At 37.5% G+C, this 54,066-nt stretch overlaps 2 protein-coding genes and 1 long non-coding RNA gene across 3 annotated transcripts; 1 reads left to right on the top strand and 2 right to left on the bottom strand.

The window, feature by feature from the left end:
- Window positions 1-11,339: 11,339 nt before the first annotated feature.
- LOC149928601 (uncharacterized) lies at window positions 11,340-12,930 on the bottom strand. Its single transcript, XR_016474140.1, has 3 exons — window positions 12,756-12,930; window positions 12,369-12,686; window positions 11,340-11,417 (listed from the first exon to the last, which is right to left on the bottom strand). It is a non-coding gene; the product is annotated as an uncharacterized LOC149928601 (long non-coding RNA).
- Window positions 12,931-21,526: 8,596 nt separating this feature from the next.
- Window positions 21,527-24,656, top strand: LOC149928600 (uncharacterized). The gene is made up of 12 exons (XM_090157944.1): window positions 21,527-21,740; window positions 21,797-22,325; window positions 22,381-22,528; window positions 22,579-22,717; window positions 22,772-23,090; window positions 23,149-23,249; window positions 23,305-23,613; window positions 23,667-23,876; window positions 23,929-24,039; window positions 24,147-24,289; window positions 24,349-24,600; window positions 24,645-24,656. Exons 1-12 carry the CDS (start codon window positions 21,527-21,529, stop codon window positions 24,654-24,656), a joined length of 2,487 nt encoding a protein of 828 aa, XP_090014070.1.
- Window positions 24,657-32,298: 7,642 nt separating this feature from the next.
- On the bottom strand, window positions 32,299-32,987 carry LOC149928599 (uncharacterized). Its single transcript, XM_090157943.1, has 3 exons — window positions 32,977-32,987; window positions 32,363-32,918; window positions 32,299-32,307 (listed from the first exon to the last, which is right to left on the bottom strand). Coding segments are annotated over exons 1-3 (567 nt in total). The 5' UTR covers window positions 32,979-32,987.
- Window positions 32,988-54,066: the final 21,079 nt, after the last annotated feature.

Here is a 54,066-nt window from a genome sequence, read left to right as displayed (position 1 = left end):
TACACTTCCTCAACACCCCACATACACTTCCTCAACACCCTACTTACACTTCCTCAACACCCCACTTACACTTCCTCAACACCATACTTTCACTTTATCAACACCCTATTTACACTTCCTCAACACCCTACTTACACTTCCTCAGCACCCTTCCTCAACACCCTACATACAATTCCTCAACACCTATTCAGCACCTTTCAAATACTGACTTTACACTATCTTAACACCTTTTAACGACCAATGTTAAACTTGTTAACACTAGAAGAACACCCTTCGGACACCAAACTTACACTTAAATAACACCACCCAAACACTTATTATACACTTCCTGAACACCATACTTACACTTCCTCAACACCCTACTTACACGTACTCAAAACCCTACTTTCACTTTATCAACACTGCAACAATCTTTTGGTTGCTCTAGCAAGAACTATCTCGATCGACCAACTTACTAGGTATTGTAGGCATATTATAAATAGTAACTAAGTAATTAAATTAAAAGGGCAAGATTTCCAAGTGAATAATTAAACAAGTTTTAATTATAAAAACAGAATATCATTAATGAAATTGCAAATACAAAATAAACAAATCCTATAACCTTAACCAATTAATACTTTTCAAACTAGCTAACTTATACACTAACCCCCAGGAATATTCCTTTGAATCCTAACATTATATGGCCAATATTTAATAAATTAAAATTACGGGTTAACCCTTATTCGCGTCACTAATTAAGACCAGAGGATTACAGTTAATAGTTCCTTATGGAATTCTTACTAAATACAGAGCTCCTTGTAGAGATGTAATTCTTTAACAATATGTTAACTAGGTAACCTCCTTACAGAGTGATATCACTCATTAAAATAGTGCGCTTATTAATAATGCGGTTTACCGCCACAATTAGGTTCTACTCATCGTTATAGTTTCGGTGGCTTCCGTCTGATGACTCGGTGATAAATCCAATGAAGAGTCCACTGTTAGGTATGACTTCGACGGCACACATTTCACTTCTTTAACGGCTCTTTTAATAAGTTCGCGTGTTTAAAGTTATAATCCGACGCATCACGACTACCCCTTTTCGGGTGGCGAGTACAGTTACGAGACGAGTGGATTTGTTATAGTTCACGACAGTTCTTCTTTATTTTTTTATCCGAGCACGTTTAAGAAACCTCGGGTTAAGGTCACGTGACCAGGTATAGCTTGACGTCGAATGACGTTTATGGAAAATCTTAAAACACATTTCACCACTTTTGTAACCTTTGCAGGTGAGTCCGATACATTTTTACAATAAAACACTTTATATCGTATATACATGAAAAACCCTTGGAAATCTTCCACGGTCAAAATCTACTTAAGGAAAACTTTTTTCTCAAGCATTCCACAGAATTACTACAATGCACGGGAAATCGTTGGACGTTCGAGGTAGAAACCCAAGGGACCCCCTACGACCTAGCCCATCTCTCTTTCCGTATATCTGTGATAAGCCTATATTTTATATTTTAAGCTTACAATATTATAATATAATTTTTATGCAATTAAAAAAGGTACGACTATAAAAGATCGTTACAACACCCTATTGACACTTCCTCAACACTCCACTTACACTTCCTCAACACCCTACTTACACTTCCTCAACACCAATGAAACACTTGTCTAATAGTTGCTGATAAATATTTTGCGGTGATTATTTGACATCGAAAATAAACGATAAAATTAGACCTTATTAATAATTTTTCTACTGTTTAAGAAACAAGTGCAAACAAACACATTCATAACGAAAAATCGTATAATAAAAAATTTATTGTAGTGGGATAGTGGTACAATTACTGACAAATCAGTTTTCCTTTTGATTAAAAAGAAGCCAAATAAACTTTACAGGCGATTTTGTCAAATGAAATTTAAAATTGTAAAAAGATGATTACTTTTCGCAATCCTCATTGTTCATGTTGTTTTCTACTTGTTGTTCAGCGTTTAAGGTTTTGTTTTGTTTTTACCTTTGCCCTTGCTCGAGCTTTTAATTCTATTTGTCGCTTGTTTAAACCATTCTTTAATGATATATTCAATATCCGTTTCCTGGTCTTTTATATAGCAACTAGCTGAGAAGCCCGATTAACAGGCGGGCCCTCAGCTAGTGGTGTGTTTCGAGGCACCCTTTTCTCCATTTCCGAACCACCGCTGTAAGGCGACCTCCCCCTGTTTCCCATGCGAAAATTACCGTTGCACCCTTTACTCCATAGTCGAACCACCGTAGTAAGGCCCCCGACCCTTTTTTCCACGTGATAATTGCCGTGGTATCCTTTACCCCATAGTCGAACCCCCCCCTTTTCCCTAGGGGATAATTTCAATGGTACTCTTTTCCCCATAGTAGAACCACCCCAGTAACTCTTTTCCCCATAGTTGAATCTCCCCAGTAAGGCCCTTTCTCTCCTTTTCCCCCATGTGATAATTACCGTGGTACCCCCTCACCCCTTTTGAAATGTGATAACTACCATGGTACCCCTCCCCTCTTTCCCATGCGATAATTACCTTAGTAACCCCTCCTTCCTTTTCAAATGTGATAATTACCATGGTACCCCCTCCCCCTTTTCCCATGTGATAACAACCGTGGTACCCCTCCCCCATTTTCGCATGCGATAATTACCTTGGTACTCCCTTCCCCTTTTCCCGTGTGATAACTACCGTGGTGTCCCCTCCACCCTTTTCCCATGTGATAATAACCGCGGGACCCCCTCCCCCTACGTGCCATGCGATAATTACCGTGGTACCCCTCCCCCCCTTCTCATGTAATAGTTACCGTGGTACTCCCCTCCCCTTTTCCCATGTGAGAGTTTCCGTGGTACTCTTTTCCCCGCAAAAATAACTCAAAAACTTGCAGGCGTCGAAAAAACCATCTGTACTCCTGTATCCAATGGCTGATTTACTCTCATGACGAAAAAATTAAAATACGCTCGTCCTTGAGTCCCGATTTACAGTGCGAAATTCGAGCCAGTGCCAAATCCGATCCGAAATTCCAAAAACAAACTTAATGACCAAATGTATACTTGACTGAGTATTAAGGCGAAGCGCAACGACCGCGGGTTTTACACAGAGAAATTACCTTCGGCGATGTCACGTTAGACCTGATTTCTGAAATATGCTCAATGACCTAGTTTAAAGTGAAGCGCTAGGCATACCTTCGGTGTGTACCTCTGTGTACCTGCGGCGATGCCACGTTAGAGTCGCGAATGAGAGTCAGAAAAAAAAAGGAAAGGGGCTTAGAGTTTTATTATGTAGATTGTTTACTCGTACAGCACCTTTAAAATTTTAAACATTTTGGTCAATTATAATGATTTAATTAATGTAAGCAAATATAAAAACAAATTAAAGAAGTATTCTTACTAATTACTAAATCTTTGGTCAATAAAATCTTAAATGACATCACGCAAGAGATTTTCCCATTAAAAGTATTAAATACTGAAATTAACTCTTAATTTCATTTTCTAATGAACAAAAATATAACTGCTCTCTAGAATTCACCACCATAACTGACTTTGCTACCATCAACAAACCTTTTTAAGGTTTTCATGCCAGAGATTATCCCATTAAAAGTATTAAATACTGAAATTTGCTCTTAATTTCAATTTCTAATCAACAAAAATATAACTGCTCTCTAGACTATACCACCATAACTGACTTTTTTGCCATCAACAAACCATAAAAAGGTTTTTAAATATACATAAGTAATAAAAAAGCTGAACTTTTGTTTAGTAATTAATCCAGCCAATCAATGAATTATTTCAATTATTAAAAAGCATGAAAATGTATTTACCTTAGTGGCATGAAATATGTCCTTTATGTATTATTTAGCGAATGTTACCATGCGGCGGGACAGGAAATTACAAAGGCTTAATGGAAATACACCAAAAATTAATTTAACCATAAGAATATAAAAAAATTACAGTTTAATAAAAAGCCTCATGCCTACCTTTAGTGAATTCTTGCCTGAAGATTTTATCATAAAATACAACGATTTAAACTATTAATTAAGCTATTAATTAAACTAATACACCGAACGAATTTATCCTGTTCTATCGCTTAGCAGAGAAAAGTAAAATGGCTACGACGGTACGTACGACCGCCGCGCGGCGTCACTCTCGTCGATAGTGATAGACTCGTTGTTGTTAATACAACATATGGTGTAATAGACTAGTTAAGATACTCGTCCAATGATTGACAGGGCACGGGTTCGAGTCTTGGCATTGAAGTTCGAGGAATGTAATTTTCATTTTTGGTGTTAATTTGTTGAGGTTACAGTATTAAATGATCAATAAATATTTATTTAAACGATTATATTGTTCTCTGTATTTTTTATTTCATAAGAGTAATTTTAATTTCTTTAATCAAATTAATTTTATACTAATTTTTAAATATATAAATTTTAAACGTGATTTGTACCAAGAATGTATTTATTTATACTCAGGGAGAATGCATATGTTGAGATTATTTTTAGCGTTTCTCTAATTCCACACGTTGTGCCCCCGGTATGCTCCTCCGTTTTAATAAAATCAAATAATACTGCAATCTCATTGGTTCTTAAAAATAACGTTTTTCGACGCGATTAACGCTGCTGCTAGGACGCAAAAAATAAGACCGCCTGCTTTTCCCTCCCCCCCCCTTAGCGTGACGGGGTTAGGGGCTCAACGTGTCCGTCGATAGTCTCGATATATTCATTCTCCCTGAATATAAATAAATACATTCTTGTTTGTACTAATTATGTTTAGTAATTTATTTTGTTGTCTTGATATTTTAAAGCATTCTTCTATTTGACTCTATACAAAAAGGCATATTTTCGGGGGAAATACTGGGTACCTCAGCTAGTGTACTATATTTACAAGATAGAGTGATACATTACATTACAAAAGTTAAATTCCGTGGCATATCTTCCATTCACGGCTAGATCACGTGTAAATTTAATTAATCCATTTGATTTCGTGTTCGGCAACCCAAAGGAACACGTGTAGATCACATGCGTATATTGTGAACACGTGTTGAAGACATGCGTATATTGTGAACACGTGTATTCCATTAAATTTACCAAATATCTTTGATACCTGGGTAAGGGCCTAAAAAAACAGATACTTAACACTGACATAAATATAACTAAATCCTCAATAAAAAATACATTTCATAATATCTTCGCCTATGAATATTTGCCATGTACATAAATAATGAAGTGCTTTTTTAATTATATTTTGTGCGGTACACTAAGCAAACACACCCTCCTGTAGACCATTTTGCAAATGTGAAATACTATATGGGATTGGTGTTCTATTTTAAACCAGAAAAACCCGTGCAGGTCACTTGTATTTGAATATCTTTACGTGTACGGTAACCGAAATCAACTCGTGTAGGCCACGAGTATTTGTGCACAAATTTTGTTACGTGGACGATAACCGAAACCAAAACGTGTAGACCACGAGTATTTGTGCACGAATTTTGTTACGTGTAGGGTAACCGACACCAACACGTGTAGACTACTAGTATTTGTGCACGAATTTATTTACGTCGACGGTAACCGAAATCAACACGTGTAGGCCACGAGTATTTGTGCACGAATTTCGTTACGTGTACGGTAACCGAAACCAACACGTGTAGACCACGAGTATTTGTGCACGAATTTCGTTACGTGTATGGTAACCGACACCAACACGTGTAGGCCACGAGTATTTGTGCACGAATTTCGTTACGTGTACGTTTACCGAAATCAACACGTATGGGCCAGGAGTATTTGTGCACGAATTTTGTTACGTGGACGATAACCGACACCAACACGTGTAGGCCACGAGTATTTGTGCACGAACTCCATTTGGTGTACAAAAAACCCCAGAAACACGTGTGGACCACGTGTAATAATTCTTCACACGTCTGTTCCACTATAATAACCTAGTATCCACCAAATCTACACGTGCTGTTGCTACCTGGGTAGTAACATTTCGTTCTATATGAACCACCCCTACATTTCAAGATAAAGAACCGTACGCAAATTATTTTTGTTTTGATGACAAGTTTTTAACATTACCCAATGTTCATCGAGCTTTAGTCTACATTTGATCGGTTAAATTTTTGGTCATCAATTGGTAAGATTTTAATCAAACCCTTTCTAAAGAATAACAGACACTACCAACAAGGACAGTTTAAATTTCAGGGAAGTTGCAATAAATGTTTTTTTTCAATTATTTCACTTTCAATGAACAACTAAATATCTATAGATTACCCCATCTCGACTACATAAGACTACTGTTTGTTTATTTAGAAAAATAAGATATTGCATGTTTTTCTTTAGAGACGACCCCTACTTAACTATCTATATAAGCCAACACTACGAGCAGCCAGAAATTATATATATATATATATATATATATATATATATATATATATATATATATATATATATATATATATATATATATATATATAAATTGAATTGAATTGAAAAAAGGAAATAAAGCACGGTCCGGTTTTTTTTGGAGATGCCCATCACTCGACGATTTCAAAACCTCACTTTCCAGCCCCCTTTATGTTTTTCGATACTTGATCAAAGGTAATATTTTACAGAGGAAAACTAATTACAAATCAACTTTGCTTGAGCCCAAAGCACAAACTGAGGCTTATGTCATCGAGCAACTTGTATCCAGGTGGTTATATTTCGAAAGTGGGTGGTGGTCAGCTTTTCATGCCACGCGAGCCTACAGCTCACTTCAGTAACAATATCCGTTTATCTGGACAAGTGGCTATGGAAAGGGAAACTCAATAACTCGAGGAAAAAACCCCAAAGCAAACAGTAGAAAAATTTGTTCAGAGTTTTCACCCAGTTCCAAAAGCTAAGGTTACCTCTTCTATTGATAATAATTTCGACTAAAACCGTCTTTTATAAAATGAAAATAATTTTTTTTTATTTAACAACAATAAAACTCACCATTTTGCAATAAATGCGACAAATAAAACCAGAGGTATTTGAAAGAATTGATCACATATCTCCTCAATGGATTCTTTGAACATTTTCTTGAAAGAGGCAACATTGATAAGATTATCCCGAACAAAGAGGTCGCCATCCACACTTCCCAAGACAGTCCTTGGATCGAGTACTGACTCTTGCCTCGATCTTTTCCGGATTTAACCGCGGTAGCGAGTACGTTGCTTCCGCTATAACATGGGGGACTTCGGTGCACAAAATCATTAGCGTAAGTGCTCCCAAAGGACTGAGGTCCGGCATCAACTAACTACAAAATTAACGAAAGATATAATTTATAACTTAGTAAATTGAAAACAGATTATTATTAGTATTATTTAATTTTTTTTTAATTTTCCTCAAGTCTAAACTGTCGTAAATGTTAAATCGCTCTTGTTACAATTTCTGGTCAATACTATCTTTTAGCATGGCAGTTTCTATACTTTTATCGTGTATAAACGTCCCCTATGGAAATTATTCCTTTGCCCCCGCTCTGGTATTGCCGAAACGTCGCCAATCATTCTGCTGTATGTAACGTGAAGGAAAGTTTCCAAGACCAATTACCATTTGGCCAGTAATTTTCAATGTTACGTTAGGACTCGGATAATTGATTTTTTAAGTTTTCACCATAGGCTTATATTTGTTTTCCGTACTACGTTAGAACTTGCTAGTAACCAGTGTTTTTTAGATAATGTTTGTTTAAGTTTTCTATTTCTTTAATTAAGTAAAAATTTCATGATTTTAATTACATTAGGAGTGTTTATAACTTTTGTTTGGTTGGTTTATAACTTACGCTCCCTTACTATTTATTTTATTTTATTTTATTTTAATTTAGTTGTACGTTTTGGCCTGCTCTCATTGTTTTTGGGTTGTTCTGCACCTGTTATTATTAATCATGACTGATTTTAGGGACAAGAATACACGCGGTTGTTCTCCCCAGTTAGGAAAATTTTATAGTTGCCAAGGGTGCTACGAGCTGAATTTTGCTCTTCAAACTAGTGATAGGGAATCGCGTAATTTAGGTAACAAGGAGAATACACAGTTGTTTTCCAATATGCCTAATAAAGCTACCCCCGATCACGCTGACCCAAATGCCGCGGCCATTCTATGGCTACAGGCCCAGTTTTCTCAACTGACCGAGTTATTGCAAAACCAGCATAAAGTAGCACCGCCCGCCACGGTTATGTCCGACGCGTGGGCATCACCCGTTACTATCCCTAGCTACTACAAAAGTTTTACCGGTAACAATACGAAAGAATTTCGGTTAAAAGTGCGCCCAATTCTCGAATCCCGGAATTGACCCGGACTGGACATGCATCAGATTTATAGCCCGGTGTACCGGAAAGATTGAAACCACACCACCGGAGGTCTATCATCATTATGCCCTACGCCGGCGTCTACAAGCCCGGACAGGTGACAAATCCAGCATGAGTAGCAGTACCCCACTACTGATGGTCGCACCCTCGACGCAAGCCACTCAACCCAGCAGAAGGTGCAGCAATCGGTTGACCAGCCCCCACTTCGCACACAGCAGTGGGAATAAGAGCGGATGCTCTGGCAACGCCAGCCGACACCCTACCTAGGAAGGTAGAGAGCCAAGCCCATTGGAAGGAGCGCCTAAAGGGGAACAACGGGCACACAGCAGCCCGCATAACCCGGCACAGTTGGCACCGGATATCCGGTGGAACCCCAAAAGGCCGGGAGATGGGTCCGCCGTGCCCTCATACGGAGGCCCACAGCCGGCAACTCAATCCACCGAGACGGCCAGTTTGCCCGGCCCCTCTCCATTAGCCTGAGCCGAAGCCCAGTTACCAGCCCACACCGAACCGAAGTCGGAGGTGGAGATAGGACCATTCGGACGGAGCTAACATCACCCAGCGCGCCACCGCCCGTGCTGGGTTACAAGAGCCGGACTCTTCATTAATTGATACCGCATTGCGCTTGAGCTATGACATCCCTAAATCGGGTCATCTTTGTATTTTCAAAACTCTCCGTAGAATAGAATCGCGTTAATTTTGGGAAAGGATGACCAATACTGTCACCCATTATGTGTGCTCCTGTACCTCGTGCCAAGCGGACAAAATTCCCAAACTAGCACCAGCTGGTCATACGAAGTCCTCTTTACCGTCCAACCCTTGGCAGATAGTTTTGGTTCATTTGAAGGGCCCTTTTGTCCCCAGTAAGCGCGGCTTCACTCATTTGCTCGTGGTAGTCGACACCATGACTTAATGAGTAGAGTTGTTTCCTCTACGCCGCGCTACGACTTGTTGACGAAGTATTTTCTCGTTTTCCGTTCCTTCTACGGTCCTTTTGGACAACGGTCTTTTTTAGTAGCTTACTTTGTATGTTTTTGTTTATAATTTTGATCTCTTGAGTCTCAAATTACTTTTATTGTTTATCAATTATCATATTGATCTCTAGTGACTCGAATTATTTTTATTTTGCTTTTTTGGCCATTGCTTTGTATAACCTTACCCCTAATTAATATCCGGATATTTAAAAATTTGTACATAGTCCCATTTTTTACATGTTTTACTTTAATCATATTATAACGTCAGTATGTTGTGTTATTTTTCAATTTTGTTTCTCTCTTAATTACTTTTTCGTCGATTGATCGACCGAGGTCGTTCGATATTAGGTTGTGGGGGATTTGTAACAATTTCTGGTGATTTCTATCTTTTAACATGTACGAACGTCCCCCATGGCAATTTCTTTACTTTTATCATGTATGAAAGTTCCCCCATGAAATTTTCTGGTATTGCCCAAACATCGCCAATCATTCTGCTGTGTGTAAGGTGATGGAAAGTTTCCAAGACCGGTGGACCCAACTTTTTCAGTGATCATCATAAGCCACGCTGGACCTCTAGGGTTCATGGAAAAACTTCGAAGCCCCGTTAGAACTTGTTTTCCTTGGATATAAAACTTGGGCTCTCTTGTTAAGCACTCTCTCTCTAACTCGTTCCTGACCATGATGCCAACGAAGCTCAGTTTTTCTCAGCTGCTGCTGCATTTCGTAAACGTTTCACGGGACCTCGCCTAGGCGGATCATCGGTGGTCAAGATGAGTCGTGCCGTACCCTACCGTGGGTGTGACTAAAACGCAGTAGAGTCTGGACAGTCTGGACTGCAATGAATGGTAGGAATCGTTTCTCCTACTCTACGTAAAATTTCTATGTTACAGGGACACGTTGACATGTAGTAAACGTTGTCGAGAAACATATTCTTTCAAATCTAGGCTGGACGACGTGACTAAAATGCAGTGATGCAGTATTCTGAACATATATTATTTTTCAATTCTAGTCTGGACGAAGTGACTAAAATGCAGTGATGCAGTAGTCTGGACATATATTATTTTTCAATTCTTGTCTGGACAAAGTGACTAAAATACAGTGAGGCAGTAGTCAGGACATAAAATACTTTTCAATTCAAGTCTGGATGAAGTGACTAAAATGCAGTGATGCAGTAGTCTGGACATATATTATTTTTCAATTCTTGTCTGGACGAAGTGACTAAAATGCAGTGATGCAGTAGTCAGGACATAAATTACTTTTCAATTCTTGTCTGGACGAAGTGACTAAAATGCAGAGTTGCAGTAGTCAGGACATAAATTACTTTTCAATTCTAGTCTGGACGAAGTGACTTAAATGCAGTGATAGAAGTTAACATTAAAGCTTGCTTAAGTAAGGAACTTAATATTGTTGGGTGATATTGATTTACTAAGCGTTGCTGGCCAATCATCAAACAACACGACCGAAACGTTTTTTATTTAAAATAAGAAATAAAAATAATAATAGTAATAATAATATTTAAAATAATCAGCAAGGCTAATACCCTAGGCACCATCTTAGGCCCAAGTCATCAAGTGACTTTTAATGCCTTCAAGCAGATGGCCAGGGAGGCTATTCTGTAAACAATCCAAATCGTTTAGACAATTCTAATACTAAATGATTTGGATCGGCTTCATTTGGATAGAGCGTAAAAAACCGTATTCTCTAACCCAAATCCAAATCGTCATTTGGATCGCTCGAATTCCCTTTCCAAATCTAAATGAACGTCATTTCCTCTCGCACAACGTCATGTTTTTTTTTTTAAACGTTCTTTTTTATTGGTTATTTCATTTGGCGGGTTTTCAAATGTGTTTTTCCACACTGTCAAAGAATTTCTTTCCAAGAAATTATTATTATTTCTCAACAATACTCATCATAAAAGAAAATTCTATTCATAGGCTTTAGCTAGTGGTATTTTGTTTAGGTCTTGAGAAAATTTTGCTTTTAGAATCTTTTATTTTACTTAACTGAATAGTACAATGGGTGTTAAAGTACAGTCAAAGCAACTTATTTACATTGAGTATTTAGAAGCAAATACTAATTTTGTGCACATAAAGAATGAAGACCTTGTTGGGAATATTTTGGAGACAGTTGTTGAATCTGCAAAAGTAATTTTTCATTAATCATTTGAAGTTGCGATTTATTCTCTTAAATACACAAATATCGTTGAACATGTGCGGAGTATCTTGCCTTCTCGTGGCAAGTGTTGAAAACTTGCTTGTGAAAGGTCAAAACATAACACGCTTTCCTACAATACATAAATTATTACTCATATAATTTAATAGCAAAATTAATAATGTAAATCTTTTTTATTTAATGGATATAAACTTCTATATAAACCGCGAGTGGGCTCCTATTAGTGCATCAGTACAATACGCTTATAAAATAGTAACAAGGTACAACATTAAAAATATGGTAAGTAAGCACTTAAAGCAACTGACGTGGAAATCTCAAAATTAGTGTATGAAATGAATTTGGGGAGAGAGATGATTGATATTTATATGGCACTGGGTGCAAACTCTGAACTACCCCTTCAACGTTGAGTTTGGTAGTTATCTCCCCACTAGGGTTTTCCCTCGAGTTCTTTGGTTTCCCTTTTCCAAGCGTGGCACGAAAGGCTTGCCACCACCCTCCTACACATGGAACCCAGCCACCTACGATAAAGGCACTAAAAGTCACTAAATTACTTAGGCCTAAGATGGTGTCTTGGGTAATGCCTAGCTGATTATTATTATATAATCCTTGAATTCTTGTAAAAAAATTATTTATTTTAATTCCTTGAATGGGTTGAATCTACGATATTTAAAAAAATGAAAATTTTTAAATAAAAAAGGTACCAATTTAAATTCACTAATATAAAGGTACTAAATAAGGTCCCAAAAATATTAAAAGTTCATCTTCGAGGTTAATAAAAGCGTGTATGTTTTGGCCTTGCAAAAGCCAGTTTTCAACGCTTGCCACGAGAAGGCAACATACTCTGCACATGTTCAACGAAATTAGTCTATTTAAGAGAATACATCGCAACTTCAAGTGTCATTAGACAGTAAATACCTCCAAAATAGAGTTTCCCAATTTTAAATAAACTTGTTGCCACAGGGTATCCAACTATGAAATCCACAAGCGTGACGATTCTCCGGAAAGTCTGGGACGATTGCTACATGTCTGAGATCTTTCGCTCCAATTGAACAGCAGCTTTTTGCACTTCAGTCAAAGAAAACTTTATGTACAATAGTACTATATGCTGGTTGATAGCCTTTGTAACGTCACTAAGACAACGGCTTACACTAAGTTGGCTGACTCAAAGAAAAGATTTTGGCCTACATCCAGTTGATATGACCCTTTCAAATAAAATCTCAAAGCGATATGTACCTTAAAAAAGAACGTTTAATTTTATTAGTATTCATAGTTAAAAATTGTTAGAATTGTGAGATTTCTTACCTTCAAATCTACTGGCAATTGGCAAAGCGGTGGTTCTAGAGAATTCTTCGGAAACTAAGGTTATCTAACTGCCACACTTGATTCATATCTCTGTAAACTCTTCGAATTCATAGATCGCGACGTTCAACGCGATTACGATATTCTTACAACAAACGAAAACTTATTAATAATAGTCCTATTATTAATCCAAGGTCGGAAAAACAAAGCTGTCATTTTAAACGAAAAAGCAAAGGCTTAGGATATTCTACCACTAATAAATGAATGCCAGAAGAAGTTGAAGGTTTATAAAATATAAATTAGCCTCGCAATTAAGCTTTAAACTTACTTGGAGCAATACCAAGAAATCAGTTGTAAAATACCACGAAAAATATCCAAATGGCAGCGAAAAAGAGCCCACTCTACAGAGTTTACTATAGAGAAGCAATGGCGGCCAAAAAGTAAGGAAATGTGAGAGAAAATCAGGGGGGATAAACTACCTAAATGAGTAATCACCCCCATTTGGCGGGCTACTTGTATTTCCAAATCATTTGGCTTGCTTCGAGCCAAATGATTTGGGATTTAGACTTACAGAATAAGCATTTTTGTCATTTGGGGTGCCAACTGTCCAAATTCCAAATGATTTGGACAGACTTGATCCAAATGAAAATTACAGAATAGCCTCCCTGGTTACAATGCTTAGGAGAGTGTTCAAAAGACTTTCATTCCACACGAGCCTTTTGCTACACTTACTGTTGCCGTTAACCGCTACAAGGTTTTGTTTGCAAAGCCTGTTCTTAAGAAGACTTTGTTTTCTATCTATGAAAATATTTAATAAAGCGCAATTTTAGAAGTTCATAGCTTATCTTACATTTAATTTTATCCCATTTTCATAAAAAATTCCAATCTTTGACGTCAAATATTCCGCGTTGATATACTGAAGTCTATAATATAGAAAACCAATTAGCTCTTATATCATAAATAACATTATCTTAATTTTTGACATTTCCATTTTTCTCAATAGTCATATTTTAAGGATAGTCAGTTTGGCCAACGACCATATCAATCATTACGAGGCCAAAAAAAACGTTCTCGCTTGTATTTATCCCCGTGAAACTAGTCTCGTAGTAATGTTTTCAACCAACGAAGACTATCATTAAAGGACATCGTTGTGTCATACTTATGTATAACTTATTACTTCTGCTAATACATAGAAACTGCCAAACAAGGAATACAAGTATAAATTGTTATAAATTTATCTACAAAACTTGATAATTACATAGCTTATTTTGTGTTAATTTATTAATAAATTAAATAGCGCAACCGTTAAGTTCCTTTTTTAATAACGTAAATTACAACGTTATCTTCAACAGTCATTCCGAAATAAATATTTAACATTAGAAAAAATTTATTTATTTATTGAGTTAACAGTAAATCTGTAACTACAATTACAGACGATATGAAATTTTTGATTACGAAATTAACTGTAACATTGAAGTAAGGTGCAAATACACGCACTTCATATTTGAAGCTCACATATTTCTTTTAATAACGAAAAGTAGCAATATACGCTGAAGTCACTTATGTAAAAAAATAATCATTTTTTGTTTTCAGAGATACCTTAACTCTGTAACTTTCGAAAGTAAATTATTTCACAAAAATAACGTGAAATTGGAGGTTATGGCTCAGTACACGGCTGAACTGAAACTTCCAGTGGCGGCTTTGGAAAGCAACAAGGCAAAACGATTCTCTAGGCGCTGAATTTTACTTATTATAGTGTAACTACCATTTCATTGAATGAAAAAAAATTAGTTTAGGTTGAAGCTTCAGGCAGCTCCAAACGAAATCCTTTAAATGCTTTCTAGCAATATACCCAAAATTCTCTTGCTTTATCGCCTCCATTAAACACTGAAAATCGATGTGAGACATGGTGTAATAGTTCTCAAAGTGGTTGTGCCCAACTATTTTCCACTTACCTGATGTTTGGCAGATTATGTAAAATAAGCTGAAGCAGGAGGAATATTCGATCGTAATATGGATAATAACTCTTTGTGTAGAATGCATCAACATAGGGTTCCCAAAACTTGAAAAAAAATAATTTTGTTAACATATTTTGAGGCTTTTCTTCAACAGAGTTGGGAAAGCACCATATTTTAAAATAGTAACTTAGTTTTATATTCTTATTAAGTGAAAAGGTTAGTCAGAAAAGTTTGATATTAAAATGTATTGTCCGTTTACAGAATGAAGACTTTTTTGCGTATGATCAAGAATAATCCCTAACAAAAATACCAAATACCGTATTGTAATTCCATATTACATGGAATTACGTATTTTTGAACCCCTCAATATTAAAAATATCTTTAATTGAAATGTCATTAAATCGAGATAAGGCATGTTTCTGAGCTACTTAAACATGTATCTTTACGTTTATACCTCTCCGAGTGAATTTTGTTTCCTAGGAGAGGTATAAAAATCACAGTGACAGGGTGTGTGTGTGTGTCTGTACTGCGAACGCGTTCGCAGTTTCGGGGCAAATCGTAATCACTGCGTTCGGAGTTTCTTTAAACAAGGAAAAGTTTTTTTTTCCAAAAAACATTGTTTTTGTCATGGGTGTACTATGTTTTTGTTTAGGCGTATTGTGATTGTGCTTAAAGTATGGTGACGAATGTTTGAGTGTTGATGTATGTGAGTGACCGTGTGTGTTTTTGTGGTGATGTTGATTAGAAATGGTGTGCGTGAAGGCGTGTGGTAATGTGTTTCGATTGAACTCTCCGTCTTCTACTAGTTATTGACTCTTAAGACGGGCAAAGCGCTATGGGTTAAGTTTAAAGTCTTAGCATCCAAATGACCGGGTTTCTACATAATGATCACGGTATAGGTCTTATTATCAATTTGCGAAAGCGTTGGGAAGTTTTAGAACCCGGGCCCTTATGGCTTGAAAGGCTAGTGCTCTACCACAGAATCACAGACACATATTAAGCATAATGAAAATTTGGAATTCTACTTACGCGGACGCGTATATTAATAGTTAAGAGTTTTACGTTTTGTATCGTATTTATTTCGTAAAGCATTTCAAATGTTGCCACTTGTCTATTTAACAAAAACGAATACGGTGACCGAGATACGAACTCCAGCCCTCTTAATTGTCAAGCGAGCGCTCTACGACTGAATCACCGACCCAAGGTTTAAAATAAAGCTATATAGAGAAACAACTTTGGGGAAAGTCCGCGTTCGTTATAATTTAAGTAAAAATTACTAAGTGCGAAAACAATTGTTACATTTTATACTAGTTACTTTTGAAATTGAACGTAAAAGAGTTGAAAAAATATCCACCAAAAATACATAAAACTAATCTAATCCATTCTCTTAGTTTTTAATTTTTTAGTATTTTTACCAGCACTTTATTAGGTTTTGAAATAATTTGTTTCAAGATTTTCACACAAAACCAGATATGGAAGTAAATATTCTCAAGGAATTTGCATTAAGTTGTTTAAAACAAATGATTTACAGATTTGAAAACATTTTAAAATGGCGTTTCAAAATAAGATGTTGTGGGGACTCACACCATTCAAATTTCTATCTTATGGGGACTCACACCATGCAAAATTCTATCTTATCGGGACTTGCGGTTTTTCTAGTAGTTAAGGGTGGTGTAATATATTATAATTTTAGTAAAAATTACTAAGTGCGAAAACAATTATTACATTTTATACTAGTTACTTTTGAAATTGAACGTAAAAGAGTTGAAAAAAATATCCACCAAAAATACATAAAACTAATCTAATGCATTCTCTTAGTTATTAATTTTTTTAGTATTATTACCGGCACTTTATTAGGTTTTGATATCATTTGTTTTTTAAGATTTTCACGCATTACCAGATTTGGAAGTAAATGTTCTCAAGGAATTTCCATATAGTTGTTTAAAACATATGATTTACAGATTTGAAAACATTATAAAAATGGCGTTCAAAATTAAGCTGTTGTGGGGACTCACAACGTGCAAAATTTTACCTTATGGTGACTTGCGCTTTTTCTAGTATTGAAGGGTGATATAATATATTATAGTTTTAGAAAAAAATTGCTTAATACGAAACCAAATAATTATTATTATTTTCGACTTGTTACTTTGGTAATTGAACTAAAAGAATTTGGAAAAAAAAACATCCACAAAAATTCATGATAAAACTAATGTAATGCTTTCTCTTAATTGTTAATTTTTTAAGTATTATTTTCGGCACCTTAATGGGTTTTGATATCAACTTTGTAAAGATTTTTACGTAATACCTGATTTGAAAGTAAATATTATCTTTAAAAATTTATTTACGGATTTGTATACATTTTATAACAGGCACCTTAAAATTAGTTGTTATGGGGATATACACCCTTCTACTTTAGCTGTTGAAGGGTCTTAGATCTTGCAAAATTTATACTTATGGGGACTTGCGATTATTTTCTTTGCTTAGAAGGAAGGACACCATAATTTAAGCATTTATAAGCACTCTAATAATCAAGTAAAGAAAGAAAATAAACGAAACATGCCAAGACACATTTCAACACATTGTTTTTCAATAGGAATATTGTATAGTCCCCACAGTCTAATGGAAACAAGTTCTAGGTCCCCATAACTATAGTTAAAAAACTTAGTCCCCACAGCCTATTAGAAACCGGTATGTGTGTCTGTCTGTCTGGGCTGCGAACGCGTTCGCATTTCCGGAGCGAAGCGTAATCGCTGCGTACGCAGTTTCTTAGAATCAGTGAAAAGATTTTTCCAAAAGTGCCCTCTTTTTGTCATTGGGTGTATTATAATTTTCTTTTGCGAATTGTGATTGTACGTGAAGAATCTTCGACGTTTGGGTCGGACCGAGTGCTTAGGGTTACGTTAAGTGTCTCAACGTCCAAATGGCCAGGTTTCTACCAAATGTTCACGATATACGCCATAGTATCATTTTGCGATCGCATCGGGCGAGTTTTGAACCCGAGCCGTCCTGCATGAAAGGCGGAAGATAATATAAATAGTTTTTACAGTCTACATTTTTTACGTATGAAATTTTAAAGGTCAAAACTTATTTTCACGCAGTCTGAGAGAAACGAGGGTTAAAGGGTAGAACCCGTGAGTGGTCCACTTAGTTTTTTTGTCTATCGGTACTTTTGAACCGTTAAGGGTCATTTATGAATAGAATTTCAAGTGGTATACAACGCGCTTTTTACGTTTTGCTTACTTTACTCGTAACTTCCCAATTTATTTGACGTGTTTTCTTATCGGCTTCAAATGTGTGATACGTTATCATTAATGTGGTTACGTTGGTTTTATAGTTTGAGATATGCGCTGTTGTTAAGCCTTTAATATTCAGTTCAGGTTTTAATTTGTGTGCGTTATAAGCCGGGAATTGTTAACGGTAAGGTATATTTCCTATTACAATTTTCATTACCGTGTATGGATTGACATTTTCTGGATTTCTAAGTATTTGAATTACCTTGTTGTTTGATTAGGTTATTATTATATATTTTTATTGCATATTTCTGTTAATACAATGTTTTTTACTGTGGGTATTTAGATTGGCTTTTTCTTGATTGCCGATTATTTTATTTAACTTGCTACTTAGCTGGGTTATTTTCATTTATTTTTTATGATTATTTTACTTGTATGTTAATAATTCATGTCTACGATTTTTTGTTTGCATTCATTTTTATAGGCTTCGATGGGTTGTCGTCATGAGCCCAAGCAGTTTTTACCTCTCCGAGGGTACTATGAAACCTAGGAGGGGTTACACAATCACTGTGTCTGTGTGTGTGTCCTGTAAAGCGTAATCACTGCGTACGCAGTTTCTTTGATTCTAAATTGTGGCAAAACTGCCGTGACGGTGAGCGTTAACGGATAATATTTGCGTTAGTGGTTTTTGGTGTTTTGTTCGTCAACGCTCACAGCTGCGACGGTTGTGCCTTAGTAGTCGTTTTCGAGATGTTGCGATTGTAATGTAGATGTATATTGTGCATTTGTGACGTGTTGTGGTTTTGTGATATTAGTGTTTCCTTTGTGTTCTACTCTCCAACGTCTACGTATTGACTTTTCGAACGGACCGATTGCTGAGGGTTACGATAAACGTCTGAACGTCCATAAGGCGGGGTGTCCACCAAATGTTCACGGTATATGTCCTATTATCAAATTGCGATTGCATCGGACGGGTTTTGAACCCGGACCCTCCTGCATGGCAGGTGAGTGCTCTACCAAAGAGCCACCGATGCGTGTTATTAAAGTAGAACGAAATTTCGTGTTTCATTTAAATTATTGCATTGAAGATATTCTAATGTAACGTCTTCTCTGTTGATTAAAAAGGATGCACCGCCCAGGTTTCGAACCCGAGCCCTTCTACATGACAAGCGAATGTTCTACCACAGAACCACCGATACATATTATGTTTCTGTGAAAATTATAAACTCAGCTTAGCGGAAGAGTATATTAATGGTTTTTAAAGTCTATATTTTTTACGTATGCAATTTTAAAGGTCAAATCTTCTTTTAGCGCAGTCAGCAGAGATAAGAGGGTTAAAGGGTAGAACCTGTGGGTGGTCCACTTTGTTAGTTTTTTTATTTATTTACGGTTTTTTTTATCGTCTTAAATATAGTTGTAATAACGCAAATGCGTTTATTTAACGTTTATTGATTATCGAGCTGTCGTTTATTCAAGTGACTCTCTGCGCTTTGTTGATGGTAAGGTTTTTGCTTCTTGTTAATACATTTGGTGTGGATATTTGGATATCTACGATTCCTAATGCAGTCATTGATTTCCTGGGTGTGCGAGTCATTATATGATATTGGAAATTTGACGGCATTGGTCTTTTTCATGCGGTATGTGTCTCAACGTCAACTGGAAGTCTACGAGTCGTCCACTACCAGATGTCGAATAAAGCTATTCTACTGTATCTTCTTCAAGGGCGAGTGTTGAAATAAAATGAGCGTTAAAGATTCGGCAAGTATTTCGTAAGCGAGAAAAATACAAATACCCTCTGTAGATATTTCTTTCATTAAAATTTGCTTCGTATTATATTCAACTGATAAATTTGTACTGTAAAAAGGGTTAAATTCAATTGTGCATTGTTTTTGTATGTCTAACTCACTAATGTAACTACTTAATTTATTATATTTTGAATAAATTAAAATCGGTTGTTTCGTCTCATTTATTTTAATAATAATTACAATTTTATACCGGGCGGGATAGAACCGGGATGACGTTTTTAGTAAATAACTCTGAATTGCGGAGATATATCTTTAAGGGTTACCTCGAGAAAATAATACCACTAGGGACAATTCTTCCGAGGAGAGGTATATTTTGGCAAGCTTGCTAACTTGTTATTAGTGCTTCCACTTAGTTTTGGTTTTCGCTTTGACTTTGGTTTTTAAATATAAATTTTATGGTTTAAGACATATAATACAATGGTTTGGTTTTTCTCTATAAAATAGGTTCTTGCACGTTTATTTAACCTTTCGTGAGCTTTCTAATAATTTTGATTTTTTTTATTTTCTCTTTCTTATTTTGCTGCTTTGGTAATTTAATAAAGTTTCGGGCTTAAATTGGTGTTTTGTTCTATTGATATTGGAAATTTGTTTAATGCAATAACTTTTGTAATATTTTTATAATTATAATAAAAAAAATCTACTGGTTGGGATAGCACCGGGGTTATTTTTTTGGGGGATAGTAGAAGGAAAGTGAGGGTGTGGCATCGATCCCGGGTTCGGGTTTGGGTTCGGGATCGAAATCCGGGATTTAAGGGATGAAATGGGGGTAAAATCATCGAAAAGTCAATGTATTTAGGGTATTTCTCGCGACGATTTGTTTTCCCGTATATCAACATATTGTGTCCAGGCCAACTTGTTCATTTATCTACGCTTATCTCGAAAGATACTTGAACGTATATCTTATCAAGTTTTATCGTACGGAATAAGTTGAAATGATGTAAAAATTGATAACCTAGGCGGCGCGTGCGCAGATTCCCCGGGAGGCGCGGTTAATTTGAATTGAAGTGTTTTGACGTCATGGAATATTTGTTGTTAAAGTAGAATGGAAATATTTTTAAACTTCATTTTAATAGCATTAACGCGTAAGTAGTACTTAAATATGCTTAACACTTGAACCTATCTCACGAGTATTTCAAACGAATATTTTAAGTATGAGAAACGTATTGTTCTCAAATGATACTTGAATATACTATAAAAGAGGTTGTATAGCGTTGTAGGAGGTCATTCCACGGTTAACTGCGGTAGCTATATTCAAGATGCCTAAAGCCCAACATATTTGCCCTACGTGCGCGAAAAGTTTCACTACCAAGTCCTCCTTAAATCGGCATGTTAGAGAAGTACACGGTGATAGACATACGTTTGTCTGTGAAGTATGTGGTAAGAATGTTGCTAGATTGGAACATTTCAAGAGCCATCAACGAACTCATGACTTGAACGCACCCGGCCCTTCCGAACCCATGGACCTGTCTCGCACACCGTCACCAATGCAACGTTCGCTAGCATCTTTCCGTCCACCATCGCCATACCGTCCACCTTCACCTAGTCTGCTTCAAGAAATTCAACTGGAATCTATCCAACCATCTACAGCGGATTTACCCAACAACCCAACGCCATCACCTGTTCCCGCCTCATCAATACTTGATGAAACACCACCAGCATCTCCAAGTATGGTCCAGGCCTTGAATGATACGTTAGCATCTATCCGTTACAATGCTGAAGACTATGATATTGATGCGGGGATGTTTATCGGACGTTACCGAGCCGCTTTCAGTAAATTTCTAATGGAAAGACTCACCAGTAAACGTGGAATTAAATGGTTCCTACTCGTAAGATCGGTTTATATGAGACCTTTAGGGGGTGAGGAACAAAGAGCGGAAGTACGACCCTATTTCCGGAGCACTATGCAAACAACATTAACGCCCGATGTCATTGAAAGCCAGCTGAATGAATGTCTTGAAACAATACAGTCAGCAGCGGAAAACTTTGAAGCGACAGGTATGTACTAAAATTTATAAGTTATATTTTGAACTAAAACATTATATTTTTGATAGGATCGGGTTGGGTAATTGACCGTGTTCTGTATGTAGAATTAAATGTAGCATCTTACCAACCGTTGCGAGGGTCATCGTATATGGAACTACCTGAAAAACTATCTCGACGTCACGCGATTCTTAATATTAGAAACGAAAATGACGAGAAATGTTTTCTCTGGTCAATTCTCGCTAAACTTCACCCAGTTCCTCGGACTCAAAACGCTAATCGTGTTTCCAAATATACACCTTATGAAAATGAACTTGATACCAGTGATATATCTTTTCCTTTCAAATTAAACGCTACGGAACTTAAAAAATTTGAATTAATGAATAATTTATCAATATCTGTGTTCGGCTTTTCGGGAGACATATTCCCTCTTTACGTAAGCGCTAACAAGTGTTGTAAGGAAAGGGAGGTTGATTTGCTATACATCACCGACGAAACTAAAGATATTGACGATGGGAATAGACATTACTGTCTTATACGAGACCTAGGAAAACTGCTACAGCATCTAACAAAACACAGAAATACAAGTTATTATTGCAGGTAATTTAGTTTCCAATATATTAGTTTGAAATATACTAATTATTTTCTGTATTAGAATGTGTCTTCACCGATTCAGTGGAAGCAACGCTGAACAGCGACGTGATGCGCATATCGAAGAATGCGCCACTCACGGCGTCCAAAAAACAGTTTTCCCTACTAAGAAGAAGACGGTTTATTTTGATAAATATGAGTGGACAGAAAAGGTAAAAATAAAAATTATTTAATTTAACTCTTAATGAAATGAAATTATTAGGTGCAGTATGTATTTTACGCCGATTTTGAAGCAATCCTACCGAGAGTTCAAGGATGTGATCTAGATCCCGATATAAATACCAGCAAAGTAAACATGCACATCAGCTGCGCGTATTCGTGGGTGTTTGTTGGACCTGACGGTAAGTTATTTGACAAAATTCCCTTTTAGATATATTACAATAGGATACTTATAGGTGTACCTGTTCGAACCGATTGCTATCGAGGACAAGATGCAACTCGAAGATTTCTGGAGTCTATTCTGGAATTAGAGAAGGAGTTGATGGAACTCATTGAGACAAATGTACCAATGATTATTACCCCGGAGGAGGAGGAACAGTTTCAAGCTGCTACGCATTGCTACATTTGTCAGAAGCAGCTAAATCAGGGAAATATGCCCGCTGTTCGAGATCATTGCCATTTCAGCGGCAAATATAGGGGGCCAGCGCATAACGTCTGTAATCTTCAAAAGAAAGTTCCAGAATTTATCCCTATTTTCCTTCATAACCTTAGCAGGTGAATTTATTAAGTTAATTAACCAGGAAATAAACCTAATAATAATAAATCTTCATAGATACGATTTACATCTTATATGTCAGGAGATTGGTCATTTTAAGGAACAGACACTTGACTGTATTCCTTCCACTAGCGAAAATTATATTTCGCTGAAACTAGGTAAAATATATTTAATTATGAATTTAACCTTAACATTAATTTTATTGTTTTTTAGGGAGATTTCGGTTTTTAGACTCTTATCGATTTCTAAGTGATAGCCTCGATGCTCTAGTATCTAATCTCGTTTTGGAAGGAGCCAGTAAATTCCAGATTGTTAAGAAATATTTTGAAAGTGAGAAAGTTCAACTGCTTTTGCGGAAGGGGGTCTACCCATACGAGTATATGGACGATGAAAAGAAATTTGACGAGACGATGCTGCCACCTAGAGAAGCGTTTTTCAGTTCATTGAAAAATCAAAATATTTTAGAATCTGATTATTTACACGCCCAAAATGTTTGGACAGCGTTTAATATTCAAACATTAGGTAAAATTACTATAGTATAAATATTTCAAATCTCTTAACCTCGGTTTTCGTAGGGGAATACACCGACCTCTATGTGAAAAGCGATGCGTTGCTCTTAGCCGACGTTTTTGAAAATTTTAGAACATTATCTATAACCCATTATAAATTAGATCCCGCTCACGCTTACACCGCACCAGGTTTAGCCTGGCAAGCAGCTTTGAAGATGACCGATGTTCGCCTCGATCTCATACTTGATATAGATCAACACTTATTTATTGAAAAGGGTAACGCTTTTGTGATATTTTAAATATTATTGTATTTACATTGAATTTTTAGGGATTCGAGGCGGTGTTTCAATGATCTCAACTCGTTATTCTGAAGCGAATAACAAATATATGGCCGACACATATGATTCGTCTAAAGAGAGCAGTTATATATGCTATTTAGGTAATTTACATTTTTAAAAAAATAAATAATTTTTTTTATTTTTATTTTTTTATTTTAATTATTTTAATTTTAATTATATTAATTAACTTAATTTAACTTAATTGAAGATGCTAATAATTTGTACGGTGCTGTTATGTGTGAACCACTACCGCTAGGCGACTTCCAGTGGGTTCAGGAGGATGATTTGCAAACACTCAGTGAAAATATTCTGAGTATTCCCAATAACGTTGAAAACGGATACATTTTAGAGGTAAATAACAAGTGTTATAATTATTGAATTATATTTTTAAAGAATTGTTTCCTTTGCAGGTGGATCTTGAATATCCTCCAGAGTTGCATGACTTACATAACGATCTCCCAGTAGCGGCGGAATCTAAAGTTATTACACATGATATGCTATCTCCATACTCCAAAGATCTCTTAGGAAAATTAAATATTAAGGAGAATCAAAGTCTACCAAAACTTCTTCCTAATTTAAATAATAAAGAGAAATACATAGTACATTACCGCAATTTAAAATATTATGTAGAATTAGGTTTGAAAATAACCAAGGTTCATCGAGCTCTAACCTTCACTCAAGGAAAATGGTTAGAAAAATATGTTAGATTCAACACTGAACAGAGGAAATTATCCAAGAGTTCATTTGAAAAGAATTTCTGGAAACTAATGGTTAACTCTGTTTTCGGGTAAATCAATTTAAATAATTTATTGCTGTTTTTTCCCTTACTTCATTTAATTCTTTAGAAAAACAATGGAAAATTTACGGAAGCATATAAATTTCGAGTTGATTCATAAACCAGAAAGAATGTTAAAAGTTACAAGTTCCCCGCAGTTTGAACACTTTACCATCTTTAATGAAGAGTTAGCCGGCGCTCATAAGAAGAGAGCTAAAATTGTTCTTAACCGGCCTATATTTACCGGATTCACCATTCTAGATTTATCCAAGGAGCTCATGTATCGGTTCCATTATGGATTCATAAAAAATACGTACGGGGACAAAGCATCACTATTATTTACAGACACTGGTAATTTAATTTAATATGCATTTTTTATTTAAATAGTACTAATATATAAAATATTTACAGACAGTTTAACGTACAACATTAAGACGGATGATGTTTATAAAGACTTTGAAGTTCATAAAAACCGCTTTGACTTCTCTGATTATCCACCTTCGCATTTCCTTCATTCTAATCAGAATAAAAAAGCTCTCGGTTATTTTAAAGACGAGACAAATTCGCAGTTAATTCAAAGCTTTGTAGGACTTCGTCCAAAGCTTTATTCTATTAAATTGTACGGGGAGTCTAAGACCGCTGAAGAGATAGAAAAGGAGTTGCGATTGGGGAAATCTTTAGAGTCAATTTTAAACCATAAAAAGGTTTGTAAGGGCGTTGCCATGAACGTTATTAGAAACGTCATCCGCCACGAAGACTATGAACGTTGTCTTTTTAATCAAGAAACCATGTCAGCCGAGATGATGCGTATAGCTAGTTTCAAGCATGAACTATTTACTATAAATACTAGAAAACTTTGTTTATCACCAAATGATGATAAGAGATACATTCTACCCTGCGGGGTTCGTACATTAGCGCACGGTCATAAAGATATTGAAAAATTATAATGAATGCTTGTATTTATGTATATATAAAAAAAAACTGCTATTGCTATAAATTGTAAAAAATTATTTTATTGAATACATTTTGCACATAAACTCTTTAATCATTTTATCGTTTACATATTTATCTTTCTTAAACCTAGACACAATGTTATACATTTCTATTCCTTTACACCTGTTTATAGCAAAATAGATACAGAATGCTCCACACGTATTACTAGAATTACTCTGTAATTGATTAGAATTAAAAGTTACAGTTTTACTGTTTCGTTCAATAAAGTCATTAAATTTAAAATAATCTGGCGGGTTTCCAAAGGAATCCATGAATTCACAATTTTTATGTTTAGAAAAATATATTAGAACCCAGTGTTCTCCAGGTTCAGCACTCGTATCGGTATTTACAATAAATAGAGAAGGGAATATTTTTACGTATTTAGGTAGCTTGTCAGCCGCGAACACGCCTTGAAATATACTTTTAGTACTTAAATCTTTTTCAAGTATTTTAGTTATCTGTAGCGAATCCATTAATTACTGTAATCGAAAATCACGGTTCGATTTTTATCAATTTCAATCAAATTTTGAAACTCGGCGTAAATTAGAATGGAAATCGTCTCCGGTAACGGTTTTGCAAATTTTAATTCTAATCTCAGGTTACTGTTTTTTACAAGATGCAAGTGATTAGCGTTGTTATTAAGATCCGAGGTTAAATTGTACGCGAATAAACAATTTCCGTTAGGGTAATCTTCCCGACTTATCTGATTCCCTTCATCTACGTTCCACTGATTAGTTTGAATGAAAAGATTGCAATACGCTTGAATATATAGATTTTCCTCAAAGTTTAGAGATAACGCCTTATGAGGGACGCTGCTACCGTCAATGTACAATCCAATGCTTGATAAATCGAAATGTTGAAAGTTGTACGGGGATTTTTTCAAATCTCCTAGAAACGCTTTTTGTTCCACAAACCCGATAACAACTTTCTTAGGTGCTTGTCCGGTAAATAAATGATCTTGCACACTAGCCATAAGTCCAGCGGGTATAGAAAATGAGGTGCACTCCGAACGAGTTACAGGATATTTAGCGGTTCCATATTGTAACGCCTTGGCTTGAGCGAGCGATAGTTCCGGTATCACTTTAACTTTCCTCAGATAAAGGGAAGCTGATAAAATCTCCACTTTACATTTTACGTCGGAATGAACGCAAAAAGCTGCTCTATTTTTATCGAATTTAAATTTCAAATCAACCATATTTAATAAAAAGCGTGGTTGTTGACATAAATCAGTATGGACTACGCCTAACAAGTCAATCGCCCCTTTTTGCGCTAAACTCGCTCGTTTAGAGAAACCATCGTTATCGAAAAATGAATCGAACTTTCCAGGCGTATCCCGATAGAAAAGTGAACTCGTTAAATAACTTTTTTTCGCAGAATCTCCGAACGTTAATAAAGTTTGTATCATACTTTTATAAGCGTAATTTTGACTGGAAGGTGTTACTGATCTTTCATTAAGAAATACGTGGACGTCGCTAAAAAGCGAATGAAGAAACAAATTCTCGGGGGCGATATTGTCAGCTGGAGTTCCGGCGGCCCCACCCGCAACACCTGGAACCGCGGGTTGCGGTAGTTGACCATTATCTTTAGTTACCTTAACTCGAACGTGCAGCAAAGTTTGTGAAAGGTCTATATACGTTTCAGAGTTACCGTTGATAGAAAATGTAATTGATGCGTTATCAACTATATTTGATATTGGATTATACTCAACCCATTCTCCACCAATAATCGAAGATTGTGTCATAGGTACTTGAAACAAATCTAGCTCGGAATTTATACACTCAACTGAGTGCGGGTGTAAAAGGGACATTATGAGAATATATCGGAACGTTTAGGGAACCGTCCTTTCGCTATCCTGCCTGCTGTTGAAATGGCGCTTTTCGATTGAGTTCGTTTCCTTTTATTTCCGGAACCCGTCATTCTTTTAATATGATCCGTAGCTGAAGATGTTAGTCTCATGGCTTCATCAGCTGCTGAAGCTAAAGTTTCCCTTCCAGCGTTAATAGAATGCGATTTAAGCGCTGTTTTAATTGGGACTCCGCTAACAACATCGGTCGCTACTTTCGCTCCGGTACTTAAAAGTTTTTTTCCCAAGTAAGTAGCGCCTTTCTTCAGTAAAGGTACCGCGAATCTAAACGCTGAAGATAATATATTTCCTAGTCCATGTCCTCTTTGCACGGCTAAACCTCTATATACAGGTATTCCACCGAAACCAACCTGGTTTAAATAGTAACTTTCATAATCAGTTCTTGAAGGTGAATATTCAGACCTCATGATGTTAACTGTTCGCTCTCTTAAGCTAGAATGAAGGTGTGTCCTGAATGATTAAAGGTTTATAGTGAAGTCCACATTTTACGGGGTTTAAAATGTAATACAACGTGAGCTTTTCCACTATGAAACTGTATTGGCTCACCTAAATCATCTGTTATATTAATCTCTATAGTCTTAATATTATTACACACGACTGGTAGGTAATGAGGTTGTGAAAATATTTTTGTAGTTGTTTTCCCATTAGACTCGGCTTTCTCTTCGACGCTTATGATTCTTAATAGAGGTGCTAAACTATCCCCAACAACGCTATTTTCAACCAGATCGGAATAAACGAATAAGGAATGTAACCCAGCGTTCATATCAACTGGGTAGGGGGTTATCATTGAATTTAAAATGGTGAAATCATTATCTCTTCTATCCTTAAAACCTAGTAAAATCGATAGATCGGGGCCAATTACAGCTCTGATTTTCGGTTGCAATTTAACTTTAATTCGATTAGAATAATTTAAATAAGCGAATGTAACTTGTTCTTCTTCTTGGTTGTGGACGTTCATAACATGTAATAGTTCTTCCGGAGTTTTATAAAAACCCGCGGGAACTTCAATTATTTTATCATATTCGAGAGGGTCTTTAACTAGAGGGTTATCAGTCATTTTATCATATTCGAGAGGGTCTTTAATAACCAATAGATTAGGTTTTCGAACGTTATGCCATGTCCGAGGATAGCTTATTTCCGCTAACCCAACTTCGTACTGTTCCTCAAATCTTAACGGTTCAGCTAAATACGTTCGAAATTTACCAACGCTATTATCTTGGTAATATAATGACGAGGAATCTGAAGGTAGCGTTACGTAAAAACTCATTTTAAATCCACTTCTTGTATCCAAGAATTAAATGTAGGGTCGTAATCTTGCCACTTGACATACAGTTCTACGCGACCGTCCGATTTTTTCCTCTTTTTTATTACTTTTTCGATTATGAAGTAACAGTCTTTTAAATCTCGACCAACAATCTGAACCTCCTCTCGATAGAATACTCCTAAAATGGGGTTAGAATTTAAATCCATCAGCTTATATACAGGTGGGTCACGTGGTAGTCTCTCAGCTATTTTAAACAATTCTGTAGTAAAATTCGGGTTATATTTCTTATCGAAAATTGATAAATTTCTACTTATTCTACAAATATCTCCAATTTCAAACGCGTATGTTAACGGAGGAGAAAAATTTACCGAACCGTAAAGATTTTTCCATATTTTAGCAGAGTTATCTAGAGTAACTTCCGCGGGTTTACATTTAATTGATCTATGATAACTATTGTTATAAGCGTTTATAATATCATCTAAAACGTCGATATATTTAAGGGTGTTATTCTGCGTGAAATAGCGATATAAACGAGATTTAAAACTTCTAATGAATCTTTCAATAATGGACGCTTTCATTTCCGATCGGGTAGCGAAAAATTTAATGTTCCTTCTTTCTAATTCACTCTGCACTTCTTGACAGACAAATTCGTTTCCATGATCACTTTGAATTCTTTTCGGTTGACGGCCTTTTTCAAAAACGTTACGTAACGCTTCTAAAATTGTTACACCTTTCTTATTTTTAACCGCTACAGCCATAGCGTATTTGCTAAATATGTCGATAATACATAATACGTAGCGAGATCCTGAATTATATTTAGACAGCTTCTGAAAATCTGCCAAGTCCGCTTGCCACTGTTCGTCAATTCCATAAACAATAGTTCGATTTCGTTTGAATCGTCTTCTAGCAGGTTTATGCAGCGTATATGTATCCTGCTTTATTAGAAATTGTTTTACTTTTTCCAATGAAACCTTTAAACCTTTATGTCGAGCTGAATTATAGAGCGCTTGAACTCCAGCGAATGACCCTGGGTCTGCGGGGTTAGTATAGATCTGCTCAAGTTCTTTCTCCATATTGGGTAATATTTTGATGTAATGGCATGTAACGCCAAAAAAGGAAATTAAATAATTCTAATATTATAATAACTATGATAATTAATACAGCTGTGATAATTTTCGGTGATTTTGAAAATGATTGTGATAAATAGGCTAAAAGTCCTAAAGAGACCGTTTCTGTACAACCTTCCATTGTAGGCTTATACTATGAAATGAGAACAAAATTATCAGGTTAATATATTTTATTTAGTATGTATCCAAGATCTTAGAGGACTAGGTGAAGATGATGATAACATTGAACTACTTGGTGGTGTATGAAATACAGCGAATGTTTTTAACAGTGTCAATCTTACAGGATTTTTAATTAAACGTTTTGAAATATTTGACTTATGAATGCCCTCGTAAAACTCTGTAACTCCTATAGGATCAATCGCTGTTCCAGGCGTTTTTCTCACAGCGTCATACAAAAGATCGATTATATTAGATCCTCCAATCACTTGTCCTCGAATAGAAAGCTCTCCTGAGTTAGTCCATCTAATATATCTCGGATCTTCCGTAGTCGCTCGGTATAATGAAATCGCATCACTAACATAAGTTGCAGGTAGAGAATAAGATATTTGCGCGAACCAGGTTTTAGGCCGTTCAGAGTTTTCAATAACGGGAGAGATTTGCTCTTTACGTACGTAAGTTAACCGTCGTTGGAGAGTTTGATTGTATAATGCTAATTTCTCTGATTCGTTTAAATCTGGATTATCTAGAATAGATTTCATTTCATCATCGAGTGTCTTCTCTTTTTGAAGTTCAGGTGTTTCTTCTGTTTTGGAAGGTGGAGTGTTTTTTAATCTCTCCATTACATCTTCAGGTACTAGAAGCATTTTTCGAGCCATCATCGGTTTATAGCTCGGCTTATTGCACTTCCGGCGACTGAGCTAACGATAGATAGCAGTGGCGCTAATAAAAATGGAAGAAAACCACCTTTTTGTACCAGTATCTTTCGTCGTTTTGATATAGGATTCTTCTTCGACACGTTTCGTATAACCGCGCTATGTTTCTTTAACCGCTTACGATGACGTTCTGACAGTTCAATTGTTCCGTGTAATACATTTATACAACATTCAACGAGAGCCAGTATAGCTTCCTTGCTAGCGTATTTAATAGCTGTCTTTCTTTGATTTAGATTACAGGATGTCAGGAAACGTAGAAAGTCTAGGTTTTCCTTTACTCGTTTTGAGACATCCATTTAGAGATTTTCTTAGCCTTTCTTAAAGCGCAATGAACAGTTTCGGAATGAAAAGGGCAGTTTAATTCAACGTCTTCTAGTTCTGATAATTTAGGACAACCGGTATCTTCGATGTTAGTTACTGGAACACCGAGGAGTGTCGATAATACTGCAGCTTTTTCTAAACCTTTGGTGAAAAACGAAGTAGCTTTTTCCGCTATCTGATTGCAAATGTCACGTCTCGTTCTGTAAGGACGTTCGCCGTCATCCCATCGAAGATGACAAATGTTATGAGATATCCATCTGCATTGTCTTTTATTTTCGTTTGAAAGCTCTTTGAAAGGGCATGGAGATTTGAAAGTAAACACTTCCGATTCTTCAGTTTCTAATACTACGTAAGCTAATTCTTTAATAATCCACTCTCGATTAACCCTAAAAAAATTCCCTTCTATAATACACTTCATTTTGGAATAAAGACAGCCGATTCTTCACCCGGTATTAAACCTGTTCGTAGTAAATACTGATCTGGGGTGTGAGGTTTCAAGTCAACTAATAAATACCCAAATTTCCGTGACGTAGCTTGTTGAAACGCATCAATAACGTATTTGCTATTGGTTGGAGATATCTGCCTCGCGAGATGATAAATTGTTGATTTATCTCGTGGTGATTTAAAAATAAATAGATAATGAGCATTTAAATTTAAAGTTCTTATTTCTTTTCCGGGGTAATAAAGGTTTTGCATTAAAATTAGTACGGAGGTGTTTCTGTGATGAGATCCACGAATAAATAAATTAGTTACATCTTTATTATTAGATATCTCGCATAACAAATCGTCTAAAATAACTAAATTCCTAATTTGCGGGTTTAATATATTAACATCGAGTAACCCTTCGTGAAACTCGACTGAAGGTGTGTGTTCTAATATTGATTGAAATAGTTTCGGCTGATACTCGGTATAACACCATATTATCCTCTCCGGAGGAGGGGATATACAGGTCTTCTTATATTGAATCAACCGTCCCACCAGGAATGACTTTCCGCATTGGGTGGACCCGGCTACAAGCCCATTCATTGGATGTTGTAAGCTTAAATCCATAATGGTAAATGAGAATCGGAACATTAGTGCAATCAATTTTATTAACTTTTTAACAAGTTTTTAGCATTGCATATTATTAGTGACATTATATTATTTAAAATTTCTTTCGACAATTCACAGCGAATAGTAAACATTTCAATAATATTTTCACAATCTACCGACATAATTATTTCATAAAAATGCAAATCTACGCGCTTAGAATAATCCGTCATGATACAATCATGCTGGAGTTGAGATGGATGATCAATTTGACAGCCATTGCACGCTTTCTTAAGAGCTTCGTGTAATTGTTTAATTACAACGTTAGTCATCGCCTCCTTTATTTCCTTGATTTTCTTTAAACACTTCTGAATAGACTTGTACTGGTCGAGGAAATTCAACCAAGAAGATTGAGCGAAAGCTACCCCCTCTTTAGTCGGTAACAGTTTTCCATAGTTTACTCCATAACCATGGTACATTTGTCTAACATCTAAAACCTTTTGTTCGGCAAATCTATGAACCGAAAACCGTTTAGTTTCAGAACCTGTGAAAACCCACGAAGTTTCAGCTTCGTTATTGAAATAAGCTTCAATGGCATCTTTCTTTGTCCATAGCTCTTGCAGTTCCGCTTCTGTTAGTTTGATACCCTTTGTTAAATCTAATAGACCGCAGTAGATGGTTTCATCTGCATAAACGATTAACCCTTTGTCAGCAGACACAGGAAATGAACAATTCCTATAAAATAAATACATTAAGACAAAGTTAAGAATTATCACTGAGTATTCCTACTTACATTTTAAGGTTCCTCGAAGTCACTTCCAATACAATTCAGATGGTGAACTTTCTAAATATGGTCTTACTATTATACGGTTTTCCCTTTTTATACTCTGAAATTATTTATCTTCGATATCTTATTTTTTAAAATGGAGTTTAAAATTAATTCCATTCTACGTATACGCATTTTGAAGTGTATCGCGTTACGTATATAGGAATTTACCCGGTCCTCATACGGAATCACGTGTACAATTACAATACTTGAGAACGATACGTTTCTCATACTTAAACTTTAGATATTCGTTTGAAATACTCGTGAGAAAGGTTCAAGTGTCAAGCATATTTAAGTACTACAATGATATTAAAATTAAGTTTAAAAATATTTCCATTCTACGTCATTTTAACAACGAATATTCCATGACGTCAAAACACTCAAATCTATGTTTTAAATTCAAATTAACCGCGCCCCAATCCGCGCACGTTAACCGCGTCCCATATTCCATGACGTCAAAAAACTCTTAAATTCAAATTAACCGCGTCCCCCGGGGTAATCTGCGCACGCGCCGCCTAGGTTATCAATTTTTACATCATTTCAACTTATTCCGTACGATAAAACTTGATAAGATATACGTTCAAGTATCTTTCGAGATAAGCGTAGATAAATGAACAAGTTGGCCTGGACACAATATGTTGATATACGGGAAAACAAATCGTCGCGAGAAATACCCTAAATACATTGACTTTTCAATGATTTTACCCCCATTTCATCCCTTAAATCCCGGATTTCGATCCCGAACCCAAACCCGAACCCGGGATCGATGCCACACCCTCACTTTCCTTCTACTGGGGATGCTTTGAATATGGCAAAATATCATTGAGTACCTTGTCCAATAATTCATACACCCAAGGGAAAATTCTTCCAAGGAGAGGTATATTTTTGCAAACTTGCCAACTTGTTATTCTATAATTTTGTTCTATGATAAGACTGCTGTAAGCAAAGTGAAAAATTTAACAATTTGCAAAGCTAAAATATACCTTTCCTCGGAAGAGTTTGTCTATGGAGAAATAAAAGGAGGGCCGACTCAGCCTTTGTGCTATTAGCTCAGGAACATTTTCCTATAACGATGAAAATTGCTACATAGGTAAATTTTGACGCAAAAAAATTACCAAAAGTCCCCACCTTTAGAAGGTGAGCTTCTGACGAACTCTTGGTCAATGGCCGCCAAGGAATATATTATTGTGAGCTTAGTTAACTTTTAGATTATCACTTTATAGTCTAGAGGATAACGGAGGTTTTTTTCTCAAATCGTGCACTTTTTGATTAAAGCATGCAAATATGTGAAAAAATACTTTGAAGTATGTAGAATCAAAAAAAGGTTAGAGGCATTCTCTACCTCTGCTGTGACAGGTGTGACAAGCTGTCAAAGTTGAAGAAAAAGTGTAAACTTACCTTTTTGAACAACCCTTTCGAAAGGCAGCCAGGTGCGCGCGCCGCTCGCCGCTTTGCGCTATAGAGAAGAGACGGGGGTCATTCTATAACGGTAAACTCAAGCCGAATACGCGTAGATTCGCAGGGTGTTGATACACTATTTAAAGATATAGATATTTAAGAACACCGTGTATATTTTCAAGTTCCCCTTCGACTTTAAAGTTATTACATATTTTTATCCTCTAAATATACATATAATATTGTTTAAGGAACTTAATAAGAGCAGCCATATTCTTATATAAATTATAAAAATTTTCATTAAAATAATAAAAAAGCTTATTCTTACTCTCTTAAAGGGATAATGAAATGTTAAAATAACTTATTTTCAGTTTATTCCGCTCCAAAATTAAGTATAAGCCCGATTTTTTTTTCATTGAAATTATTTATGTTTTTAAAAATTGAAATTAAATAATTCCAACGAAAGAAAATCGTAATTATACTTAATTTTGTGAGCGGATTCAGCGGAATAGACTAAAAGTAGATTATTTTACTTTATTTTCCGTGGTAAATTTGTAGTAAATCTACAGGTGCATACTTTAACTTGGTAATATATCATAGCTAGTCAGTTAAGTATACGGTATTGCGAAACTGGCGCGTGGCTGTCAGTTGGAAAAAACCTTTCACACACACAATAGAACCCCGATGGAAAAGCTTACATCTCTATTGCGATGGATGGTAGCGGGACCTGAGATTTGTCGAGTGGATCAACAATTTACAGATAGTATTGGATTCAGAAGTTCTAAAAATCAGACATTTCATCAAGACGCCAACTTCTCACAACAAATTTTTAGAAGGCGTCCAGTCACTCATATCAGTCATGAATGACATGGGAAATCCGTTTGCCGATGCAAGCGAAGATTTGCTTATTTTGGATAAACGGCAAATTTTTGACAAAAGAATAGCGAATTCTCTAAAAAATATAAAAACCATTGGGGAACTCCAATCAAATGAGCTATTTCGCAAGCGTCTTGTCGATTGTACCGTGGAAATTACGGATGTTCTGAAGAAAAACAAATTTCCACTTTTCAGCAGACCGCCACAAAAAGAGTAATGCTAAGGCCAGCTTCAAATTTCGAGTATTAAAAGCGACATAAATTTATTTTCGAGACTTTATAAAGCGTCTCAAGTAGGAAGTGGAGACCTTGATGTTTTTTTTAATCATGCAAATCAAGCTTTTCCGCCATCGTTGACGAATAATGGAAACATGAGGTTTTGCAACAAATCCGATTTACTTTCGTGTTTAGAAGATCTGTTGAAAGACTAGGAGGATATTCTAAAATCAGGTCTCGAATCCGACATGGTCATCATCGACGGCGCTGCAATCACCAATATGATAAAGCGTGGAAACGCTAAAACATTTTTAGATTACGCTGCGACATTTTCTAACTACATAGTTGGTCAGTTTACCGGTTGCGTTCGTCGTGTTGACGTTGCCTTTGACGTGTACACAACGGGTAGCCTTACAGAGAACGCAAGGAAGAAGCGTGGTAAAGGTGCAAGAATAAGAGTGGATGGTCGCAAGGATTTACCAAAAAACTGGCCAGAGTTTTTAAGATAAAAAGAAAACAAGAAAGAACTCTTTAGATTCTTGAGTGTCGACGCCGTTACAGCTAAATATCCTGGAGCTATATACATTACGAACAGACAAAATTTTCTTAGTTCCATCAAAGGTAATCTTAAAATCCTTTCTCCATGCTCCCACGAAGAAGCTGATACCAGGATGTTCCTACACGCTCTAGACGAAGCGAAGCAGGGAATGAAATCCATCCTGCTTAGAACTGTGGATACTGAGGTCTTGACTCTAGGTATCAGCCTCGTGAACAAGATTCCTCGCGAACCTATGGTTAGAGCCTTTGGATCTGGTAAAGATTTTTCGTTACATAAACGCCACACGGTTATCAAGTCAATTGGGTAGAGACAAAGCGAAAGCCTTGCCAGTTTTTCACGCGTTGACAGGATGCGACACAACTTACTGTTTTAATGGAAAAGGTAAAAAACTGCGTGGTCAACATGGAAGTGTTTCCAAGACGTAACTCCGGCTTTTAAACAACTATCGTTGTGTCCTACTAAATCGGACCTTAAAGAGGTTTTGCAGTTGATTGAGAGGTTCTTAGTCTTAATGTACTATCGTTGCAATATCGATGAAGAAGTTAATAAAGCGAGACCAAGTCTTTTCACCAAGAAAAACCGCGAAATTGAACTAATTCCACCAACACAAGACGCATTATTGCAACACTTATTACGTGTAGCTTTCAACGCGGGTCACGTGTAGGGTCAAGCTCTAAGAAGAGAACCCATTTTACCAGAACCGTCGAGTTTTGGGTGGAATAATTTTAAAAGTGAAACTGGTCATAAATGGCAACCTCTTTGGATGACTCTGCCACCAGCAGGTGATGTCTGTAGAGAGATGGTAAAAAATGGTTGTGTCAAAGGTGGTCGGGGTAATTGTAAATGTGGAGGATACGAAAACGATTTTTAATAGTTTATCAAAAAAAATTGAAATGGATAATTGAAAAAGTTTGAAAAATGTAAGACTAATGGAAAATAAACACGCTAATTAATATTATAGGTTATGTTAAAAAACGTTTTATCATCTAACGCAATAAGGCAGTTGAATTTAAAAATATTACATATACATATTGTATCAACACACTGCGAATCTAGGCGTATTCGGCTGGTGTTTACCTTTACAGACTAACCCCCGTTTCTTCTCCATAGCGCAAAGCGGCAAGCGGCGCGCGCACCCGGCTGCCTTTCGAAAGGGTTGTTCAAAAAGGTAAGTTTCCACTTTTTCATCAACTTTGACAGCTTGTCACACCTGTCACAGCAGAGGTAGAGAATGCCTCTAATCTTTTTTTTGATTCTACATACTTCAAAGTATTTTTCCACTAATTTGCATGCTTTAATCCAAAAGTGCACGATTATTTTCTGTTGCCTCTAGACTATTAATTATGAGCGTTTGCCTTTAAATCACGTATGTTGTTTTTAATATTTGAAAGACTAAGCTTTCGACAGTATAACGTGTGTTCTTAAATCAGAATGAAATGCTTGATTTCTCATCAGGATTTAAATCAAGAGGAAACCGTAGAAGTTGCAAGAGGTATCGATACAATAATACACGCAAGTTTTTCCAGATCAGATGGCCTGCATCAATTTCTATTAAATATTGAATCAGTGACGTTTCACGTTGAGTGTAGAAGCAATATACATGTACATCTCCAATAGTTTAGGCTGTCGCTTATCTAGCTTATTCGATAAATAAAACTTGGGACCGTAGGCAATGCCTACGCTCATCGGTTAATGCATTCGATTTAAAATTGATCTGTTTGTTTTGTGGTAAATTGGCTGACCAAGCTAGCGATAAAAAAGGGCAGAAGTACAGAAATAAGGTCCAAGAAGCTAGAACTCTATAGTTCATAGAAAGAACTAAAAATAGAACTCGATTGCAGAACGACAGCTGGAGTGATGAAGTTCTAGCGAGAATTGGCGATTCATTGGATTTGGTCGCAGTAGAAGCGAAATACCATAAGAAATTCCTCGTTAACTTTTATAAAACTCAACCACAGAAGGTAAATAATGAATCAATCGAAAATAGACCAAAAACCACTAGACCAGAAAATGTATAATTAATTTTTTTTGGAAATTTGTAGAATAACCCCTAACAGTCTCCTGCAGCTATTTACTGTGTATTGGATCTGATCTCGGGAAAAATTGCCCTTTGTCGAGGTAAACTCCGAGGTCTTAGACCAAGTCCCTGCGTGGGACAGTGTCGCCGTAAATTATATAATCAAACCTAATTATTTCAGTTTTCCTATTAAATGAAATGAGAATGGATTTCGAGTGGTAAGTTATTGTTGGAGCACCATGAAGCAACTTTGGACAGGTCTTTTTGCAATTTAAAACAATATATTCCATTATTTAAGGCCCTGCATAATTTATTGTCATCAGCAAACTGGTATAGATTTGAATGTTTAATTACAAATTTTAAATCGTAAATGTAGATGTTAAATAAAAGAGGGCTCAGGGAACTGCCTTGGGGTTCCCCACAGTTTACACCGTAACCCACATCGGTAACAGTACCGTTACATTTTAAGACATTTCAATGATTGTTCAGATAGTTACTTAGCCAGTGCAAAAAATCACCATGAACACAAGCCGATCTAATTTTTTAACAGAAGCGGATGCGAAACTCGATCCAAGGCTTTTGCTAGATCGAGAAGAATGACGTGTATTTGTTTTTGATTTTCAATAACCTCATTGACTTTATTTCAAAAACAAATGTGATTAGTCTCTACGCTTTTGCATTTAAGGAAGCCGTGCTGTGAAAAGTTGGGAAATGTGTTGAACCAATTGGAGATATATTTACGCATAATACGGTGAAATAATTTAGCGAAAACATAAAGACGAGATATTCTCCTATAATTCTTAGGATCTCCAGCAAAACCGTTTTTGTAAATTGGACTATCAACAGACGCCTTCCAAAAATTAGGGAACTTGTTAGAATTGATTAAAGTGTTCAATATGTTTTTTAGAAGAAGTAAATCCCCGCCACCTTTTATTATAAATGCTGGAATGTTATCGATTCCTGTCGAAAAGGTTAATTTTAAGTCCATTATCGCCTCTTTAATATCTAATTGTGTAATAGTAACGTTACTGTAAGTATCAGAGTGATAATAATTTGTATCGTAGTCGAAGATTTTGTCAACGAGAGAATTATCAACCGAGATTTTGGAAAAAATGCTACGACACTCATTTGGTAGTTCGTTTGGATTATGACCTTGTTTTAGGCTAATGTCCGTGGGTTTTCTCTTAATATTTTTGTTGATATACCCCCAGAACATTTTTAAATGTTTAAGGGCCATATCGCGGATATTCTTCGTGTTTTATTTATTATCTCTATATATCAGAGTTTTAGATGTAGAACGAAAATGTCCATATTGATCAAAATTTTTAGAATTTCTAGTCCTCTTAAATTTTTTATGAAAACATTTTTTGCGCTTCAAAGCCGCTATTAGTTCTACAGAATACCAGATAGGATAGTTTTTATAGCTTTTACGAGCGATATTCGTGATTGAAGTGTCCATGGCTGATTTAATAACGCTAGTCAGTATATCAACACATATATCCACATCGCTTTCACTATGAAACTGAGACCAGTCAAAATCACGAAGGTAAGTATATAACTTAAGATAGTCCCCTTGCATATAGTTATAAGATTCGTAGGTTTGAGGAATGGTTCCTTCAAGGTCAAAAAAATATTTCAAAGTAAACTGTGGGTGAGGTTTCTCAATTTTTAAAAGAGGATTTTCCATGGGCAAAATTTTGAAATAGTTGACATTAGTAAAGCAGAGATTGAGGTTATTTCCAGAAGAATTTCTGAGCTCGCAGATTGCTCGCCAATTACTTGAGTAACATATGTCAAAGATACGTGACGTTATTTTCTGAATAGAGTAGGAGCAGTCAACTGTGCTATGCTGACACCAGTCAACCTTTGGCAAATTAAAGTCCCCTTGAATAATAATTTCATTATCTAGATTTAAATTTTTAGAATGAAGTTGCCAATGTGTACTAAAAGTTCCATAAAATTGTTCATCATTACGTGGGGACAAATGAATATTTTAATAATGAGAGAGGTTATAGAGTTAAGTTTGACCTCAACAAAGACGCATTCCGGTTTAACCTCCAAATCTGTACGACGTATGACAGTGAATTAATTTTTAATAACTAGAAGGGCAACCCCGCCGCCAATATCGGGATTAATAAAATTGTCTCTATCTTAACGAAACATTGTATAATTACAAGGGAAATAGTCCGAGTTAAAGTGGCTAGTATTAAACCAGGTTTCAGTTTTACAGATTATATCGAGAGAAGTTAAATTTACATTTTGAAAGAAAATTTCCGATTTAGTGCGTAGACCGCCAACATTTTGATACTCAATATTGATAGATTTTGATATTAATGGTCGCTAGAAGTTTGAGCATGTAAGTGCTCATCACGCAGACTACCATGAAACACTTTGAACATACAGTTGAAAATTCAGATAGGTCAGCATTGATGTGAAAGGACGAATAAAAGTTATAATTAGTTTTAAGTTTAGTGCATTTTATAGATTGTAGTTCAGCTTAATCTTGAAGGGTACGTAGAATGTCACTTTCAGTTGTATCAGGAGAGAGCCTAGTTACAAGAAGGGCATTTTGGGTAGGCTTCAAGTGCGTGTCGACATACTTAAGTTTAGTATCAGTTTTAATCCATTTAAAGCTTTCACGAACAGGTTTATGAACGAGATAACGAAACTGAGAAGGGATGACTGGGCCACTGGGTTAATCATTTAAGTGACTTTATAAGGACGAATAGTTGAAGATGAAGAAGATTGAAAAGTATTGGGCTTGACAGATATAGCTTTAGGAAAATTTGTATGCTGGGGGTCAGGCAATGAAAGACACCCAGTGAAAGAATAAGGTCCCAAAAATGGAACCGAAGATACAGTGTAGCCAGTAGAATGATTTGCGTTAGGTTCACTTATCAGAGTAGCAATTTCGGACCGTAGATCGCGTATTTCATTAGCAAGTGTGTTGATGATAATTTTCTTTCTCCGGTTACAAAATATCATATATTCGCTTTTATAATAATTAAGTGTAAGATCATTGCCTTTTAGCCAATTGTAGATGTTAGAAACATATCTATTAATCGATTCAGCGATGAAGCCAATACATTTACCGCCGAAAAATAATAATGGAGCCTCTGCATATAAAAAAGTGAACCCTCAGCGATCAAGTTTACAAGATCATTTATATAGATATTAAACAACATGGGGGATATTATAGACCCCTGGGGGACTCCCGATCCCAGGGCAGAAGCGAATGAGAGCTTTCCAGCCACTTTTTTGAAGCAAGATCAGTTTGAGAGGTGGCTTTGAAGCCTTAAACCTGCGTTGCCTCTAATAACTCATATTTATAATTTATTGATAAGACGAGTGTATGGGACACTGTCAAAGGCCTTGAGGAGGTCTAGAAAAACGCCAATACAGAGGTTGTCCAACTCCAATTTATTAATAATTTTATGATAAACCTTCGCAATAGCGTTGACAGTGTCCATCTCCGGACGAAATCCAAACTTATAGTCCGATATGAGGCCAAAGTTTTTTGAAAAAGACTCAAGGCGATTAAGAAAAGATTTATCAATTTTTTTTCATTAAAGGAAGAAGTGAGATGGGTCGATAGTTGGACGGGTTGTCTATCTCACCTTTTTTACAGATGGGGATAATTATTGTTCGTTTAAGTTTTTCAGGATAATTTACCTAGGGAGAAAGACAGATTGATGAGATACACTAGAGGGACCAGAAGAGAGTCAATAGCAAATTTAAGAGGGCGGGGGTGAAATTCATCCAAGCCTGGGGCGGAGCCCGAGGCCAAAGATTTAGTTATATCTTTAACTTCAACGGGTGTCAAGGGAGAAAGCATCTTAGTATAAGGAATGGGCGAGGGGTAGCCGAGTCCAGAGTAAGCTGGGATGAGCTGATTTTCGGAAGTAAAAAATTGATTTAAAGTTTTGGGTTCCAAAGGAATATTACGATTAGCGTCAGAATTTCTTCCCAGTAAATTATTAATAGTTTGAAATATTTCTCTATTAGACCCTACACGGGCGACTTTTTGATAATAAAAAGGAATGCGAGTACTCCTAATTTAGTTGTTGCAACAATTTCATTAATATAAGTAGCTTTCTTTATTAAATGGGGTGGGATGTCGCTTACATAATTTTTGTAATTTTTTTTCTTCAAATCATGGACATAAGGTCAGGAGTCCTTTTTAGCAAAAAAAGTCTTAAGTGGAAAAGCTTTAAAATATTCTGGGGAGATGAGGGATTCAAAGATTTCATATGCTTCATTAATGTCCTTGCTGTCAAGTACAGGGGTCTAATTAACTCCTTTAAGACTGACAAGGAGGGTACCCGAGGTGTTTATTGCCGATTTAGTTCAAAGTCGGCCGTAATGTGGACCTATATGAGATATGAAATTTTCCAAAAGGAGACGTTGCACTACCCATAAGATTTGCCATGGCAACCAAAAATGTTTTTGACCACTTACAACCAAAATAAGATTTTTCCCTTATTTTACCCAAAATTTGTTACAAATTTACTCTAAAAATGTGTCAATTTACCCAAACTTGATGAAATTTACCTAAATGTGCTCCAAATTAGACATTTCGTGATTTTAAAATTTTTTAAAAATTTTGAAACCGAGAAAATCCCATGCTTTTTTAAATGGAGATTTTATTGTTTTAAGTGATCAAAAACATTTTCGGTTGCTATAGCAAAACGAATGGGTAGTGCAACGTCTCCTTTTGGAAATTTCATTTCTCATATAGGTCTACATTACGGCCGACTTTGAACAAAATCGGCAATAAACACCTCGGGTACTCTCCTTGTGAGTTCAAATGTTTTAATGTTTTGAATGTTGAATTTTCGCAGCGACGGGGAGTGACCATTTTTTATGAGGGTGTCATAGTTTATATAAGTGGGGTAATGGTCGGTAATCAGAAGTTCGGAGAGTACGGTGATTGTAAGTGACAAGTTTAAGAATACATTATCAAGGCAAGTATTGGACGGTGTACGAGTTATTTCACTATTACACTTTGATAAATTAAAACTGGCGAACAGAATGATCCACAAGGCAGTTTGAATTAGGAGTTTCACATAAAAAGTTCACGTTATAATAACCCATAAAAATAGAGTTACCGTGAGGGGGAATGTTTTGAATTACTTGTTCGCAGTAAGATAGGAAAGAGATAAATTAGAGAGGGGAATTACCGTCTGGTGATTGGAATAATCAGTCTGATATCTTATTCCAATCACCAGATGGTAATAACAAGATCCTCTCTACTTCCTCCTCCCCCCTCCCCCTCTCAATCACCAGAATATCCAATCACCAGATTCTATCTGCTCTCCCATCCCCAATCGCTTTTTCTTATCGTTTCCATTCACCAGAATTTCCAATCACCAGATTCTCTCTCTGCTTACCACTCCCCCTTTCCCCCTCCCTAAACTCCAGGACTATGTGCGCCAGTAGAAGTGTTTCAACAATAAGACATGAACATATTAATTAATTTGGAAATATATTCGATGCTTACTGGTTTTTTTACCAGTTCAATTTAAGTACGTTAATCTATTTTAGTCCTATTTACGCCTATTTTTGGCCTATGTGCGCCTGCAGAAGTGTTTCAACAAAAAGACATGAAAATATTACTTAATTTGGAAATATATTCGTGGCTTACTGTTTTTTTACCAGTTAATTTTAAGTACGTTAATCTAATTTAGTCCTATTTATGCCTATTTTAGGCCTATGTACGCCTGTAGAAGTGTTTCAACAAAAAGACATAGTCTATTTTAGGTCTATGTAGGCTGTATATGTGACTTACTATATGCCTTGTACGTTGGGTGGAGAAAAATCGGCTGCATTAGATTCTTGTTGCACTTAACCATTGTATACGAATTTGATAGTAGATAAAACCTAAACTCCAAACCATTCCACGTATTTAAACCATTGTCTAAGTTCTATATCTTTGTTTATTCATTTAGGGGTTTTCATTTGTTCCACCCAAGCACTTGTCAAATTTCCAAAGAGATGCGATGGTAGTCCAGATCGAACAACGTGAGGTGGGGTGGCGGAGTGGTTAGCACTTTCTCCTCGCAGCAAGAGGAGCCGGGTTCGATCCCAGCTTGTGGCACTGGGTGAAAACTCGGAACAACTCCTTCTGCGTAGAGTTTGCAAGTTCTCTCCCTACTGGTTTAAGGGGTTTTCCCTCGAGACCTTCGGTTTCCCCTTCCACAAAAACTTGTTGAGGTTAACGGTAATAGTTAGTGTAGGGAGCTGTTGGCTCGAACGCGTGGCATGCAGGGCTTGCCACCACCCTCCTACGCATTGAAACCCGGCCACCTGAATTAATGGCTTCAAAAGTCGCTTGATGACTTAGGCCTAAGGTGGTGCCTTGGGTATTAGCCTAGCTGATTATTATTTCCGCTTCTACTTTGCCTAAGTTTACTTTGTGAGGGTTTAGACTGCAACGTCTAATATGTCGACTCAGTTGTGATTTAAACGATTGATTGCACGTTGTACACGATGTACGTTTACATTTATGGGTTCTTAATTTATAACTACGTATTCGTTTCTCGCAACTTGGACACTGAATATATTTGTTTCGACCCATTTGGAATATATTCAAAGGAGACAAACACGTACGTTTTACTCGAACCGAGTCTATTCATAAACTGTTCTCGATTTTTGGGGGATCTCCGTATATAAAGTTTAAAATGTGTGTAGAAATAATGTCAGCCCTATTTTGATGTTCTTCCAAGTTAAGTGTTTCAGATAACGTTTATTTATTTCGCACCTTCCATCCATTTTTTCACATTAATTTGATATAATTCCTACAAATCAGTTTTATGCTATGTACAATTCCCTTATTCATTACATCATTCCAAATTTAGCCTAATTCATTCACGGGCGTTGATCTTCTGAAATAGATATTCCAATAAAAACTTTTTCTTATATCATCGCTTCTGATTCAAGTTCTTTGGAATAAGAGACGTTTTTATCAAAGATAAGCCAAGTTTAAAGCTATAAATAAAAATATAACCAAAAACATCTCCACTTCATGATGGAAGGATTTCCCAAGTTGTGAAATATGAAGTGGAGATGTTTTTGGTTATATTTTTATTTATAATTTAATTATTTTATCGAACTACTTATAAATTTTATAATTTTCGATATGTGAAATTGGTATTGAGATAATTGGAAACTTTTTTAAATATATTTCTCAAGTTATGAAATGTGTTTATGAATTAGTATAAAAACCGACACTGCCCTCCAAATTTTATTCATTCTTACAAAAAATAAAAATAAGACAAAAATAAGACATCATCAAAAGTATATAGAATAAAAAATATTAGTGCGGTAGTCAATAATCCGGTTATTTCTCCTGAGAGTTCTCTATATCCGAGAGATCAGGGAAAATATCTCGAATCGACGAAGAGAGTCGGTAGTAACGGTTACGTTCGTTTCGGCGTAAATCGTTATTGCCAATGGCCACGACAGCAGGATCGGTGTATCCCACAACGAGTACTTGGCGGGACAGTGTATGAATACTAGCAGAATCCGTAGCATACTCGGCACACACGGTGCGGGCGACTTGAGCCGGGTGGTTCAGGACGCGGTGGACAAAACGGTGAACCTCGTCGTAAGAGAAGACAGGTTTGAAAGGGCCGTTTGGGTCAGCCCACGAGTTAGTAGCTGGGTCATAGCGATACTTCGAGGGCTGCTGCCGTTTTTTAGGTTTTTTGGACGGGGGGTCCATAGAGAGTTCGCGTTTAGGGACTCCCTCGGGTGGAGTTTTGGAGCGGCGTTGCTTGCGTTGAACGACCTTGATGTTCGGGTCGCTTAGAAAGTCCATAGTGGCGTCTTCGAATTCAGCTTCGGAACCCGAGACGACTTGGGTAGTAGTAGTGATACCACTTGGGTGATCGGCGGATAGATCGCGTGAATGTTGCGGTAAAGGATAGGGTGGCGGTTGATCGTCCACCGTTTGCGGAAGTGTTTCAGTAATGGTTGGAGCGATGATGACAGTGTCGGAAAAAGAAACGACTGCGTCAGCGGACGATGTCGCGTTTAAGAGGGGTTTAGAGCCGTGGTTGTTTGACGCGGAAACTGTGGTAGTAGTAGACGGGGTGTTTGGGGTAGAGGTCACAGATGAGGTAGATCGAGTGATTGGGCAATTTCGGTTGAGGTGACAACGGACGGGAGCATTAACCGAAACCACGAACAATTCCTTGTTTTGAAAATAGTTATGAAATCGGGAAGAGCGCGAAAATCATCGTCCGATTCAAAAAGGACCGAGAGTTCGCGTCTAGCGCTTTTAATGTGTTTAAATTCCGCGCGAGTGACAGAGGCGGGGAGACAACGCACACCGCCTTGCACGACGCCGTAATTAGACATCACGGAGATGAGCATGGAGTCGTCGATAGTAGGTGAGACGTTCGATAGCAGCACCTTTTTCGGTGCAATTCCAATTGGGAGGCATTCGAGCAAGGTGTTTCGGAAATCCAGGCCGTTCGCAATTAGCAAACGTGCCCACGACACATCCGAAAAATAGACGTAAATATGTCCATTAGCGCGATAAATATCCGTGATATTTTTTGACGGAACGAGAGGCGCGATGGCCGTTAAATAGTCTTCGATGGTCGTAGATTTGTGCTTTGAGCGAATCGCGATACCACGGTCGCTTGGCTTATCTTGTGAGGCAGTTCGTTCGAAGGAGTAAGTATGGGGAGACTCATAACCTGAAAAAGACCTGTTATTGGGTCCGTTAACGGCAGCGGTAGATGAAAACGGTGGCGGAAGATTAACCGATACGTTGTCGGCGACGGTAGCGTAAGTTGACGTATTGGAAATGTTAGTCCACGACGTTGTTGACGACGTTGTGGTATTTGGAACGGTTGAGCCAGTAATTTTAACTGCCGAAATCGAGGTAGTATTAGCAGAAGCGGAGCCTACTTCAGTTGAAAGTGGCGGTATTTGTGTCGAAAAATTATGTAGATAGTTAGTCGCGCATTGCGACTTAATGGCGTGATAGGTGGGATTCACAGGGGTGTAGTTGGTAGTAGAAAACGAGAAAGTCGAGTTAGGATCCGTCAATGAACCTGTAGTTTCCATTAGAGTAGCCGGCAACCCTTGAAAAGGCGCGGAATTTGACGATAATGATGCCCTCCCATAAGAGGGAGGAGAAAAGTTACAAACTGGAGCGAGTCTGTACGGCGAAAGCGACGATGGAGTTAAGCCTTGGGACGCAAAAACTCCAGGGAGAGGAGGCCCTCCGTAGCAGCGGGGAGAGGTAGCGGTAGACGCGAAAAAACCGGGCGGCGCTGACGAAGTGACGACCGGCTGAGAGCCGGCGCCTGCGGTCGAGCTGCCGCTAGCCATTGCGCGCGACTGGGCGACGCAAAAAAACGCCAAGGCCCGATCACGGCGCAAAAATACGAATTGCGGAAACGCTAAATGTAATATTTAAATAACGAAAAATAGCAAAAACGGCAACAGTACTTTAAAGTCGGAGCATTTAAACACCGGAAAAAGTCGAAAGCAGTGGTGTAACTGCTGAAAAAAACTAAAAACTCAACTAAAAAAGCGGAGTGAAAAATAGCGACACTCACTAACTCAGAGAGAGAAAGAAAGAGAGAGAGAGAAAGAGAGAGAGAAAGAGAGAGAGAGACTTGATACAGTAGGTAATATATGATTGCAACTAAGTATACAAATGCTTCAATCATCCATAACCCTTTATTTAAATTACATTGATTGTGAAAAGGCATCATTAAAGTATGCGACATCATTTAAATAATGAGAAACGAATTCGTTTATGTCGAAGGGGGAATATCCTGTAAATTCAACCAAATATTCTTCTTAACACGATTTAAATAATCCTGTGAGATACGAAAGGTACTATATAGATTTAAAAATCACAAGGTTCACCTTGATTTGTCAATGGTTTATAAATACAATGCATTATTTTGAGATTTTCGATCAATACATAAAACATTGTTTTTATAACTAATATATTATTGTTAGTAGATTTAACTGTTCATCTATAAAAACTTTAAAGTTATTCCAGGCTAACACCTGAGAACTACTAATAGATAGGCTGTAGGATAAGTTAGTATCATCCTCAAAATATTTTTGGGTAAAGGGTAGAAAGAGAGAGAAAGAGAGAGAAAGAGAGAGAAAGAGAGAGAGACTTGATACAGTAGGTAATATATGATTGCAACTAAGTATACAAATGCTTCAATCATCCATAACCCTTTATTTAAATTACATTGATTGTGAAAAGGCATCATTAAAGTATGCGACATCATTTAAATAATGAGAAACGAATTCGTTTATGTCGAAGGGGGAATATCCTGTAAATTCAACCAAATATTCTTCTTAACACGATTTAAATAATCCTGTGAGATACGAAAGGTACTATATAGATTTAAAAATCACAAGGTTCACCTTGATTTGTCAATGGTTTATAAATACAATGCATTATTTTGAGATTTTCGATCAATACATAAAACATTGTTTTTATAACTAATATATTATTGTTAGTAGATTTAACTGTTCATCTATAAAAACTTTAAAGTTATTCCAGGCTAACACCTGAGAACTACTAATAGATAGGCTGTAGGATAAGTTAGTATCATCCTCAAAATATTTTTGGGTAAAGGGTAGAATTGTCCACGAGAATTGACCTCCCAAAGAAGGAACTTCAAAATTGTGATCAAAAGTACATGAAGTTATGTATTTGTACCCCGCCGTTCCGCTAGGCACTACGGCGGCCCACAACACTCAACCAGGTCCCGACAAAAATGCGCTTTGCGAAACAACGTTCGGCCAGTGAGACAGCTATAAAAACCGGCTCACATATGGCAAACCAACGCCCTCATCACGGCCCAACAAAAGGCGACACCATGGGCCTGCCCGAGAACCCATCCTCGCACAGCTGATCAAAAGTACATAAGGTTATGTATTTGTACCCCGCCGTTCCGCTGGGCACTACGGCGGCACACAAGACAAAGAGTCATGCCGGACAAAAATGCACTTTGCGAAACAAACGTTCGGCCAGTGAGACAGCCATAAAGACAGGCTCACATATGGCAAACAAACGCCCTCATCATGGCCCAACAAAAGGCGACACCATGGGCTGCCCTAATTCCCACCCTCGCAGAGCTGAGGACTAGAGTGACTTCCTCTTCCACCACACAAATCCTCCCCAGTAGGATATTGAATGCCAAGTATGGAACACCCCCGAGGTTCCAGTGACCCAGCGCCCCGATCACGAGACACCTCCTCGAGGACTCCAGTGACACAGCAAACCGGGTGTGGACCGCCCCCAAGAGAACCGCGACACCGAACGCCGGGTGTGGAGCCCCTCAAGAGCTCCAGTGACCCCATCAAACCACTGGATAGGAACAGTGTACCTGTGCAAATCAGCCGCAGGTTATTAGCCATACGTTGCCCGGCTCTCGCCACGAGGAGGCTTTGCAGTCAGGATTTAAGAAAAGTACATTTAATTCTTGATTTGTATACCCCCGTCCCGCTAGGCACTACGGGGGGTACCACTAAATTTACAAATTAATTTGTAAGGAATGGTGAAATGAGTGCATAAGTCCCACTATTTTTCTTTTTTAATAAAGATAAAACCTAATCAGGGCAAGCCTGGACAACACTTATAAAAGCCCAATACAGAGCAAGAAAGTAAAATAAAGTAAAACGGAAGTGTAGAATTAAAAGACAATAAAAAAAAAAAACCAGTCATCAACCTGGACATAAGTCCCCGAAGTGACTGATTATAAAGCGCATGACTTTCTCGAAAACAATCATCTTGTCTGTGAGATTCATATCTCCGAAGTTGGCTCTAGGGACCAGATGGAGTGTAAGAGGACAATTAGCTAAGTAGTGCTCAGAATTGCCTGTCTCTGACCCACAGACACAAGCAGGACTGAGCACATGACCTAAACCATGCAAGTAACTAGGGAATTTCCCGTGACCGCTAAGAATCTGCGTTGAGAAGTGGTTAGGGTTGACACCATTGTCACCCACTCTAGGAATAAAATTCCTAGTAACAATGCCCTTTGTGCTGTCGCTCCAACTTCTCTGCCAGTACCTCTTGGTAATGCCCCTCAAAATACTTTTAATACTACCCTTTTCGGGTTTAATAGAGTGAACCACCTGATTTAATAATGCGCCCTTGGCCAGCGCATCCGCTCTCTCGTTACCCAAAATACCACTGTGTGCTTTAACCCAATTAAGGGTGATTTTGGCGCCATGATTAAGAATCAAATCCCTTATGTTTGCACACATACCATTAGGGTTGGAAGAATTTCCAATGGCCCGTAGGGAAGAAAGACTATCAGAAAAGATAGTTACCTCTTCATCGTGGGGTCGCTCCCTAGTGAACCACTTAATGCACTCCAATATGGAGTAAAGCTCAATATAAAAAATACTAGGTTTATAACAGATGTCTAGACGAAAAGTCTTTGACACCAGTTCCAAACCTTGGTAATAGACTACGAATGCCGCAGCTGCGGCATTTTCCGACAGCGAACCATCGGAGAAGATCTCAAGTCCTGCATCAGTGGGAAGAGCGTCTCCACGACAAATCTCTACACGAGAGGCAGGATGGCGGATCCAAGGGTCACTCGGGTAAAGAAAATTTCCACCTACAACATTGTAATCGCAGTGTTTAGCGCCCATCTGTTGGTAAAATGACCTAAAAATGGTTGCTTCCTCACTTACAATGTACTCTATTGGGGTTAAGTTGGTAATTACAAATAACGCATCGGTAGAGATAGTACGATAAGCACAGCAGACTCTTAGAGCTGCCGTCCGTTGGATTGACCTGAGCTTTCGAACCATTAAAGAATTCTCCGCCTCGCGCCACCATGCGCCAGCACCGTAGGTGACAATACGCTCAATACAGCCTTTGTATACCACTCTCAAGGCTCTATAATCAAGACCCCACTCGACCTTTGCAAAGCAGGCAATGGACTGAACAAGACGAGTAACCCTGTTCTTGACCTCCTCTAAGTGAGGCAAGAAGCATAAAGTTTGGTCCAAGGTAACGCCCAAGATCTTAACAGTCTTGACATTAAGGATTCTCTCGTTGTTGAGAGAAAAAATTGGAAGCCGCTCCATCACCTTTGTCTTAGCAAAAGTGATAGCAACGGTCTTCTTTGCACAAAACTTTAACTTATAAATTGTGCTCCAATTATTGAGAGTATCCAGAACTTCGTTACCGAGGACCTCAAGACCACGTCTTGAAGAACTCCAGACCATCGCCTGTAGATCATCCGCAAAGGCCTGAATAGCACTCGCAGCCGGGTAAACCCGACTCAGAGCGCCATCCATCACTAAATTAAAGAGTAGGGGTCCGCTACAAGACCCCTGCGGGCACCCTTTGGTGAGCGACTTACTAAGAACACTACCGCCTATATCAATTGAAGCGACTCTGTTGCTCAGAAAGCTCTTGTACAAGTAGTACAGATTTTTCGGACAAGCAACCTGTTGAAGTCTCGACAGAACACCCGGAACCCAGACATTGTCAAAGGCCCCCTCTATGTCAAGAGAGATTAGACTGGAGTGCAGACCATTCTCTTTATTATGCTTAACATTCTCAACGATGTTATATAACGCATGCGTGGTAGATCGGCCATGTTTGAACCCATATTGGGCTGAGTTCATAAGACCTCTCTTATAGAGAGAGTGGTACAGTCTTCTTGACAAGAGCTTATCAAGAACCTTACCCACTACTGAGAGTAAGGAGATCGGACGGTATGACCTAGCATTCCGCCTATCTCTCCCCTCCTTATAAATCAATGCAATCCTAGCCACCTTCCAAATGTTTGGGAAGTGACCAAGAGTCAAACATGCATTGTAGAGGCGCACGAAAACCAAGGGACAAACTAAGAACATAATCCTAAAGAATTCGATAGTGATGCCATCGAAACCCGGGGCTTTACCCCTTTTGAAGGAGTCGATGACTTCAAGTACTTCCTCTTCTTTAAACTCAACATCGTCCGACTCGATGTAAGGAGTTTCGACTGACTCTCGGATTTCCTTGTGTACTGCAAGGTCATCGTTATGCGAGTCGTCCTTAAAAAGATAATTTAGAATAGTTTCATATGTTTCAGTGAGTCCCTCTGTCAGCGTGCCATCCTCTCGTTCCACAGTGGAGACAGCATTTCTACGTTTGGCTTTGCCGGTTGCCAATTTATAAGGAAGCGAGTAAGGATCCTCCCTCGACACAGAAGAGCAAAAATTCTGCCAAGACTCCAACTTAGAGGAACTGATAAGGCTCTTGTACTCTCGCTGGAGAGACAAGTAGTCTTGTTTGTAGCGTTCCCTCACCAAAGGATCCAAAGTCACCTGCATACGTTTCCGCGATAAACGTACTAATTTTCGCTTCATACTAAGACCCTCGTTCCACCAGGGAGCCGAGTTATATGTCCTAGTATTCGGCTTACGTCTATTGCTAACCTTACTAGCATCTTTAAAAAGGTCCTCAATTGAGGAAGCAACACCATCAATCTGATCTCCAGTGCCAAGAGCTACCTTACTAAGACCCTCAAGCGGAAGACTGATCTGATCGCGAAAACAATCCAAGTCCAGATCCTTCAGCGAGACAGGCTTATCTAGCTGGAAAGTACTCTGGGTGCAGATATTAAAGAAAATATAATTGTGATCACTATTGGTTGTCTCATCTGAGACACACCAATCAGTGACCACATCATAAAAATTCAAAGTGGAGAGAGTAATATCTATCCAGCTTACCCCATTCGTACTAGAAAAAGTCGGATCTGAACCAGGTTCGTTAATCACGACCAGATTCATAGACTCAACGAATTCAACACAGGCAGCACCTCTAGGACAATTGTCCCTTGAGCCCCAGAGAGTATGATGAGAATTGAAATCACCGCCAATAACCATATTCCGCCCCGAAAAATTACGAATATGCTCTGTAATATTATTCAGGTGTTCTTCCAAGACCTCCGACGGGGGGGGGGGAGGTATATAGATGGAGAACACCAAGAATGAGAGCACCCCCGCCTTTATACCAACAATGGTCAAATAGTCTTCACAGAGAAGATTGATGACCTGAAATTGCACATTGAATATGGCGACAGCGGTTTTCGGGTTCGCTTCAGAGCACACCACCCTGGCCGAAAGCGGGAGACCCGCGACCCTCCTGTCCACCACATGAGGTTCCTGAATTATTGCGATATCGATTCCGCCCTCTTGGCAAGTTTGCCTGAGAGTAGAAGTGGCAATTCTACCCTTGCCAAGGTTGACCTGGACCAGTTTGATGTTGTTGTCCATCAGGCTAAGACTTAAAATCGGTCCTTGAACGCAAAAATTGCAGTTCCCTCATGTAAAGCGGACAGAGGTTGTCCAGGGAGGAGTGCTCCGAGTTGAAATTAGTCTTTTTATCCCTATTGCTTTGGACACAGTTCACACAGCCTCTAATGGCATTGGTACATTCATCGTACCCGTGTTCCTCGGAACCACAAAGAGAACATAACTTTTTTTTCTGCTTATCGCAGGTTGCCACTACGTGACCTATGCCCATACAGTTGAAGCATCTCGGGACAAAAAGATACTCCTTCCAGACGTGAATCTGCCACCCAATGCGCAACTTCTTTTTACCCTTCTTAAGGGTGTTAAGTACGGCATTTGGGACTTCGAGTACCCAATTTTTCCCGTCGCCCCGATCTATCATTTTTTTTGTGTGGATGGAATATTTGACCGTGATTTCATCCTCCCCACACCCAAGATGATTACATTCGATAACCTTGCCAATGAGCTCCTCCTTCGAAATCTCAGGATCAACTTTAAAAATTAAAATTCTTGGTTTCCCCAGAGAGGGACGTCTAACAATAAGATTGTCCTTTAGACTTTCTGAGTCATCAATCGTTTTCTTAAGTTTTTCGACCTCCTCCACGGAATCAAACTGGACAACCATGCCCTGCCCCTTACAGGGTCTTATATTCTTAATTTTTAGACTCGAGGGGTTGAGATCCTTCTCGAGCCTACGCCTA

Source organism: Leiobunum rupestre, chromosome 9 (assembly GCF_980474605.1).
Source record: "Leiobunum rupestre chromosome 9, qqLeiRupe1.1.hap1, whole genome shotgun sequence".
In the NCBI taxonomy this organism is placed as follows: domain Eukaryota; kingdom Metazoa; phylum Arthropoda; class Arachnida; order Opiliones; family Sclerosomatidae; genus Leiobunum; species Leiobunum rupestre.
This window is presented reverse-complemented; position numbering and strand designations above follow the sequence as displayed.

Bases quoted from the DNA above. Each gene is read 5' to 3' on its own strand.
- LOC149928600 (XM_090157944.1), top strand. From the start codon at position 21,527: ATGGAAAGACTCACCAGTAAACGTGGAATTAAATGGTTCCTACTCGTA. The intron at 23,877-23,928 runs GTAACGCTTTTG...TTGAATTTTTAG, and splicing joins ACACTTATTTATTGAAAAGG to GGATTCGAGGCGGTGTTTCA. The intron at 24,290-24,348 runs GTAAATAACAAG...TTTCCTTTGCAG, and splicing joins AAAACGGATACATTTTAGAG to GTGGATCTTGAATATCCTCC.